Below are 72,089 nucleotides of genomic sequence, written 5' to 3'. Positions count from 1 at the left end.
TTTTTTATATGTGAATATAAAGATAACTAGTATTTTCAATTGCCCATGTAATGTTATTATGCCTGAAGTTTTCATAAACATAATATTTATTTAGTGTTTTCAGAATCATTCCACAATATATTTTTAGAGGGTATTTTTTGCTAAAATTACATATGGTAAAATTTGGTAAGCATGATCCTTATCGTTTATATTTATATGATTAAAATATGATATTATGACCAGAAAATGAGATATAGCCTATGATGCTCAAATTTAATTTATTTCAGTACCAACAAATAGCTCTATGAAAATTAAACTTCCTAACTTGGGGTTTAAATATCTATTTGTTATTAAGATAAATGCAAGATTGATGTTATAAAGAAACTTGCAATTTTAAGAGGGTTAAAACAGATGGCTTATCTTTTTTTGCTTTTTTTAATTAATTAATTTATTTTTGGCTGTGTTGGGTATTCGTTTCTCTGCGAGGGCTTTCTCTAGTTGCGGCGAGTGGGGGCCACTCTTCATCACGGTGCGCGGGCCTCTCACTGTTGTGTCCTCTCTTGTTGTGGAGCACAAGCTCCAGACGCGCAGGCTCAGTAGCTGTGGCTCACGGGCCTACTAGCTCCGCGGCATGTGGGATCTTCCCAGACCAGGGCTCAAACCCGTGTCCCCTGCATCGGCAGGCAGATTCTCAACCACTGCGCCAATGGCTTATCTTTTTAAAGAAGAATGAAAAGCAAGAAAGGCAAAGAATATACTTAGTTCATGATTTACCACTGAGGGTCTTAATGATAGCATCTGTTAGTGCTGTTAAAAAGTAGCTGAGCAGAGGATAGGAAGTTACATTTGTCCAGTAATTGAGCAATGCAGCCAGCAAGTTGACTGGGACAAAGAGAGAGAAGGAAAACGAGGAAGAGATAGACAGAGATGCCTGGAAGCAAGCTTTAATGAAGCAAAGAGTAAGAGATATCTGGCATTTTGACAGAATGGATCAACTCCTCTGTAGTAAACTTTTTTTTTTTTCAATTTTTTCCCTTTAATCTTTAAGGTTAAATGCTGGTTTTCCATATAGATCTTATACTTAGAGTACTGTCATGCATGGATTGTTAAAAAAACAATGTGTGTGTGTGATAAACATTTATCGAAGAGCTTCGTTTAAAATTTATTCTGCCAGAGGACTTTTATTCAACATTTTACAAAATTTTATAACATGCCAGCTATATGCCAGGAACTAGGTTTTTTGAGGAAACAAACAAACAAACAAACAAACAAACCAAAAACTCTGCTTCATGGTTGGGAAAATAATAGTTCCATTCGGTCATAATATACCTAGAAATTTACAAAGCAAATTTCAGCTACATTGCCTATTTAGTTCTCAGGACACCCTTGTGAGTTAAGTATTATTTTGCTCTTTTCTAGGTCAAGAAAATGAAGCCTAATGAGTTGAAAAAGTCATAAGTAAATGATGGAGATGACCTTTGAATTCAGAGTTCCCAAATTTAATGTTATTCTTATTCATATTTATTTTTGAAAAATATAGGGATTTTAAAGTATAAATTTCCTCATTCAGATATTCCTTACAAATTTTATTAAGAGCTCTTTATAATGAGGGCATGGTTAGAATTGTGAAGAGTTACCAAATTATATGAACTGTAATTCTAACATGAATTTTCTTATGTGGTGGTAGGCTAGATATTGAGCACATATTCAAATATGAAAAGTCATTAAAAAAAAAAAACAAAAAAAAAAACAACTTGGCAGGTAGGTTTAAAATGATGACCGTGATAATAAATCACAAAAGAAGAATTCATTTAACTTTCGCTAACTCAGAAGTCACAGAGCATCAGCCTGAAGTTTCCTTAGTTTTTCTGTGATTTAACTAAATGAAGTAAATCAGTTTGCCAGACAAGATGTAAATATTTAAGAGAGCTATATTTTCAATCATCTCAAACATTGTGATTGCACCTGTATTTATAAAATCATTATGTGCTAATTACAAATTTGTTCTCAACAGCTTCTAAACCATAAACCACTAAGGAGCTCTCCCAGTTACTATCCTTTGAGAAAATAACAAAAGAACATTCCTATTGTTAGGTAGTTAGACATTAGTAGCAAGGAGGTGACAATGGCGAGAGAGACAAGAAGAAGAAATCAAGTCACACCCAGCCATCTGGGGACTCTCCCTGAACCCCATCCAGAATGGATGAAACTATGGTCATGTGGTGGGCAGCTTATCCTGATAAAGAGGGGCACAGTAACACGAGGGGACTTCCCTGGGCTGTGCATGCCCAGACCAGACAGGCGTATAACCTATAGTAAAACCAAACTCATTATACCATAATTATAATAAAATCTACATGTGGTCTTGCCCCCCTGAGTGGGTGCTTCTTAGCGAGTCAAGGGTGAGAGCATGCGCGGCAGTAAACTTGTTACATAGCTTGGGACCGTCAATCAAATAATGATCCCCTGTCACTCACCCCCGCCTCCCTGCAAAATGCTCCTTAAAAGCGCCCTTAAGCCTGTATAGGAATGCTGCTTTCAATTCGCAGCAATAGCCGGCTCTCGAGCTCTCTCTCTCTCTCTGAGAGTGTACCTTTGCTTTGAAAAACTTTGCTTTGGGCTTGCTTCACTTCACTCTCTCTCTCTCTCTTTCTCTGTCTCCGTCTCTGAGAGTGTAGTTATGCTTAAATAAACTTTGCTCTGTGCTTAAGCTTAACGTGGTAGTTTGTAATTCTTTGCTTACTTTCGTGGAACCGAGATTACTTGTGTGGGCCTTCCGTTGACCTCCTCTGTCGAAGTTCTTTTGTTACAATGCACGTCCACCCGGTGACGCTATAACCAGATTTTTAATTAAATCAACTTGTGTTTTCCTGGACCAAATGTGTTTTCTTTAATAAACGAATGATGTGTTGTTTCTATATTCCCCAAATAAATGAAAATATTAATCCTTTCCTTAATTCAGTATATAGTCTTGCAGAACGAGAAAATAAAATACCTACTTTATTTTTTTTTTTTGATGCAAATAAAAATAATGCTTTTTCCTTTCTATTAGGTCAGTAGAAATCCAGCATTAAAAAATGTTTAAAATTCACATTTTCCTTTTTTTCTATCCATTGCCATAACATTTAAACTGAGTTTACTTAAACAGTTCAAATCTCAGTCACTACTATGTAAATGTTAGGTGGAGTTCTTATTTTTATATGTGTACTAAAATCTAAGTTCATGATAATTATTTTCCAGTTCATAAGATTTTCATAAGACATGTTATTATGCTTGCATCAATATAATAAAATTAGTTAAAATTCAAATATAAACTAAAGTGGGACAGTTAAAAGGATTTTTAAAAATAAAAGTTAAGAAAATTCACATATTTTTATAAGAATTGACTCTTTCATGGCAATTACTGAGACATGTTCATGTGGTACAGCCTATTTGTTTATCACCACTTTCCTTCTCTTCTCTAACCCCCTGCATGCCTGGTTCCCCTAATGCTGTCCGTGTTTTGTTTTTTTTTTTCCCCAATTCACTTGTTTTCTAATACAGTAGGTAATTTATCTCTATGCTATGTTCACTGTTTATTATTTGTCTCCTTTGCTCTACTAGAATATAAACTCCTCGGTCAGATTTTTCTTTGGTTTTAAAGGTCAAAGCAGTACTAGCCCCTTGCAGAAGTCCCTCTATTCATAGTTTGGAAAGAAGGGACAAATGAATCTAGTATTATTTTAAGGGAAAATACCTGCTGTGCTATCTTTCTATGGGTTTATAAGTAAGTAAGAAAGAAATTGCTTTACTCCTTAGGAAGCTTCATGCTGAGAATAGTTCAAAAGGGAAGTTTGAGGCTTCCAAGGTAGAAGATACATCCACATTTATGTAGTCATTAAACAAGCATAAATTCACATACGGTGTGCCAGATGAAATTATAGGCACTGAACATACAGATTTCAAAAGCACAATTCCTCCTTTGAGGAAATAAAAATGTAACCGGCTATTTAGTTAAGAACATGACATTTGGAATAAAATCTGACTGGGAATCTGCACACTCTCTTTTTCTTTTTTAACTGGGTGTGAAACCAAGTTAATAAAACTGGAAATGTTTGATTCTCCATTTGTTATATAGGGGTAATAATAAAATTTATCTCATTGAGCTTTTGTTCAAAATTGAATGAAGTAAACTATACAGTATGCTGGGCATAGCATAGGTGCTTAATAAATATCAGTCAGAAGTAATGTGGTTGTCATTTTATTGCCAAATGCAAGTTCGTGTGCCCAGCACACAGTGAGGCCAAACAGACCAAACTGTCAGAGTCTGGAGCAAAGAAACACTTACTGCAGGGTCAAGCAAAGAGAATGGGCAGCTCGTGCTCAAAAGACCCAATGGTTTTCAGGGAAGAGATTTTATAGACAAAATGTGGAGTGAGGGTTGCATGGTGTGTGACTTTCTTTTGATTGGTTGGTGGTTAGGTAACAGGGTGGTTTTCTAGGAATCTTGTGCTCAGCCTGAAGTTACCATCCTCCACCTGGGAAGGGGCCTTAGTTCCTTCAGAAAGACTCAAATATATATTGTTTTGTATATCCCTTGAGGAAGAACCAGGACCCTGTTTTATCACTGCGTATTGTTTCTTGACTGTTCCTCCTTTGTTCCTTCCCTAATTGGTAAGTTTTGAATCTGTCCTTTGGAACTAAGGGAAATTCTATGAGGCTGAAGTCTTTTCCTACAAACAAGAAACGGGGGACATGGAAAGGTTTTTGTACCCTGGAGGGCCCCACAGGGTCCTGCTCAGTTTCAATTGTAGTAAAATTTGGTTATTAGAGATTCCATTACAAAAAAAAACAGTTTTATTTGTTTTAAATTCTGTTTTCTCATACATTTTTAGACTTACATGGTTCATCTCTCAGTAGTTTTCATAGGAAATGGGTTTTTGGTCTCTTGTAAAATGCCAAATATCCTCTCTTCTATTTGATACATTTATTTTTCCCTTGAGGACCACTGTTCCAAGAGAGCATGAACTGCACAAAACTTGTATCTGCCTGGCATTTCTTCTTTTGGAGAATTGCTTTTCTCTCTTATATGGACCTGGTGGAGATGTCAGTCATGCTGCTCAGTTCCTTAACACATTCAAAGAGTGAGTGTTTTACTCAAGACTGTCTAATGGTGTTGTTACTGAACTCAGGTTCAGCTGCTCTTGCTTGAAAGCCAATACTCGAGCAGCAGGTGTTGGCTGGAAAAGGAAAGTTTGCTTTACTCAGTAGGCCAGCAACATGGGGAGAATGTGAACTCATGTCCAAAAACCGACTCTGAAGACTCTACTCAATTATTAAAGTTTTTAAAGGGAGAATCATTTGGGGAAGGAGCGAGAGTCTTTGTTATCTTCCACTGTTATCTTCCACTTTGTTATCTTCCACTGTGATCATATTGTTTGTTCCTTTCAGTTGAACAGTGCCTGAAGCCAGCCTCAGGCATCTTCGATATATGAGGTAATCTTGAGGTAGATTTCTGCTGCAGAGATTTCTATCACAACACTGAAATTTCCCAAGCAATCACCTTTCTCCAGGGTCTTGCCCTACAGTTAATAACTCTGTGTTCATTCTTCCTCTCTTCTGCTTTAATATCAAAAGAGTAAACAGGTCCCCTGAAAATACCCTCATCTTGGGATGTTTTATTCCCAGAGGGTTAAATTATGTAGATGTTGGGGAGAAAGAAATTTTCCTCTACACTTCTAGGTTCTTCTGGCTTGTCTAATAATTAAATTGACATGAGACAGATTAATAGGAGAAAATCAGATAAAATTTAATAACATGTATATATGAGAGAGACTCGAAAAAACTGAGTAACTCATCAAAATGGCCAAAGTCTTCACCTTAAACACCATCCTCAGCTAAAGACAGAATAGGATGTTGAGAGTGAAGATAGTCATTTATGGGAGGTTACCAGGAAAGGCACAGTAAACAAGGATGATTGTATTGCAGGTTTAAGTCATTGTCTTCTCCACTGATGAGAGTTTCTAGATATTTGGTCATCCTCCTGCTTTAGGTACAGAGATTGAGACACTCCATGTTTATGGAAATTTCTGTTACAAATGTAAATGTTTCTTACAGAAAGGCAAGTCCTACTTGGTTTTCAGAGCCTTTCCCTGTCTGCTGTTTCTCAGAAAGTAACCAGCTTAAAACAATATATGCCAAAGAGCCATATTTTAAGGTGGCAAATTCTTCTGCCCTACAGATACATCCACTCAACAATCTCTCCTAATAGTGCTCAAATGGGCAAGGCCTAGGTACTCAATACATTTAGAATATGCTTACCTCAACCACTGAGGTACTTTTAAACACAATGTTTTTATGAATTATTCTAATATTCTAAGTACAGAAGTGTGGGAGTTATTTATAGATTATTGTGTATAAATTGGAAAAGCTCTTTTCCAAATCTACCATTTTTCTACAAATGAATTTTAAGAGAATTTTGGGTAGACCTTCCTTCTATTTTTCCCTTTGGATAATTTTCTATTTAATATTCATTATTCATCTAGGAGCTTCAATACTTAGCTTCAAATTTAGATGATATTCATACAAATCCTATTTCAATTTTATAAATTATACACATATATGCATATATAAAGAGAGCTGTATATTCCTCTAAATTTTTCAGGAAAAGTGTTGAAGTCTTTCTTGAATATTCAGCTTTGTTGTTCTGAGAAGCAATCATGTAATTGTGCTGAAATTTCTGCAGTTAGAGCCTTGAGGTTGACTGTGCAATGTGGGACCACTTAGCCTTGTGCAAAATCATCTCAGATTGTTGCTTTTTGCATTTTGTGTTCCCCTCTTTTTCTTGTCAGTAATCATTTCCTAATTGTGTATAGTTTGTTTTCTCTCAGAATTTCTTTCTTCCCCTTGTTATTTTCCTTAGTATCATGTTTATGTGACTAGAAACTGAATTACTAAACTAACTAGAATTATCTTTAAGTTAAAAGTAAATAAGCTTTAAGTGAAAAATTAAGGAATAATGGTATGATAAAACTGTTTATGTTTTAGTAAATCAGTATCAAGACAATTATTTTGATCTTTCAGAATTTTTTTTAAGCTGAGTTCATGTGGGTGACGTGTTGCCACATTTCATGTCTCATATAACTAGGTACATTCAAATATATCTAAAGATATAACTGCTTACCATTCCAGGAACTATTCCTCTCAGTGCTAGAATAAATTATTAGTTTATCTCTAGTTTAACATGCTTAATAAAAAGTAAATAGCTTTTGCAGGGTTGTTTACATTTCCTTATCCTTTCATTACTGAGATTATCAAGGATCCATTATGAGTGTTCTCATATTTTGATTTACTTTTGGATGCACAGCAAAATCTTCAGGAGTATTAGAACTGGTCTTCAGTCAACAAGCACAGGTAGATAAGAGCCACAGGCTCAAAGCCACATAGCACTTTTATTTACTGGAAATCATCCTTTCAAGGTGTTTTTCCCTCCTTACTTTCATCATCCTTTCAAAATGTGTAGGAATCATAAGTGCTGATCATAGTTATTAGAGATAAGTTACGTGCTTAATGAGGGGAAGGGGAAATGAAGACAGGTTGTAGGAGAGCCACGGATCTCGTTGCATTTGGGTCTTGCCATTATATGACAGTCTGAATTCTGACACTCACGTGCAATATTAAAAATAGAAAACAAGCACCAGCAAAAATCAAAAGTTAATGCTGCTTCTTGCATGTTGCCAGTTTGAGACATATACTGCTGAACCATTGGCCTCTGAGGTTTCTGAATGACTGTAGTGTGTGGCATTGCTTGAAGGAAAATACTTCTAGGATAGATCTTTACTCTCCACTGAATTACTTAGAACTGGAGATATTAAAATTCAACACAGGATTTTCATCATTCACTGATACATAGGGAATTATCTAGCTGTGACTGGCTCTGAGAAATACAAAGTGAACACCAGAGCACTACTTGATCTAAAAAAGAATTTCATGAGAAATTCAGAAAATGAAGTTCTACAAATAGAGACTACATTTTTAATATCTACATATTAATAATGATATTTTAAGCTGATTTTAGAGATGTACTTATATCTATAGTGTCTGTATTACTTAAAAATAAATGAAATATTTCAAATCAAGCTACAGTAGAAAGCAAAATGACTAATCAGAACATAGGTTTAATACAGGAAGTAACATTTGAACAATTGTTTGCAAAGATTTATTTACATTGTTGACTTGCTGAAAATTATCTTTTAATAATCCAATTTTAATTTTCTACATTTTTAGTAATGTCTTCAAAGTCTGAAAATGTATTTCTTAAAATATTCAAAAAGTTGAGCCATAAACATTCTAAAACAAAAAATGATTTTGCTTAATGGTTATACTTATTCACATAATTTTATATGCTTAAATAACACATTGCATATTTAATCTTTTTTATCACTAACAATCATTATATGTAAAAGTACCTTTTGAACTAATTATATGAGAAACAGTACTTTTTGAAAATAATTAAACTCTGAAAAGTCTTTGCTTACAGACAGCTTTCAAACTCAAGTTTTGTCACTTGATTAAATTGTTGTATGTGGACCACTTCTCCTCCTCCTTTATCGTTGTTTTCTTAACTTCTTGGGATGGAAATACCATCTCCCACCTAAAGTAAGTTTTCCTTTTAGTGCACTGGATTTCTCTCATTAAAAAAATAAAATAAAATAACAATGATAACTGAAAAGTCACTGTTACTGCTTCCTTTCTCCTTAGATGACATTTCAAAATTTTAATATTACCTTTTTCCTGATAATATCACTGCTATCAGTCTTGATATATCATTGGTATTTCCAATAACTGATAGCAATATATACTGTATTCATTTATATCAAATATCATTGAATTTGAGAAGTAAGAGCAATGTACCATCTCACCACTACATTTAGTCTACTGCTTTCCCATGTCCAAGTAAAAAAGGAAGTCCTTTACATTCTCAAGAGATAAAATCTGATATCTTTACAAACAGCCACACTTGAGTGTATTGCTATACAACATTCTCTAAAACATTCTTATAAGACACTTTTTCTTGTTCCCCTGTTGAGCACAGGGTAGGCATAATTATACATGCTACACTCTTCCAAATTTAAGATGCCATTCTTTAATTTTTCTATTATATATTCTTCATGTTAATGACCAAGATTGTTAATGATCTTTCTTTGGGAGAATACATTTAAACTAAAGAAACTCAGTTTTTCTTACATTAAAAACATCAAGGTGAATGCAGAACTGAATACCATTCAATAACACTTCATTGCATTATGTAAGCTATATAATTAGTTACTTATACTTAACTATCAAGCTTCTTAAAATATTTACATTCATCTCTCAGTAACATCCCAAATAACAATAAGCTATGATCATTTGGGGTCATGAAAATTGAGTGTGAAACTGAGTATTCAATCCCAAACTGCCCAGATATCATTATATCTATATCTTATGATAGTATTCACACTACCATAGCCATGGAAGGAAAATTAAACCAGTATTAGCTTGCAAAGATTTAAATTAGATCTTATTCCCCCTTGACTATTTCTAAATTATATTTTCTTCCAGAGGTGGAACAGACCAAAACAGCTGAAGGCAAAAGAGGCCCACCATTAATTGCCCACGCACTGACCGTCTGTTGATTTCAGCCTACTGTGAACCGTGGACCAGTGAGTTTGGTACTTGTGTTTTATCCTAGCTCTTCTCTCCTTTGAGGATTATATTTTTGCTATCTTCTCAGTGGATGCAGAAGATTAAAAGAGCTCCTGTGAGATTTGGCTACAGTGCAATAGTTGAACTACATGAGCTGAAAAATGTGTAAAACTGCATCAATTGTAAATTTAGAACATCATTTATTGGTTTTGGAGTCTTATTTTTATATAACTCAGAATAAGCAAAAAAATACTTTATTTTGTCTCTTTCTTGGTTCTTACAAAGTGTACTAATAGACACATTTATGAAAATTTAGTATAGGATATTTCACATCTTAGTAATATTTTACAATTTAAAATTCTTAAACATTTGTCAATAATTGGTTTTAAGTAATAGTAATACATTTTTAAATAATAAATGAATAAAAAATAAATTAAGTCAATTTTTATTCTACAAATTGAAATAAATGAGAACTGATGCTTTTTCATTTTTGCCAATTTCTTCATCAAAATGCAAAGATTAAGTTTTATCACTGTTAAACAATTCTCACTGCCTAAACATGCAAAAACTACATTCTCCAGAATTTGAGAAATGTGAGAATGTGAGAAATTTTCCAAATGAGGTAAATTCAGAGAATATATTAATAAATTTGACAGAATAAAATCTAGTCCAGATATTATAGAGACTTCCCCTCCAAAGCAATTCCATTTGTAAGTAAACCTGTTTAAGCAAGGGAAGACTTTCTAGATAGGATTAAACAACAAACTCAATTAGTTTTAATCAGTAATGCAAATGAAGCAGATTTTAATTTAATTAAAGTTAGCAGAAGTAAAATGCCTTGTAAGATAATGGGAGATAACGGAATTTGAATTCCCCTTCCTGGCAATAATATGACTAGGACTATCTGTCTGATAGGAGACTGGTACAAAGGCTTTAATAGTTACTTGGGTGGTTCTAATAATTAAAAGCAAATGGTTACCTTGAATACGCTAAAGAAAGAGGTAGCTAGCTCCTAGTTAGTGCTTAAAAGTCACCAATTAATGTTATTGCTCTTGTCACATTTTTACTAATGAAAGAAATAGCTTTTGTAACTAAAATACATTACACATAATATACTACTGAACAAAGTCCAACTTGTAGATGTGGTTAGGTGAAACCACATCAGTTTTGGATGTTTTGTCATTTTACTTAAAAAAAAGTTATAAAGCTTTATCTCTCCCATATTTATTTATGAAAATAAAAAGACATAAAAATAACATAACAGTAATGTTTGATTATTAACAAAATGAATAATAGTAACTATACCTTACATTTATTTAGCACATCATGGTTTCCAAACCTCAAGCAGGTAGAATTGATCTGTCTATCTTCATTTTAAGTATAAGAAGATGAGAGTCTTAGAGAATTTTATTCAAATTTTCAAAGAAAATAAAATCCAACCTTTATTTTTTTTACTTGTATTTTGTTAATTGATTTATCTTCTCTCCTGTATTGCTGCTCTGACCAACTGGCAAGACATTTCAAGGAGAAAGTTGTTAGTCAGTGATTTCATCATTTTCATGTCTGGGTGAGATGGGGTATGTAAAAATCACTTTGCTTAACCTGGGGATAAATCAAAATAGATATTTGAAGGTATTTTTGTGAAGCTAAGAGTATTTTTATTTACAAAATTTGAAAATATGGAAAACTATCTTTTGTGGGTAGATAAGATCCAAGAGTGCAGTCGTATGAAAGGGACTCTTCAGACAAGAGAATTTACAGTACATAGAGAATGGAATAAACCAATCTTTATAATTCACTGTAATATAACACATAAAAGTAAACTTGCCCCAATATAAATACAACTTCTGCTATAGCCCATAAAATTCTCTTTTCCATCTTAGTAGGTAGCCATGTGAATAACTATAGCCTGGGCTGAATCAGTCAGGGCCATTCTCTGGGACAATTTTATTCTATCTGCCTGCTGAGGTATAACAAATTTGTTCCAAGACAGAAGTAGGAAAATAAACCTCTGTGATGTTGCCCCAGACAGATCAGATGGAAACAGAATTGCAAAAAAAAAAAAAAAAAAAAAAAAAACGGTTATGTTGAAACAAGTAAAACTCCAAACTGTGTAAGAAAACACAATTAAATATAAAAACAAAATGAAACATGTTCCTTTATGTAACTGTACCTTTTATTATCTTGGTTCTTGACTTTCCAGTTCTCAGTTTCAGCATCTTGTGAAACTGGCTGTTCTTTTTGCTTTGGTTTAGGTTTTTATGAAACATCCATGTATCTTCCCAATAGAATCTTGTCTACCATTCCACCAGTGTTAGTCTGGTTTGAATAGGTTTCTATTTCTTGTTTCAGACTGATTACATGTCTATGTAATACAAAGGGCAGCTATGTAAATAGAGTCTAGAATTGCACATAAATTAATCTTTTAAAAAATTCCAACTCCCCATACACTTTGCAAACATATCTGTATACTTACTGTATGTTATATTATATATATTATATATTACAGCATTTCTTTTAAAATGTGGTACTTATTTGTTAATGTTTCCCATAACATTGGGGCATAGATTTGTTGTTTCCTTCCTTCCTTCTTCAAATATTTATTGAACTCTTACTGATTGCTAGTCACTGTTAATAGGTATTATAGAAATAGTAGTGATTATAAATGTCAAAATATCTGCTTTCATTGAACTTTCATACTTAGATAGCAGAGGAAAAATATTTATTTTTAAAGGCAACATGTCTAATATGTCAGTGTAGACCAGTGCTATGGAGGAAAATAAATAAATGGAAAGAATTTTTTAAATGATGGAGATGGTTTCTGGGTCTGCATGTAAGAAGTTTGAAAGTTGCCACTATGGCTTTACAAATAAAAAGCTGAAAAGACTGAAAAATTAACAACCCTTCTTGGATCTGTAAGAGAGGGGCAGCAAACTGCTGCCCTCCAAGCTGGAGAAACAGACAGGCACATACAGAGTCATGGTGTACTGGAGCAGAAACTCATGAGCTGAAACCACCAAGAGAACCAGAATTGGAGTAGGAAAACCTGAACTGTAATTGACAAATAGCTAGAGGCCTCATGTGGACAACTCTGAGTTGTATAAAATGCTCTGGTGTACATACACAATTCAAAAAACTTTGAATATCTTTACCATTCTCTTTTGTTGTAAACATAGCCATTTTAGTAATATTTATGTTCTTATTAGTCTTATTATTTTTTAATTATAGTAACATAATATAGAATGCTACTTCTTCCTGAGCAATGAGTGCAGCAGATTTTATTTTCCAAAATGCCCACTGCAATATATCTGGTCCCTCAAGCTCTTCCCTAACTTTGTCACTCACCTTTCAAAAAATAGATACAATTACCTTCCCTTGTACTGAACAGGCAGCTCTTTTTCCACTGCAGCGGAAGTGACACAATGTGACTACTAAGGCTAGATATAAAAGGCAATGTGGACGGACCTAGAGGGTATTATGCTCAGTGAAATAAGTCAGATAAAGACAAGTACTTTATGATATCACTTACATGTAGAATCTAAAAAAATAATACAAATGAATGTATATGCAAAACAGAAACAGTTGTTGATATAGAAAACAAACTAGTGGTTACCAAAAAGGAGAGAAAAGGGAGGAGGGGCAAATTAGGGTGTGAATTTAAGAGATAGAAACTACTATGTATAAAATAGATAAACAATAAGGATATATTGTATAGCACAAGGAGTTATAGCCATTTTCTTGTAATAACTTTTAAAGGAGTATAATCTGTAAAAATACTGAATCACTATGCTCTAATCACTAATATAATATTGTAAACCAACTATACTTAAATTTTTAACAATAATTAAACTTATTATTTAATAAAGGCAATGTGAATTTTAGCTAGTTCTTTTTCTCTCAAGATGCTTACCCTTAATCTAAAAAAAAACGGTACTGATGAACCTAGTGGCAGGGCAGGAATAAAGACACAGACGTAGAGAATGGACTTGAGGTCATGGGGATGGGGGAAGGGGAAGATGGGAGGAAATGAAAGAGCAACACTGACATATATACACTACCAAATGTAAAATGGTTGGCTAGAGGGAAGCTGATTCATAACACAGGGAGATGAGCTCGATGCTTTGTGATGACCTAGAGGGGTGGGATAGGGAGGGTGGGAGGGAGACACACGAGGGAGGAAATATGGGGATATATGTATACATATAGCTGATTCACTTTGTTGTACAGCAGAAAAAAACACAACATTGTAAAGCAATTATACTCCAATAAAGATATAAAAAAAAAAAAAAAAAATGCTTACCCTTGAAATCTAGTTACTATGTTTTAAGGAAACCCAGACCAAATGGAGAGAATGCATGAAGGTGTTCTAGTCAACAATACCAGCTGACAACCAGCATCAAACATTAAACACACCAGGGAAAAATACCTTCAAGTGATTGTAAATTCATCTTCAAATCTTCCAGCTGAGGCCTCAGATATCACAGAACAGAAACACAGCAATCTCTCAGAATTCCAGACCCAAAGAATCCAAGAGCATGAATGGATTGTTTTATACCAGTAAGTTTTATAGTTCTAGCAAAGGGAATCATGATTTTGTGCTAATTTCTAGACACTAATGACTTTTCACCTGCTCATACATTTATTTCTTTCTTTTTATTTTATTTTATTTTATTTTTGCTGTTAGAAAGTTGACATAAAAATGTGTAGCATCCTTCGGGTTAATGGTACAATTCAGATTTTCCATGTGTTAATCTTTCCTCTCAGTTAGTCTGCCTACTTAATATTCCCTTTGTTTAAGTCTCTCAAATATGAAATATTTTCTTGTAGGCAGAATTGTAAATTCAGAATTTCCTGAGATTTTACACCCTAATCCTCAGAACCTGTAAATATAATGACATATCACTCCATGATATGCTGCATGATACAGTTAACCTTAAAATAGGGAGATTATGCTGCTTGGTCTAAACTAATCACATGAGCCTTAAAAAGCAGAACATTTTTTTACAGTTTGTGGCAAGAGAGGAGGTAGATTCAAAGCAGAAGTAGGACTTGACACAGCTTTGCTGGTTTGAAGATGGAAAGAGCCACAGAAGAAGGAATGCAGGTGACACCTAGGAGCAGACACCAGCCCCTGGCTGACAGCCAGCAAGAAAATAAGGAACTACTTCCTACACCAGCAAGGAACTGGATTCTCTCAACTTGAATAACTTGGAAGTGGATTTTTACCCAGAGCACCAATATAAGTTCCAAAACCTTGATATTGGCCTTCTGAACTACTAAGCAAACAATCCAGTTAAGCCATGCTGGACTTCAGACCCACAAAACTATGGATAATAAAAAGGTACTTTTTTCTTTTTAAAACCACTAATTTTTGTGGTAATTTGTTATACAGCAAAATAAAACTAATCTATGTGTCATAGATTCATTTTCAACTGTTAAATTTTCTGTAAATCTACTTGAGAAGTACATGTAAAAACAAAAATTAACAACTTTATATATATTTTTATTTTCTTATCTATCTAGATTTTATTTTATTTATTTTTTTATTTTATTTTATTTTTAACATCTTTATTGGAGTATAATTGCCTGACAATGGTGTGTTAGTGTCTGCTTTATAACAAAGTGAATCAGTTATACATATACACATGTTCCCAAATCTCTTCCCTCTTGTGTCTCCCTCCCTCCCAGCCTCCCTATCCCACCGCTCTAGCTGGTCATAAAGCACCGAGCTGATCTACCTGTGCTATGCGGCTGCTTCCCACTACCTATCTATTTTACATTTGGTAGTGTATATATGTCCATGCCACTCTCTCACGATGTCACATCTTACCCCTCCCCATCCCCATATCCTCAAGTCCATTCTTTAGTAGGTCTGTGTCTTTATTCCCGTCCTGCCACTAGGTTCTTCATGAACTTTTTTTTTTTTCCTTAAATTCCATATATATGTGTTAGCATACTGTATTTGTTTTTCTCTTTCTGACTTACTTCACTCTGTATGACAGACTCTAACTCCATCTACCTCACTACAAATACCTCCATTTCATTTCTTTCTATGGCTGAGTAATATTCCATTGTATATATGTGCCACATCTTCTTTATCCATTCATCTGATGATGGACACTTAGGTTGCTTCCATGTCCTGGCTATTGTAAATAGAGCTACAACGAACATTTTGGTACATGACTCTTTTTGAATGATGGTTTTCTCAGGGTGTATGCCCAGTAGTGGGATTGCTGGGTCGTATGGTAGTTCTATTTTTAGTTTTTTAAGGAACCTCCATACTGTTCTCCATAGTGGCTGTATCAATTTACATTTCCACCAACAGTGCTAGAGGGTTCCCTTTTCACCACACCCTCACCAGCATTTAATGTTTCTAGATTTTTTGATGTTGGCCATTCTGACCGGTGTGAGAAGATATCTCATTGTAGTTTTGATTTGCATTTGTCTAGTGATTAATGATGTTGAGCATTCTTTCATGTGTCTGTTGGCAATCTGTATATCTTCTTTGGAGAAATGTCTACTTAGGTCTTCTGCCCATTTTTGGATTGGGTTGTTTGTTTTTTTTGTTATTGAGCTGCATGAGCTGCTTGTAAATCTTGGAGATTAATCCTTTGCCAGTTGTTTCATTTGCGAATATTTTCTCCCATTCTGAGGGATGTCTTTTGGTCTTATTTATGGTTTCCTTTGCTGTGCAAAAGCTTTTAAGTTTCATTAGGTCTCATTTGTTTATTTGTGTTTTTATTTCCATTTCTCTAGGAGTTGGGTCAAAAAGAATCTTGCTGTGATGTATGTCATAGAGTGTTCTGCCTATGTTTTCCTCTAAGAGTTTGATAGTGTCTGGCCTTACATTTAGGTCTTTAATCCATTTTGAGTTTATTTTTGTGTATGGTGTTAGGGAGTATTCTAATTTCATGCTTTTACACGTACCTGTCCAATTTTCCCAGCACCACTTATTGAAGAGGCTGTCTTTTCTCCACTGTATATGCTTGCCTCCTTTATCAAAGATAAGGTGACCATATGTGCATGGGTTTAGCTCTGGGCTTTCTATCCTGTTCCATTGATCTGTGTTTCTGTTATTGTGCCAGTAGCAAACTGTCTTGATTACTGAGGCTTTGTAATATAGTCTGAAGTCAGGGAGCCTGATTCCTCCAGCTCCATTTTTCGTTCTCAAGATTGTTTTGGTTATTCAGGGTCTTATGTGTTTCCATAAAAATTGTGAAATTTTTTGTTCTAGTTCTGTGAAAAATGCCACTGGTAGTTTGATAGGGATTACATTGAATCTGTAGATTGCTTTGGGGAGTAGAGTCATTTTCACAATGTTGATTCCTTCAATCCAAGAACATGGTATATCTCTCTATCTATTTGTATCATCTTTAATTTCTTTCATCAGTGTCTTATAATTTTCTGCATACAGGATTTTTGTCTCCTTAAGTAGGTTTATTCTTAGATATTTTATTCTTTTTGTTGCAATGGTAAACGGGAGTGTTTTCTTAATTTCACTTTCAGATTTTTCATCATTAGTGTATAGGAATGCAAGAGACTTCTGTGCATTAATTTTGTATCCTGCTACTATACCAAATTCATTGATTAGCTCTAGTAGTTTTCTGGTAGCATCTTTAGGACTCTCTATGTATAGTGTCATGTCATCTGCAAACAGTGACAGCTTTACTTCTTCTTTTCCGATCTGGATTCCTTTTATTTCTTTTTCATCTCTCATTGCTGTGGCTAACACTTCCAAAATTATGTTGAATAATAGTGGTGAGAGTGGGCAACCTTGTCTTGTTCCTGATCTTAGGGGAAATTGTTTCAGTTTTTCATCATTGAGGACAATGTTGGCTGTGAGTTTGTCATATATGGCCTTTATTATGTTGAGGAAAGTTCCCTCTATGCCTACTTTCTGCAGGGCTTTTATCATAAATGGGTGGTGAATTTTGTCAAAAGCTTTCTCTGCATCTATTGAGATGATCATATGGTTTTTCTCCTTCAGTTTGTTAATATGATGTGTCCCATTGATTGATTTGCGTATATTGAAGAATCCTTGCATTCCTGGAATAAACCCCACTTGATCATGTTGTATGATCCTTTTAATGTGCTGTTGCATTCTGTTTGCTAGTATTTTGTTGAGGATTTTTGCATCTGTGTTCATCAGTGGTATTGGCCTGTAGTTTTCTTTCTTTGTGACATCTTTGTCTGGTTTTGGTATCAGGGTGATGGTGGCCTCGTAGAATGAGTTTGGGAGTGTTCCTCCCTCTGCAATATTTTGGAAGAGTTTGAGAAGGATAGGTGTTAGCTCTTCTCTAAATGTTTGATAGAATTCGCCTGAGAAGCCATCTGGTGCTGGACTTTTGTTTGTTGGAAGATTGTTAATCACAGTTTCAATTTCAGTGCTTGTGATTGGTCTGTTCATATTTTCTATTTCTTCCTGGTTCAGCCTCGGCAGGTTGTGCATTTCTAAGAATTTGTCCATTTCTTCCAGGTTGTCCATTTTATTGGCATAGAGTTGCTTGTAGTAGTCTCTCATGATCTTTTGTATTTATGCAATGTCAGTGGTTACTTCTCTTTTTTCATTTCTAATTCTATTGATTTGAGTCTTCTCTCTTTTTCTCTTGATGAGTCTGGCTAATGGTTTATCAATTTTTTTTATCTTCTCAAAGAACTAGCTTTTAGTTTTATTGATCTTTGGTATTGTCTCCTTCATTTCTTTTTCATTTATTTCTGATTTGATCTTTATGATTTCTTTCCTTCTGTTATCTTTGGGGTTTTTTTGTTCTTCTTTCTCTAACTGCTTTAGGTGCAAGGTTAGGTTGTTTATTCGAGATGTTTCCTGTTTCTTGAGGTAGGCTTGTATTGCTATAAACTTCCCTCTTAGAACTGCTTTTGCTGCATCCCATAGGTTTTGGGTCGTCATGTCTCCATTGTCATTGGTTTCTAGATATTTTTTGATTTCCCCTTTGATTTCTTCAGTGACCACTTCGTTATTAAGTAGTGTATTGTGTAGCCTTCATGTGTTTATATTTTTTACAGATCTTTTCCTGTAATTGATATCTAGTCTCATAGCATTCTGGTCAAAAAAGATACTTGATACGATTTCAATTTTCTTAAATTTGCCAAGGCTTGATTTGTGACCCAAGATATGATCTATCCTGGAGAATGTTCCATGAGCACTTGAGAAAAATGTGTATTCTGTTGTTTTTGAGTGGAATGTCCTATAAATATCAATTAAGTCCATCTTGTTTAATGTATCATTTAAAGCTTCTGTTTCCTTCTTTATTTTCATTTTGGATGATCTGTCCATTGGTGAAAGTGGGGTGTTAAAGCCCACTACTATGATTGTGTTGCTGTCGATTTCCCCTTTTATGGCTGTTAGTATTTGCCTTATGTATTGAGTTGCTCCTATGTTGGGTGCATAAATATTTACAATTGTTATACTTTCTTCCTGGATTGATCCCTTGATCATTATACAGTGTCCTTCTTTGTCTCTTGTAACAGTCTTTATTTTAAAGTCTATTTTGTCTGATTTAAGAATTGCTACTCCAGCTTTCTTTTGATTTCCATTTGCATGGAATATCTTTTTCCATCCCCTCACTTTCACTCTCTATGTGTCCCTAGGTCTGAAGTGGGTCTCTTGTAGACAGCATATATACGGGTCTTGTTTTTGTATCCATTCAGCCAGTCTGTGTCTTTTGGTGGGAGCATTTAATCCATTTACGTTTAAGGTAATTATCTATATGTATGTTCCTCTTCCCGTTTTCTTAAAAGTTTTGGGTTTGTTATTGTAGGTGTTTTCCTTCTCTTGTGTTCCTTGCCTAAAGAAGTTCCTTTAGCATTTGTTGTAAAGCTGGTTTTGTGGTGCTGAACTCTCTCAGCTTTTGCTTGTCTGTAAAGATTTTAATTTCTCCATCAAATCTGAATGAAATCCTTGCTGGTTAGAGTAATCTTGGTTGTAGGTTTTTCTCCTTCATCACTTTAAGTATATCCTGCCACTCCCTTCTGGCTTGCAGAGTTTCTGCTGAAAGATCAGCTGTTAACCTTATGGGGATTCCCTTGTGTGTTATTTGTTGTTTTTCCCTTGCTGCTTTTAATATGTTTTCTTTATATTTAATTTTGGATAGTTTGATTAATATGTGTCTTGGCATGTTTCTCCTTGGATTTATCCTGTATGGGACTCTCTGTGCTTCCAGGATTCGATTAACTATTTCCTTTCCCATATTAGGGAAGTTTTCAACTAGAATCTCTTCAAATATTTTCTCAGTCCCTTTCTTTTTCTCTTCTTCTTCTGGGACCCCTATAATTCGAATGTTGGTGTGTTTAATGTTGTCCCAGAGGTCTCTGAGACTGTCCTCAGTTCTTTTCCTTCTTTTATCTTTATTCTGCCCTGCAGTATTTATTTCCACACTTTTATCTTCCAGGTCACTTATCCGTTCTTCTGCCTCAGTTATTCTGCTATTGATCCCGTCTAGAGTATTTTTAATTTCATTTTTTGTGTTTTTCATCGTTGCTTGGTTCCTTTTTAGTTCTTTTACGTCCTTGTTAAATGTTTCTTGCATTTTGTCTATTCTATTTCCAAGATTTTGGATCATCTTTACTATCATTATTCTGAATTCATTTTCAGGTAGACTGCCTATTTCCTTTTCATTTGTTAGGTCTAGTGTGTTTTGACCCCGCGCCTTCATCTGCTGTGTGTTTTTCTGTCTTCTCATTTTGCTTATCTTACTGTGTTTGGGGTGTCCTTTTCACAGGCTGTAGGTTCGTAGTTCCCGTTGTTTTTGGTATCTGTCCCCAGTGGCTAAGGTTGGTTTAGTGGGTTGTGTAGGCTTCCTGGTGGAGGGGACTAGTGCCTGTGTTCTGGTGGATGAGGCTGGATCTTGTCTTTCTGGTGGGCATGTCCACATCTTGTGGTGTGTTTTGGGGAGTCTGCAGCCTTATTATGATTTTAGGCAGCCTCTCTGCTAATGGACGGGGCTGTGTTCCTGTCTTGCTAGTTGTTTGGCATAGGGTGTCCAGCACTGTAGCTTGGCGGTCGTTGAGTGAAGCTGGGTCTTGATGTTGAGATGGAGATCTCTGAGAGATTTTTGCTGTTTGGTATTATGTGGAGCTGGGAGGTCTCTTGTGGACCAGTGTCCTGAAGTTGGCTCTCCCACCTCAGAGGCACAGCCCTGATGCCTGGCTGGAGCACCAGGAGCCTTTCATCCACACAGCTCAGAATAAAATGGAAAAAAAAATAGAAGGAAAGAAAGGAAGAGGATAAAGTAAAATAAAATAAAGCTATTATAATAAAAAATAAGAAAAAAATTATTAAGAAAAAATTTATTAAGAAAAAATTTTTTAAAATAAAAAATAAGGAAAAAATTATTAAGAAAAAATTTATTAAGAATAAAAATTTTTTAAGTAAAAAAATCAAAACAAAACAAACAACAATGAAAAAATGGATGGACCGAACCCTAGGACAAATGGTGAAAGCAAAGCTATACAGACAAAATCTCACCCCGAAGCATACACATATACACTCACAAAAAAAGGAAAAGTGGAAAAATTAATATATCCTGCTCCCAAAATCCACCTCCTTAATTTGAGATGATTCGTTGTCTATTCAGGTATTCAACAGATTCAGGTACATCAAGTTTTTTGTGAAGCTTTAATCTGCTGCTTCTGAGGCTGCTGGGAGAAATTTCCCTTTCTCTTCTTTGTTTGTACAGCTCCCGGGGTTCAGCTTTGGATTTGGACCCGCCTCTGCGTGTAGGTCACCTGAGGGCGTCTGTTCTTCGCTCACACAGGACAGGGTTAACGGAGCAGCTGTTTCTGGGGCTCTGGCTCACTCAGGCGCGGGGGAGGGAAGGGTACGGATGCGGGGCGAGCCTGTGGCGGCAGAGGCCGGCATGACGTTGCAGCAGCCTGAGGCGAGCCAAGTGTTCTCCCAGGGAATTTGTCCCTGGATCACGGGAGCCAGGCAGTGGCGGGCTGCACAGTCTCCCAGGAGGGGCGGTGTGGATAGTGACCTGTGCTCGCACACAGGCTTCTTGGTTGCGGCAGCAGCAGCCTTAGCGTCTAATTCCCGTCTCTGGGGTCTGTGCTGATAGCCGCGGCTCACGCCCATCTCTGGAGCTCGTTTAGTTGGCACTCTGAATCCCCTCTCCTTGCGCACTGCGAAACAAAGAGGCAAGAAAAAGTCTCTTGCCTCTTTGGAAGCTGCAGACTTTTTCCTGGACTCCCTCCCGGCTAGCTGTGGTGCGCTAAACCCTTCAGGCTGTGTTCACGCTGCCAACCCCAGTCCTCTCCCTGCGATCCCACCGAAGCCTGAGCCTCAGCTCCCAGCCCCCGCTCGCCCCGGCGGGTGAGCAGACCAGCCTCTCGGGCTGGTGAGTGCTGGTCGGCACCAAGGCTCTGTGCCTGACTCTCTCTGCTTTGCCCTCCGCACCCCGTGGCTCCAAAGCTTTCCCCCTCTGCCACCCGCAGTCTCTGCCCGCAAAGGGGCTTCCTAGTGCGTGGAAATCTTTCCTCCTTCACAGCTCCCTCCCACTGGTGCAGGTGCCGTCCCTATTCTTTTGTCTCTGTTATTTCTTTTTTCTTTTGCCCTACCCAAGTACGTGGGGAGTTTCTTGCCTTTTGGAAGGTCTGACGTCTTCTGCCAGCGTTCAGTGGGTGTTCTGTAGGAGCAGTTCCACGTGTAGATGTATTTCTAATGTATCTGTGGGAAGGAACGTGATCTCCGCGTCTTACTCTTCCACCATCTTGCCCATCCCTCTCAACAACTTTATATTAATACTTTTACTGGTTTAGTCTATTCCCTGAAACAGAGAACGAAATGTATAGCCATGGGCAAAATACAAGCCACCACCCATATTTGTATGGTCCATGAGGTAGTTTTTGCATTTTTATGTAGTTGAAGAATATCAAAAGAAGTATAAAATATTGTAGTATATGAACATTATGTGAATTTAACAGTTCAGTCTATAATTAATATTGGAACACTGCCACATTCACAGGTTTGCATGTTGTCTACTGATGATTTCATATCCAATAGAAGGATTTCATATGCGGTGACAGTGATTTGTGTAACAACATCATTTATGCTCCCCTGCCTCTGCAAATTTTCATTACTTTTTAAATTCAGAACTTGTTTTAAATTCTACCCACCCTTTTACTCAATTTAAATTCTATCATCACCATATATCTTCCCTGAGGATCTTACCCATTTGAGATTGCAAGATCAAGGTAAGTATGTAACCATCATTTGACACATTTGATTTTTAACATTATCATTATTTTCATATCTTATTTTCCCAACTTGTAACCAAATTACAATTTTCTGGAAACCAAAGATTATGCCCCACAATAGTTTGGACAATAACAGTGTCTAGCAATATGTAGTATACTTGTTATTGGGAATAATAAAGCATTCCATTTAGTTGTTAAATTGTCTTTTAATCTGCCCCAAATCCTTTTAATTTGAATCCTTTGATAAGGGAAGTAATAATGCAATATCTGAGCTTATTTTTTTTTTTTTTTGTTTATTGGGGAGGTGAAAGATAAAACATATTTTTCCCCTAAATGGAAGGCCTTCCTATTTTCTATAAGTAACCCTGATTTTCCTCAACAACTTTGCAAAAACAGATTCTTCTCAAACAGGAACTTGGCTAAACAAAGTTTGTCAAGTAACATTTTAGATATTACTCTTCCTATACTTCAGGTGTAGTTTGCTTCTGTTATAGAGGAGTAAAATCTTTTGAAAGTGAAGTATTAAGATCAAAGAGAATTAACATTAGAATCAATAATATGTATTATGTATTAAGTTAAAAAAATGATTTCTGCTTATTGAAGGCAGAAGTGGTAAAAGGAAACAGTAATATTTGGAACTGGAATATTCTGATCACCTAAAGGAACACCATACCCTGATTCTTTGGGAAAGCAAAATGTTTTCCCTCCTTTATTCTCCTTAGTTTTCTACCTGGATTCAAGCTTATGACTCATTCTAGAATGATAATGTAAAAAATGATAAACAATATTTTCTCTCCTTTCTCAAAGTTATGGAAAAGGCTCCAAGGATGAGAAAATGAGTGCCACAAGCCTGTACTTTTTGCTAAGAGAGGCTGAACTGCCTCTGCAGGACTTGTTCAGAGATGGCCCATCTGGACTTTTACCCACCTACTCCATTGCCCCTCCCCCTGTCCTACACCAGCACCCTTTTCTTTCCAACCTACACATAAGGGAAGCAAGAGGTTCATTGAGATTTTTTTAAAGGAAACTTATACAAAGAGAGAACTCACTGTGAAGATGAGTATATTTCCTCTCCCATTTACACTAGATGAGATCGCTAGCAGAAAAACACATTAAAGGAAGTGATAGGCATGATCTGTGGAGACTGGTTCTTTAACTCCAGAAAACTGTCCCATCAGTGCTGGGAAAAAAGATGTCTCAGAGCCAGTTGGAGGCAATTGGGAAAGTAAAGCTGTTTTCTGATTATACCTTACACAGTCTAATCCATTCAGCAACATAGATATTGAAGACCGATACGACAACAGGAAGCAGCACATTTAGTAATAAATTTGTGGATTCCAGATGCTTTATTTTATCTGTTGAATGACAATTTTCGTGTCTCAAGAGTGGTTGATCTTGTGGGTTTTATATTTGTACATCACTCCACAAATAAGATATGGTCACATATTTACAGGACATTATAGATCATTAATCCATTTTATAGTAACTCTCCTAAATTTTGAGACTGGTCTTCAATGGTTCTATACTTCAGCTCAAATAGAGTGGAACTTGGAATACTTGGATAAACTATCTTTAGAGAGACTTTGAAAATAATCAGTAGTTTGTCAAATGTATTAATCCTTGACCAGGAAGTTGGTCTTCCTTGTAGAAATAATAATGTGAATAACTTTGAACAATTTAGAGAGTTAGTATGAAGATTTAAACATATCTGTTTCTGGGCCCATTTACTATTTTGTATTATTTTTAAAATTATTAATTAAAAATTTTTAAACATTTAGTTTATATAAAATGTTTCAATATTCTTTTAGTAGTAAATCACATTTAAAAACTTCTGAAGAGCACACTGTATTTTCAAGATGACCTGCGTTATACTTAGATAAGCTAAGCCAACCTTTAAAATAAATTCCAATTATATTAAAGAGAAGAGATATGTCAAGGTACTTTGGATAGAATTTTTAGAGGATTGCAAATAGTTTCTTGAAAATAAAGCAAAACTTTACTTTTCCCGTAGTATGAATTAAAATGCATGTAAACAGTTCTTTCTATATCTAATATTTGTTAAATCATTTTTCATTTCATTAACATTACATTTTTGTCTCTAAAAAAAAAAAAACAACAAAAAACAACTTGTTCTTCTGATAAGAGTAAGTTAAAGGAATTTTATCAGTATAAAATACAATTGCTTTGTTCCACATCCTTGCCAACACTTGTTACATTTACTTTTTCTTAATAGCCACCTTAACATGTGTGAGGTTATGGCTCATTGTGGTTTTGATTTTGGATTGCCATAATAAAATTTTGAGCACATTTTCATAGTTTTGTTGACCACTTGTATGTCTTCTTTGGGAAAATGTCTATTAAGGTCCTTAGTCTATTTTTAAATTGGGTTATTATTATTATTATCTTTAAGGCTTCCTTATATATTTCAGAAATTAACCTCTTATCAAATATATGATTTCCAAATATTTTCTCATATTCCCCAGGCTGCTTTTTCATTTTGTTGATGGTTTCTTTTTCCGTGCAGAGTCTTTTTAATCAAATGTAGTCCCACTTGTTTACATTGCTTTTGTTACTTGAGTTTTTGGTATCAATTCTGAAAAACAAATTGCCAAGACTGATCAAAATTGATGTCAAGGAGCTATGTTCTAGGAATTTTACAGTGTCAAGTCTTACATTCAAGTTTTTAACTGATTTTGAGTTGATTTTTCTGTTTTGTATGAGATAGGGTTACAGTTTCATTATTTTCCATGTGGCTGTCCAGTTTTCTCAGCACCATTTTTTGAAGACATGATGGATCCTGTGTCATAAATTAATTTATCAGTTTATTTCTGGGCTTTCTATTCTGTTCCATTGGTCTATGTGACTGTTCTTATGCCAATACCATACTGTTTTGATTACTAGAGCTTTGTAATATAGATTGAAATCAGGAAGTGGGATGCTTCCAACTTTGTTCTTTTTTCTCAAGATTGCTTTGGCTATTCTGGATTTTTGTGGTTCCATACAAATTTTAGGATTTATTTTTCTAATTCTGTGAAAAATGCCATTGTTTTTTTGATAGGGATTGCACTGATTCTGCAGATTGCTTTGGCTAGTATGGTCATTTTAATGGTATTAATTCTTCCAATCCATGAGAATTAGATATATTTCCATTTATATGTGTCATCTTCAACATCTTTCATCAACGTTTTGTAGATTTCAGTATATAGATCTTCTACCTCTTTGGTTAAATTTATTCCCACATGTCTTCTTGTTTTGAAGGATATGCTTAGTCTCTTATTCAAATCTTAGAGATATAAGGAATCGTTCTTTGAATGTTGTTTTCATATTAAAAAGCATTTGAACACCTCCCTTTATTTTTCTTTATATATATATATTTTTTTACATAAAATCATTTTGCTTTCTATCCTTGAAATTATTTCTTTTAAAATAATCAAAATTGATTAAATTACATTTTTGAGATTACCAATATTTGCCTTTTATGTTGGAAGCTTTGAAAAACATAACATCAATGACAACAACAAGTTATTTTTAAGATATTATTTTTTCCAAGATGCAGTTCAAAAGTTCATTAGCATTTGTTAACAAAATTGACTTTTTCATATTAATCATTTAATCAAATATGAATTAACAAATATAATTTAAAGGGATTTTGTATTACTTTTAAATATTTTATATTTTAATGATTCAATAGAAAAAATCTCTAATCATTTAGCTCTCCTATAAATTGGCTCTCTTTTCAGATAAAATAAAAGAGACTGTTGATATAAGATCACCTTGTATCTAATGTTTTTAACTTTCTAGTTAAGCCCTTACTTTTTCTGTGATCAAACCACCCTCATGGTTGTCATTTTCAAGGAAACTTAACTGATTAAAAATATATTAAAATATTTCATCAAAATAAAATGAACAATGACAATTAATAAATCCTTCAGAGCACACTTTTGTATGCTTTTTTTTTTTTTTTAACCATGATTATTACTATCAGTAATTCTTATTCTTCTGAAGCATGGTCAGAAAGTATATAGGGTTTTCAGCACTCAGGGAAATGTTGCTAGCTATGTTTCACTTAGCTTTATTAATGATATAATGATATAACTTAATTTAGGATACCAAGGAAAAATAATGATATGTTTAGTAGAAACATGTAGTGAATTTAGTTTAGCTATGCAATGCATATGATTCACTTTTTTCATGTACCTTATAATTTTCTGTCTCTTTAACTACTTTCCTTCCAAAAGAATTGAATAGCTAGATGATGGCAAAATTCATGTTACTTTTATTTGTATAAGGAAAATGGAGTGTGATTGACTATACTGACCAGAAGGACAGAATCATCTAAAAAAATTATCTGAGTAGCTCCGGTTTTATTACCTCAGTTAAAGATGCTAAAGGAGAGAGAGGAGGCACTGGTGGAAACAGATGAACCGTACAGGCTGGTGACGGTGAATGCAGGGTCAGTGTAGTACAAGCATCCCAACCACATAATCACCATGACCACAGTCAAGGACATTGATCTGCGAGGGCTGTCTACTCCCACGGCTCCCACCTAAACAAAGGCTGGGCACAGGTCCGAGAAGTAGAACTCGTCCATGGACAAGCTGACAGGGGCCTTACTCAGGAAGTCCAGAGACCCCTGCTATCCCAGCAAATATCCTCTTTTATGTCCTCGGCATCACTGCACACACATAGTCGCAAAAGGTAAAGAGTATACATCTCCGACTGGCTCAGGACTCTACCAAGAAGCCGCCAAATGCCACTCATACCAGCAAGACACAGTGCCACAGGCTGATAGGCAAAGCCTAACACAGAGAAGAATGAGCCTGGAGAACCAGGCGATGCCCCAGTCTAGGCTACAAAGACCTGTCCTGTCTCAGCTTGGTTGTCCCGCTATCCCAGCCTGCATGGAGGTGATGACTCCACAGCCCAAGGTTGGGATTCCAGCACCTTTCCAACCTGACTCTTGGCCCCCAAAAGATCAGGCAGCTGAGAGCTGGCCTCCCCTGGAGAAGCCTTCAGAGCCAAGTTTAGGTGGTCTTCCTAAACTTATAACCCACTGGGCCTTCACCAGACTGTGAAGCTAAAATAAATACATACATACATACTTACACACATACATACATAAACACAAAAATAAATTTACTCTTCCTGAGTAAAGCTGGTTTCTCATGTCTTTTCATAAATAGGCATCTGTCTTATTTATGAAAAAACCAAAAAATAATGCTATGCTTTTCTTTTTCTGAAATCTGATAGTGTCAGAATCTTTAAAACATGTTCATAATCATATAGGTTTTACAAGTAAATTTCAAAAGAATTAATGGATTTAGGATTCAAATGAAAATTAAATAATTCAATTAAATGTAATATTACAGCCTCTTCAAATCAATGCTTTCTATTAAGCCCCTAAGAAATAGATTTTGTCAGTATCTTCTTTGAAGATTTTGGTTATTTATAAATTTCTGTCTTGCCCTCAACTACATCTAAACTTTTTCATAAATTAATTGCTAAGAATTAGAGTTTATAGTTTGACTTTGAAGTCTAAATACTCATATAACAGAGAAAGAAAGAAATCTCAAAGTTAAGTGACAAAGTAACAATAGGTCTCAAAACTGAGACAAGTTCTTCTACTACTCTTAATCTGTCTCTTTCTTTCTCTCTCTCCTTAGTTTGATAATTTCTGGTCAGGAATACTCAGTGTCTTTGTGCAGAGGAGCTGAATAAATAAAACATGTGCCAACAGGGTATGCAATCATTAGTTTAAGATGATTTTGCCACCATTTGATATAGAAAACATTTTCTGGCTAATGCTAATTTAAGACATATATTCAGCTAGAGTCAGTGATTTTATTAATAATGCTCTACCTAAAAGAGGAGGCAGATAGATAAATGAAACAACATTTAGGCAAAAGAAAAAAATGTAGATATATGTAAGTGGCTTACAGACATAAGATTGAAAGGAGTTTTATATAACAATGAATTAGAACTGCTGAAAAATCGATGGCTACAATGCATAGGAGGTATCATTAAACTTTTAGAGTTTGAGTATCTATAAATTTTTTCCACAATAACATTGAGGTAATTTATATTTATCACAAGAAAAGAATGTAACTTTTTATAAGATATAGTAGAAATGTAAATCTGACAATGGAACCCCTTCATAAATTTTCCTTTATGTTTATTCTTTATTCCTGTGATTTAAGGAACTTTCATTGCCTCAGTTTTATCATAAAAGATTTTAATATCTACACTACATAAAACACCTTAGTAAATAGAATTCTCTTAATAAAGAAATGTTTTCTGGGATGAATGTTAATTAGAGGTACACAACATTTGTCTTCAGTCTATATTTATTAGTAAACTCTGAAACAAGTAATATTTTTATGGCTAATAAAACCAAAAGGCTGACAAATAAAGGAAATCAGGATCACTACTTTTATATTAAGAAAACAAGTTTAATATTTTTTCTGCTTCCATGTTTGATATTATAGAAGAAAAATTGTATGGACAATATTTTTCCCCAAATGATTTTGGTTTTGTATCTTTTATCCTGATATTTATAATTATGTACAGTTGGCCCTTAAACAACACAGATTTGAACTGAATGGGTCCAATTACACATGTATATTTTTCGGTACAGTCAGCTCTTTGTATCTGTGGGTTCCACATTCACAGATTCAACCAGCTGCAGATTGTGGGTTGTGTACTATGCCATTTTATATAAGGGACTTGAGCATCCATGGATTTTGTTATCTGTGGTGGGTCCTGGAAGATATCCCCCACATATATGTAAGGATGACTGTATACTCATATAAATTAAAAGCAAAAAAAAAAAAAAAAGAAAGAAAAAAGATAGAAAGAAAGAAAAGAAAGTTTAGTTATATAGAAGGGAAAAACTCAAAATGGATTAAAGACTTACATGTAAGACTTATAACTATAAAACTCCTAGAAGAAAACATAGAGGGAATCTTTGTGACATTGGTTTTGGCAATGACACCAAAAGTACAAGTGAAAAAAAAAAAAAAAAAAAAAAAATCAAAACTCTCTTAATATTTTAATGTAAACTGGAAATTTTCTTCCTTTATTTTCATTTATATTATACATGTATATGTGCAATTTTCAATATTGTATACTAGACTTATTTGCATTTACTAAAACCCAAATATAATATGAACTGATTCTCATTTGTGGACTTTCAGAGAAAACAGTTTCATGTTTCTACATAGTTTAGGGTTTCTGAACAAAAAAGTTACCAGCAACAGGAGGAACTTGAGAAAGCAGAACACAAAATTGTTTGTGGATTTAGATTTTCCACTATTCTGAAGGCAATGGGGGCATTATTATTTATGGTCAGTATGTTCATCAGAAGGGATGGGGTGTATTCTCTGGTATGGAGTAGCATCACAGTGACTACAGTTTTCATCAGTGGTTAATTGGTTGGGAGTATAAATGGAAGGTGGAGTACTGGGATGCACAAGGTATATGATGTTTATTTGGTAAAGATGCAGTGAAAATTACAAGGATTGTGATGTGGGCTGGTTAGATTAGCGTCACAGAAATCCTTGTAATAAGGAAATTATGGGTTACTCAGGACATCTAGATGACAACTTGAGGCATGCTGTGATAGGCAGAGGTCCTTTTTGGCATCTTTGTTGGAGAGACCATTTCTTGCAGTCACATTGAAAATTACGCTGACTTTTCATCTTGTTTAAGGTTTCCTTTGCTGTGCAAAAGCTTTTAAGCTTAATTAAATACCATTTGTTAATTTCTGTTTTTATTCTCATTACTCTAGGAGGTGGGTCAAAAAAGATCTTGCTGTGATTTATATAAAAGAGTGTTCTGCCTATGTTTTCCTCTAAGAGTTTTATAGTATCCAGTCTTACATGTAGGTCTTTAATTCATTCTGAATTTATTTTTGTGTATGATGTTAGGCAGTGTTCTAAGTTCATTCTTTTACATATAGCTGTCCTGTTTTCCCAGCACCACTTATTGAAGAGGCTGTCTTTTCTCCATTGTATATTCTTGCCTCCTTTGTCATAGATTAGGTGTCGATATGTGCATGGGTTTATCTCTGGGCTTTCTATCCTGTTCCATTGATCTATATTTCTGTTTTTGTGCCAGTACCATACTGTCTTGGTTACCGTAACTTTGTACTATATTCTGTAGTATATTTCTGTTTCTGTGCCTGTACCATACTGTCTTGATTACTGTAGCTTGTAGTATAGGCTGATTCCTCTAGCTCCATTTTTCTTTCTCAAGATTGCTTTGGCTATTTAGGGTCTTTTGTGTTTCCATACAAATTGTAAAATTTTCTGTTCCAATTCTGTGAAAAATGCCATTGGTAATTTGATAGGGATTGCATTGAATCTGTAGATTGTTGTGAGTAGTATAGTCATTTTCACAATGTTGATTCCTCCAATCTAAAAACATGGTATATCTCTCTATCTGTTTGTGTCATCTTTGATTTCATTCATCAGTATCTTATAGTTTTCTGTGTACAGGTCTTTTGCTTCATTAGGTAGGTTTATTCCTAGGTACTTTTTTTCTTTTTGTTGCAATGGTGAATGGGATTGTTGCCTTAATTTCTCTTTCTGATCTTTTTTTGTTAGTGTATAAATTCATTGATTAGCTCTAGTAATTTTCTGGTGGCATCTTTAGGATTTTCCATGTATAGTGTCATGTCATCTGCAAACAGTGAGAGCTTTACTTCTTGTTTTCCTATTTGGATTCCTTTTATTTCTTTATCCTCTCTGATTGCTGTGGCTAGGACTTCCAAAACTATGTTGAATAATAGTGGTGAGACTGGACACCCTTGTCTTGATCCTGATCTTAGAGGAAATGCTTTCTCATTTCACCATTGAGAATGATGTTTGCTGTGGGTTTTTTATATGTGGACTTTATTATGTTGAGGTAGGTTCCCTCTATGCCCACTTTCTGGAGAGTTTTTATCGTAAATTGGTGTTGAATTTTGTGGGAAGATTTTTCTGCATCTATTGAGATTATCGTATGGTTTTTATCCTTCAGTTTGTTAATATGGTATATCACATTGATTTGCATATCTTGAAGAACACTTGCATCCCTGGGATAAATCCCACTTGATCATGGCGTATGATCCTTTTAATGTGTTATTGGATTGGTTTGCTAGTATTTTGTTGAGGATTTTTGCATCTATGTTCATCAGTGATATTGGCCTGTAATTTTCTTTATTTTGTCATATCTTTGTCTGCTTTTGGTATCACGGTGATGGTGGCCTTGTAGAATGAGTTTGTGTGTGTTCTTCCCTCTGCAGTTTTTAGGAAGAGTTTGAGAAGAATAGGTGTTAGCTCTTCTCTAGTTGTTTGATAGAATTCTCCTGTGAAGCCATCTGGTCCTGGACTTTTGTGCGTTGGAAGATTTTTAATCACAGCTTCAATGTCATCACTTGTGATTGGTCTGTTTGTATTTTCTATTTCTTCCTGGTTTAGTCTTGGAAGGTTGTACTTTTCTAAGAACTATCATACAAAGTGAAGTAAGTCAGAAAGAGAAAAACAAATATGGTATATTTATGCATATATGTGGAATCTAGAAAAATGGTACAGATAATCTTATTTGCAAAGCAGAAATAGAGACAGAGATGTAGAGAACAAATGTTTGGATACCAAGGGGGAAAAGAGGAGGGTGGGAGAAATTGGGAGATTGGGATTGACATATATACACTATTGATACTGAGTATAAAATAGATAACTAATGAGAACCTATTCTGTAGCAAAGGGAACTCTACTAGATGCTCTTTGGTGACCTAAATTGGAAGGAAATCCAAAAAAGAGGGGATATATGTATACGTACAGCTGATTCACTTTGCTGTACAGTAGAAAGTAACACAACGTTGTAAAGCAACCACACTCCAATAAAAATGAATTTAAAAAAAAGAGGGGAGGAGAGAAGATGGCGGAAGAGTAAGACGCGGAGATCACCTTCCTTCCCACAGATACAGTAGAAATACATCTACACGTGGAACTGCTCCTACAGAACACCCACTGAACGCTGGCAGAAGACGTCAGACCTCCCAAAAGGCAAGAAACTCCCCACGTACTTGGGTAGGGCAAAAGAAAAAAGAAATAACAGAGACAAAAGAATAGGGACGGCACCTGCACCAGTGGGAGGGAGCTGTGAAGGAGGAAAGATTTCCACGCACTAGGAAGCCCCTTCGCGGGCAGAGACTGCGGGTGGCAGAGGGGGGAAGCTTTGGAGCCACGGAGGAGAGCGCAGCCACAGGGGTGCGGAGGGCAAAGCGGAGAGGTTCCCGCATGGAGGAGCGGTGCCGACCAGCACTCTCCAGCCCGAGAGGCTTGTCTGCTCCCCCGCCGGGGCGGGCGGGGCTGGGAGCTGAGGCTCGGGCTTCGGAGGTCGGATCGCAGGGAGAGGACTGGGGTTGGCTGCGTGAACACAGCCTGAAGGGGTTAGTGCACCACAGCTAGCCAGGAGGGAGTCCGGGAAAAAGTCTGCAGCTGCCGAAGAGGCAAGAGACTTTTTCTTCCCTCTTTGTTTCCTGGTGCGGGAGGAGAGGGGATTCAGAGCGCCACCTAAACGAACTTAACAGACGGGCGCTAGCCGCGGCTATCAACGCGGACCCCACAGCAACAGGGGCACAGAGGAAAAAGCGGAGAGATTCCCACACAGAGGATCGGCGCTGAGCAGCACTCACTAGCCCGAGAGGCTTGTCTGCTCAGCCGCCGGGGCGGGCGGGGCTGGGAGCTGAGGCTTGGGCTTCGGTCGGATCGCAGGGAGAGAACTGGGGTTGGCGGCGTGAACACAGCCTGAAGGGGTTAGCGCACCACAGCTGGCTGGGAGGGAGATCGGGAAAAAGTCTGCAGCTGCCGAAGAGGCAAGAGACTTCTTCTTGCCTCTTTGTTTCGTGGTGCGCAAGGAGAGGGGATTCAGAGCGCCTCCTAAACGAGCTCCAGAGACTGGCGCGAGCCGCAGCGATCAGCGCGGACCCCAGAGACGGGCGTGAGACGCTGGGGCTGCTGCTACCGCCTCCAAAAATCCTGTGTGTGAGCACAGGTCACTCTCCACACCAGCCCCTCCTGGGAGCCTGTGCAGCCCACCACTGCCAGGGTCCCGTGATCCAGGGACAACTTCCCCGGGAGAACGCACTGCGCGCCTCAGGCTGGTGCAACGTCACGCCGGCCTCTGATGCCGCAGGCTCGACCCGCCTCCTCTGTACCCCTCCCTCCCCGCGGCCTGGGTGAGCCAGAGCCCCTGAAGCAGCTGCTCCTTTAACCCTGTCCTGACTGGGCGGGGAACAGACACCCTCAGGCGACCTACACGCAGAGGCGGATCCAAATCCAAAGCTGAACACCGGGAGCTGTGTGAAAAGAGAAGAGAAGGGGAAATCTCTCCCAGCAGCCTCAGAAGCATCGGATTAAAACTCCACAAACAACTTGATGTGATGCATCTGTTGAATACCTGAATAGACAACGAATCATCCCAAATTCAGGAGGTGGACTTTGGGAGCAGGATATATTAATTTTTCCCCTGTTCCTTTTTTTGTGAGTGTATATGTATATGGTTCTGGGTGAGATTTTGTCTGTATAGCTTTGCTTTATAATAGCTTTATTTTACTTCACTATATTATAGCCTCTTTCTTTCTTTCTTTCTTCCTTTCTTTCTATTTTTTCTCCCTTTTACTCTGAGCTGTGTGGACAAAAGGCTCTTGGTGCTCCAGCCAGGCATCAGGGCCGTACCTCTGAGATGGGAGAGCCAACTTCAGGACACTGGTCCACAAGAGACCCCCCAGCTCCACGTAATACCAAACGGCAAAAATCTCTCAGACATCTCCATCTCAACATCAAGACCCAGCATCACTCAATGACCAGCAAGCTACAGTGCTGAACACCCTATGCCAAACAACTAGCAAGACAGGAACACAGCCCCATCCATTAGCAGAGAGGCTGCCTAAAATCATAATAAGGCCACAGACACCACAAAATACACCACCAGACGTGGACGTGCCCACCAGAAAGACAAGATCCAGCCTCATCCACCAGAACACAGGCACTAGTCCCCTCCACCAGGAAGCCTACACAACCCACTGAACCAACGTTAGCCACTGGGGACAGATACCAAAAACAATGGGAACTACGAACCTGCAGCCTGTGAAAAGGAAACCCCAAACACAGTAAGATAAGCAAAATGAGAAGACAGAAAAACACACAGCAGATGAAGGAGCAGGGTCAAAACACACCAGACTTAACAAATGAAGAGGAAATAGGTAGTCTACCTGAAAAAGAATTCAGAATAATGATAATAAGGATGATCCAAAATCTGGGACATAGAATAGACAAAATGCAAGAAATATTTAACAAGGACGTAGAACAACTAAAGAGGAAACAAGCAACGATGAAAAACACAATAAATGAAATTAAAAATACTCTAGACGGAATCAATAGCAGAATAACTGAGGCAGAAGAAAGGATAAGTGACCTGGAAGATAAAATAGTGGAAATAACTACTGCAGAGCAGGATAAAGAAAAAAGAATGAAAAGAACTGAGGACAGTCTCAGAGACCTCTGGGACAACATTACACGCACCAACATTCGAATTATAGGGGTCCCAGAAGAAGAAGAGAAAAAGAAAGGGACTGAGAAAATATTTGAAGAGATTATAGTTGAAAACTTCCCTAATATGGGAAAGGAAATAGTTAATCGAATCCTGGAAGCACAGAGAGTCCCATACAGGATAAATCCAAGGAGAAACATGCCAAGACACATATTAATTAAACTGTCAAAAATTAAATATAAGGAAAACATATTAAAAGCAGCAAGGGAAAAACAACAAATAACACACAAGGGAATCCCCATAAGGTTAACAGCTGATCTTTCAGCAGAAACTCTGCAAGCCAGAAGGGAGTGGCAGGATATACTTAAAGTGATGAAGGAGAAAAACCTACAACAAAGATTACTCTACCCAGCAAGGATCTCATTCAGATGTGATGGAGAAATTAAAACCTTTACAGAGAAGCAAAAGCTGAGAGTTCAGCACCACCAAACCAGCTTTACAACAAATGCTAAAGGAACTTCTCTAGGCAAGAAACACAAGAGAAGGAAAACACCAACAATAACAAACCCAAAACATTTAAGAAAATGGGAATAGGAACATACATATCGATAATTACCTTGAATGTAAATGGATTAAATGCTCCCACCAAAAGACACAGGCTGGCTGAATGGATACAAAAACAAGACCCATATATATGCTGTCTACAAAGACCCACTTCAGACCTAGAGACACATATAGACTGAAAGTGAGGGGATGGAAAAAGATATTTCATGCAAATGGAAATCAAAAGAAAGCTGGAGTAGCAATTCTCATATCAGACAAAATAGACTTTAAAATAAAGAATATTACAAGAGACAAAGAAGGACACTATATAATGATCAAGGGATCAATCCAAGAGGAAGGTATAACAATTGTAAATATTTATGCACCCAACATAGGAGCACCTCAATACATAAGGCAAATACTAACAGCCATAAAAGGGGAAATCGACAGCAACACAGTCATAGTAGGGGACTTTAACACCCCACTTTCACCAATGGACAGATCATCCAAAATGAAAATAAATAAGGAAACACTAGCTTTAAATGATACATTAAACAAGATGGACTTAATTGATATTTATAGGACATTCCTCCCCAAAACAACAGAATACACATTTTTCTCAAGTGCTCATGGAACATTCTCCAGGATAGATCATATCTTGGGTCACAAATCAAGCCTTGGTAAATTTAAGAAAATTGAAATCGTATCAAGTATCTTTTCCGACCACAACGCTCTGAGACTAGATATCAATTACAGGAAAAGATCTGTAAAATATACAAACACATGGAGGCTACACAATACACTACTTAATAACGAAGTGATCACTGAAGAAAGCAAAGGGGAAATCAAAAAATACCTAGATACAAATGACAATGGAGATACGACGACCCAAAACCTATGGGACGCAGCAAAAGCAGTGCTAAGAGGGAAGTTTATAGCAATACAAGCCTACCTCAAGAAACAGGAAACATCTCGAATAAACAACCTAACCTTGCACCTAAAGCAATTAGAGAAAGAAGAACAAAAAAACCCCAAAGCCAGCAGAAGGAAAGAAATTATAAAGATCAGGTCAGAAATAAATGAAAAAGAAATGAAGGAAACAATAGCAAAAATCAATAAAACTAAAAGCTGGTTCTTTGAGAAGATAAACAAAATTGATAAACCATTAGCCAGACTCATCAAGAGAAAAACGGAGAAGACTCAGATCAGTAGAATTAGAAATGAAAAAGGAGAAGTAACCACTGATACTGCAGAAATACAAAAGATCATGAAAGATTACTACAAGCAACTCTATGCCAATAAAATGGACAACCTGGAAGAAATGGACAGATTCTTAGAAATGCACAAACTGCCGAGACTGAACCAGGAAGAAATAGAAAATATGAACACACCAATCACAAGCACTGAAATTGAAACTGTGATTAAAAACCTTCCAACAAACAAAAGCCCAGGACCAGATGGCTTCACAGGCGAATTCTATCAAACATTTAGAGAAGAGCTAACACCTATCCTTCTCAAACTCTTCCAAAATATTGCAGAGGGAGGAACACTCCCCAACACATTCTATGAGGCCACCATCACCCTGATACCAAAACCAGACAAAGATATGACAAAATAAAGAAAATTACAGGCCAATATCACTGATGAACATAGATGCAAAAACCCTCAACAAAATACTAGCAAACAGAATCCAACAGCACATTAAAAGGATCATACACCATGATCAAGTGGGGTTTATCCCAGGAATGCAAGGATTCTTCAACATACGCAAATCAATCAATGTGGTACACCATATTAACAAATTGAAGGAGAAAAACCATATGATCATCTCAATAGATGAAGAGAAAGCTTTCGACAAAATTCAACACCCATTTATGATAAAAGCCCTGCAGAAAGTAGGCATAGAGGGAACTTTCCTCAACATAATAAAGGCCATATATGACAAACCCACAGCCAACATTGTCCTCAATGGTGAAAAACTGAAACCATTTCCACTAAGATCAGGAACAAGACAAGGTTGCCCACTCTCACCACTATTATTCAACATAGTTTTGGAAGTGTTAGCCACAGCAATCAGAGAAGACAAAGAAATAAAAGGAATCCAAATCGGAAAAGAAGAAGTAAAGCTGTCACTATTTGCAGATGACATGATACTATACATAGAGAATCCTAAAGATGCTACCAGAAAACTCCTAGAGCTAATCAATGAATTTGGTAAAGTAGCAGGATACAAAATTAATGCACAGAAATCTCTTGCATTTCTATACACTAATGACGAAAAATCTGAAAGTGAAATTAAGAAAACACTCCCGTTTACCATTGCAACAAAAAGAATAAAATATCTAGGAATAAACCTACCTAAGGAGACAAAAAACCTGTATGCAGAAAATTATAAGACACTGATGAAAGAAATTAAAGATGATACAAATAGATGGAGAGATATACCATGTTCTTGGATTGGAAGAATCAACATTGTGAAAATGACTCTACTACCCAAAGCAATCTACAGATTCAATGCAATCACTATCAAACTATCACTGGCATTTTACACAGAACTAGAACAATAAATTTCACAATTTGTATGGAAACACAAAAGACCCCGAATAGCCAAAACAATCTTGAGAATGAAAAATGGAGCTGGGGGAATCAGGCTCCCTGACTTCAGACTATATTACAAAGCTTCAGTAATCAAGACAGTTTGGTACTGGCACAAAAACAGAAATATAGATCAATGGAACAGGATAGAAAGCCCAGAGCTAAACCCATGCACATATGGTCACCTTATCTTTGATAAAGGAGGCAAGCATATACAGTGGAGAAAAGACAGCCTCTTCAATAAGTGGTACTGGGAAAATTGGACAGGTACATGTAAAAGTATGAAATTAGAACACTCCCTGACACCATGCACAAAAATAAACTCAAAATGGATTAAAGACCTAAGTGTAAGGGCAGACACTATCAAACTCTTAGAGGAAAACATAGGCAGAACACTCTATGACATACATCACAGCAAGATTCTTTTTCACCCAGCTCCCAGAGAAATGGAAATAAGAACACAAATAAACAAATGGGACTTAATGAAACTTAAAAGCTTTTGCACAGCAAAGGAAACCATAAACAAGACCAAAAGACAACCATCAGAATGGGAGAAAATATTTGCAAATGAAGCAACTGACAAAGGATTAATCTCCAAGATTTACAAGCAGCTCATGCAGCTCAATAACAAAAAAACGAACAACCCAATCCAAAAATGGGCAGAAGAGCTAAATAGACATTTCTCCAAAGAAGATATACAGATGGCCTACAGACACATGAAAGAATGCTCAACATCATTAATCACTAGACAAATGCAAATCAAAACTACAATGAGATATCTTCTCACACCGGTCAGAATGGCCATCATCAAAAAATCTAGAAACAATAAATGCTGGAGAGGGTGTGGAGGAAAGGGAACACTCTTGCACTGTTGGTGGGAATGTAAATTGATACAGCCACTATGGAGAACAGTATGGAGGTTCCTTAAAAAACTACAAATAGAACTACCATACGACCCAGCAATCCCACTACTGGGCATATACCCTGTGAAAACCATAGGTCAAAAAGAGTCATGTACCAAAATGTTCATTGCAGCTCTATTTACAATAGCCAGGACATGGAAGCAACCTAAATGTCCATCGACAGATGAATGGATAAAGAAGATGTGGCACATATATACAGTGGAATATTACTCAGCCATAAAAAGAAATGAAATGGAGGTATTTGTAATGAGGTGGATGGAGTTAGAGTCTGTCATACAGAGTGAAGTAAGTCAGAAAGAGAAAAACAAATACAGTATGCTAACACATATATACGGAATCTAAGGGCAAAAAAAAAAAAAAAAGGCCATGAAGAACCTAGTGGCAAGACGGGAATAAAGACACAGACCTACTAGAGAATGGACTTGAGGATATGGGGAGGGGGTGGGGTGAGATGTGACAGGGTAAGAGAGTGTCATGGACATATATACACTACGAAATGTAAAATAGATAGCTAGTGGGAAGCAGCCGCATAGCACAAGGAGATCACCTCGGTGCTTTGTGACCACCTAGAGGGGTGGGATGGGGAGGGTGGGAGGGAGGGAAATGCAAGAGGGAAGAGAAATGGGAACATATTGTATATGTATAACTGATTCACTTTGTTATAAAGCAGAAGCTAACACACCATTGTAAGGCAATTATACTTCAATAAAGATGTTTAAAAAAAAAAAAAAAGAAAATTATGCTGAAAATTGGGACTATTATGTGAGTTTGAAGGTGGGAGAATGACAAAAGAGAGGACATGTTCAGCCTTAACAGGTCCTCTTTGTTAAAGCCAGGTCCTGAAAGACAGAGTAGAACCCTAAATTATGGAGTGAAAAATTATGATTGATGACCTCAAGAAATATGAGGTCCCAAATTTCTTTCATCCCTCAACATCACTCTTTCTGATCTCTTTGTTACCTGTTATATTGTTATTTATAATAAGAAATATATGTTTGATCTTCATCCTTGTCTCTGGCACAGAGCTCTTAAAACCCTTGGAATTTCTTGAGATGAGAGTGATAAATGTGTCTTTTGTTTTGTAAATGAGGTAACTTTGGAAAGCACCTAAGAGTGGGGAGTGTTGCCAGTGGAGCCAACCATGTGATTAGTAGGTTGGGACTTTTATTTTTTTAATTTATTTTTTATTTTTATTTATTTTTATTTTTTAACGTCTTTATTGGAGTATAATTGCTTTACAGTGGTGTGTTAGTTTCTGTTGTAAAACAAAGTGAATCAGCTCTATGTATACATATATCCCCATATCCCTTTCCTCTTGTGTCTCCCTCCCTCCCTCCCTCCCTATCCCACCCCTCTAGGTGGACACAAAGCACCGAGGAGCTGATCTCCCTGTGCTATGCAGCTGCTTCCCACTAGCTATCTATTTTACATTTGGTAGTGTATATATGTCCATGCACTCTCTCACTTCATCCCAGCTTACCCTTCCCCCTCCCCATGTCCTCAAGTCCGTTCTCTACATCTGTGTCTTTATTCCTGTCCTGACCCTAGGTTCTACAGACCTCTTTTTTTTTTTTTTTTAGATTCCATATATATGTGTTAGCATATGGTATTTGTTTTCCTCTTTCTGACTTACTTCATTCTGTATGACAGTCTCTAGGTCCATCCACGTCACTACAAATAACTCAATTTTGTTTCTTTTTATGGCTGAATAATATTCCATTGTATATATGTGCCACATCAGAAGGTTGGGACTTTTAACTTCACCACATGACCTTCAAGGAGAGGTGAGGAGCTAAGATGATGTTTTATGATTTAATCAGTCATACTTATGTAATGAAGCCTATATAAACACAAAAGGACAGGGTTTGGAGATCTTCCATATTGGTGAGCACATGGAGTTTTGGGGAGAGTGGCATGCTCAGAGATGTCATGGAAGCTCCCTACTCTTCCCTATTCATCTCTTCCATCTAAGTTATATCCTTGTATTAATATAATAAACTGGTCATCAAGTAAGTAAAATGTTTCTGTGTTCTGTGAACTACTCTAGCAAAGTAATTGAACCCAAGGAGAGGGGACAGTCAATGGAACTCCAAATCTATAGTCAGTTGGTCAGAAGCACCGGTGACAACATGTACTTAAAATTGGCAACTGAAGTGGGAGACTGTCTTGTAGGACTGAGCATTTACTTATAGGATCCAGGTAGATAGTGTTAGAATTGAATTAAATTGTGAGACTGCCAGCTGGTATCCCAAATAATTGCTTGGCGGTGTGGGGGAAAAAAAAAAAAAAAAAAAAAGTTAGAATTGGATGCAGAATCCTACACCTAAATTCCATATTTCTATCCAAATCATGTTTCATTATTTATGAATCAGTATAGATCCATACCATTGGCCATCCACAGAGAGTGGCAACCAAGAGTACTTCCTAAAGTTATGCACACTAAAATAGTTCCCCTTTTTTATTCTCTTTCATGGTCATCCATAAGTGAAGCTGTAATTCTTTTAGCACTTTACTTTTAGTTAAGGCTAACATTTTGCACAGGGCATTTGGAAACTGTTCCCAAGTTTTATTATTTTAACATCAACTAGTTATAAGAAATTATACATATGACCATATTTGTGGATTAAGAAGGATGAGTAGATACATTGGAAGTCTGAGCTTCTTGCTTACAGAATATGCTCATGTTTTTTACAATTGTTTGTGTTTGATCTCATATATAATACTACGATTTGATAATAAATTACTGATAGGCCACTCAATCTCATGGCTTATTGAAACAGATAATACTATATTCATCATGCACAACTCAGGTTACATATGTTTTGTTGTCCTACACCAAGCATTTTGTTTTTGTTTGTTTTTTCCATAACCCAGTACAAGGAAGCCTCAACTTTTCTAAAGGAGATGGGTTAGAAAAACAACATGAACTGAGTTTTTGGCTTTGCCTCAAAATATAAAGATGTCTGCTGAATATTATTTGGTTATTTGTTTTTTATTTATGACCACCTAATGAACAGTGTTGAAACTGATACATCATAAGGCCCAGGCATTCAACAGGCACATGAAAAGCTGCTCACAGATTATTAGAGAAATGCAAATCAAAACTACAATGAGGTATCACCTCACACCAGTTAGAATGAGCATCATCAGAAAATCTACAAACAAATGCTGGAGAGGCTTTGGAGAAAAGGGAACCCTCTTGCACTGCTAGTGGGAATGTAAATTGATATAGCCACTATGGAGAACAGTATGGAGGTTCCTTAAAAAACTAAAAATAGAATTACCATATGACCAAGCAATCCCACTACTGGGCATATACCCAGAGAAAACAATAATTCAAATAGACACATGCACCCCAATGTTCATTGCAGCACTATTTACTATAGCCAGATCTTGGAAGCAACCTAAATGCCCGCCAACAGATGAATGGATAAAGAAAATGTGGTACATATATACAATGGAATACTACTCAGCCATAAAAAAGAATGAAATTGGGTCATTTGTAGAGACATGGATGGACATAAAGCCTGTCATACAGAGGGAAGTAAGTCAGAAAGAGATAAACAAATATAGCATATTAATGCATATATGTGGAATCTAGAAAAATGGTACAGATTAACTGGTTTGCAAGGCAGAAATAGAGACACAGATGTAGAGAACAAACGTATGGACACCAAGGGGGGGAAGCGGGGCAGGGGGTGGTGGTGGTGGGATGTGTTAGGAGATTGGGATTGACATATACTAATGTGTATAAAATAGATAACTAATAAGAACCTGTGTGTAAAAAATAAAATAAAATTCAAAAACAAAACAAAACAAAAAAATAAGACCCAGGCATTGAAGATAGTAATTAAAAGAGACAAATAAATGGAAAGACATTCATGTTGATGGATTGGAAGTTTTAATATTATTAAACTGTCCATACTACAGATTCAGTGCAATTCCTATTTAAATCCCAATGACATTTTTTTTTTTTACAGAAATAGCATAAACAATTCTAAAATTCATTTGGAACCACAAAGAACACCAATTAATGAAAAGGATGCTAAGAATACACAATGGGGGAAAGATAGTCTCTTCATCAAATGGTGAAGATATCAAACTGGATATCCACATGTGAAAGAATGAAGCTGGTCCCATTTCTTACACCATATACAAAAAACCAACTCAAAATGGATTAAAGACTTAAATGTTAAGACCTGAAACTCTAAACCTCTTTGAAGAAAACACAGTAGAAAAGCTTTATAACATTGGTCTTGGTAATGATTCTTTTTTTTGACATCAAAGCACAGTGAACAAAAGCAAAAATAGATAACTGAGATTGTATCAAAAAAAAACAAAAACAATAAAACAGAGCAAAACAAACAAACAAAAAACCTTCTGCACAGCAAAGAAAACAAACTGTAGAGTCAAAAGGTAATTTATGGAATGGGAGAAAATACTTGCAAACCATCAATTTGATATGGGGTTAATACCCAAATATATTAAAAAACTCATGACTCAATAGCAAATTAAAAAACAAAACAAAGCAAAACAAATGACTCAGTTAAAATAAGTGATAGAATTGGCCAACAGGTATATGAAAATGTAGTCAACATCACTAATCATCAGGGAAATGCATATCTAAAACACAATGACATATCACCTCATGCTTGAAGGATGGCTATTATCAAAAACAAAACAAAACCAAAGACAACAAGTGTTAATAAGGGTGTGGAAATATGGGAACCCTTATATATCCTTGAAGGAGTGTGCAACGGTGCAGTTGTTATGGAAAACACTTTGGAGATTACCCAAAAAATTAAAAATAGAACTACCATACAATACAGTTATTCCACTTCTCGGTATGTATCCAAAATAATTGAAATCAGGATCTTGAGGAGATATTTGCACACCCATGTTCACTGCAGCATTATTCACAGTAACCAAGATGTGGAAATAACCTAAAAGTCCATCAACAGATGAATGAGTAAAATGTGGTATATACCTGCAACAGAATTTTATTCTGCTTTTAAAATGAAGGAAAGCCTGCAATATGAAACAAAAAAGATGAACTTGCAGGGCATTGTGCTAAGTGAAATAAGCCAGTCACAGGAAATCATATCAAGATATATCAAGCATACGAAACATTCAAACTCTTAAAAGCAGAGACATGAATTGTGGTTGCCAGGGGCTGGGGAAAGGGGAGATGCAGAGTTGCTATTCAATGGTTATAAAGTTTAAATTATGCAGAATGGATGAGCCTGCCCATATTTAACAATATTTTATGGTACAATGAAAACATTTTTAGGAAAGCAGATCTCATGTAAAATGCTTTTTCTACAATGAGAGAGAGCGAGAGAGGGGCTAAACTTAAACAACAACAACAACAACAAAAACAAAAACAAGGTTGCAGGATACTTGTGGACACAGCTGGACCTGAGGCTAAACTTTCTCTTGTTCTGGACCTTACCTACAACTAGCATCCCTAATTTTTTTTAAGTTGTTGAATTAGAATTGTTCACTGACATATTGAACATGTTACTATTAAAATCAGAAGAGGCCAGCAACCATTGTGCTTCTTTGTATGGATTGTGATTTAAGGTACAGTAACTTGCTTTTCATCTTAGGCAAGTTGCAAACAATTGGACCTTTAGAAATTTACTAATATGGTAAGTCCTTTAATTTTCAAAGGACTTATATACCTCTGTCAATTGTATACATCACCATATCCTGTCATCAATATAACAGATCATCTCTAGATTATGTTGTAATACAGAGAAAGAAAATTAATATATTTCTAGGTTAAGACACTGTCTTTGTTCCATAACGGCAAACTGTTACTGATCATTTTCACTAATAGATCTGGAGAAAAGAGCACTTTCCAGATTAATAGCTACATGCCAGTACCCGAGAATATGATTATTTGCTCCAACAGGGTACCACATATGGAATGGCAACTGCAATTTGAGACATCATCTGATTATGTCTGCAATAATTCTCTAATAACTAGCTAGTTTTTACACTACTCCTAGATGTGAGATTTTAAAAAAAAATTGATAGAAACCATCACCTTGCATCTTTTAAATATTTAATGGTCACCCTAATCTTTGCAATTACTCAATGGATGTGGTTTTGCTTTAGGTTCTCTATTTTGGTTGAGTAAGGCAGATCAAAGAGTTTCCATTTGATACTTGCAAATATAATAGCTTTTAGTATACAGATCAGGATACCAGTATGGGGATATTTTCAGTTGCCAGAAAATAATTATCTAGTTCAATGTTGTCAGGAACTGGATAAATTATGCCTGATGGTTCAGCACATTCATTGGGAATATTGTGAGATTAACTTCGGCTGAAAGTTAATTTCCTATCTGACCTCCCTAAATCTCCCTTCTGACCACAGGACAATAGTAGTATTTAGGCTCTCTAGGTATTGGCATCAATTTATAGCCTCTGTCATATAATACCTGAAACATTCTAGGTATTTTTGTTTTCCCAGTGCTCATTCATCTGTGAAGCTGCTCATAGAGGCCTTTGGAAAATACTTGGAGAAATGTTTACAGTATTAACGCTTAGCAGTGGCACGGGGTATTTTCTCACGGAAGACACTTCAATCATGGGATCTTGGTGTATAGAGTTAGCTTAGGTTTCAGAACTAACTGAGAGGCTAAGAATCTTTGTTGTGTTCTCTAATGTCAGAATTCTGTTCACCAGAACCCTTTACTGCTATATAGATTAAGAAATAGATAATCAAAACTTTTAATTCCTAGTGTCCTCATGACTAATTAGTCACTACAACAGATCCTGGCTCAAAATACTCTGGTTTCCACTCCATTCCTGATCCCTGTTATGGTCATTGCATGCATTTTGCCTCTAATAGTGAATGTTGCAAAATAAACTCTATCCATCTTGTATTCGATAATTTACATGGAAAATATGCTATCCACTTCATTGTCGTTATCCCTAGCATCCCAAAACATTTATCATTGAGATTTCCAAGGATGCTTGTGCTCCCCTTGCCAATATGTTTTTCATTGCCTTCTTGAATGTGTTTCCTGGCCCTTAAGGGATATAGTTTGCAGAGATGGGGTGTAGTTTGTATTTAATAAACCTGTGCAATCAATCTTATCATAAAACTTTGAATTTCATCAGAAAAGTCCTAGCATGTATGCTTCATTAATAAGCCACGATTGTTTCTAGTCTTCAGTTAGTTGACAAAGAAAACAATCAGATCCATTTTAAGATATACAAGCTAGCTTATATTAATTCATAAATCGAGGATAAGTGTCTTTCATCAATAAATATGGAGTCAATTAGTAGAGGGATAAAGATTATTTCTGGGGGTAGATAGGTTAAAAGCCTGTTTTCTATTTTTATTTATTTTTGTGTCTTTGCATCATAAATGGGACTCAGTGGGTAAAACAGTAGGTCACTTCTCCCCAGGTCTTCCAGATTTAACCTACCCATATTTATAAGTCCATCTCTTTCATTTCTATAATAGATATAAATTTCTTTGCCCATTCAAAGACAACACTTAAACAAAATTCCCTTCTCTCTTCAGCTTTTTTCTTTTTTTTTTTTTAATTCTCCCACTTTTTATAAAAACCTCCTGTGATTCCACAATTCCCTCCAAATTCTCTCTGCCCTTTATCTAAAGCTCCTCAAAAAGATCACTTCTTCCTCTGTCTCCAATTCCCATCTTACTTGCTTTTCCTCAAGATTATCCCAGTCAAGATCTCACTCCTCCTCTCTCCATGCACTGAGAGCAGGGGTCTTCTTATTGTTTCTGGAACATGATATGCTGGCTACTACTCACGGATTTTGAAAATGGTTCCTTCTTACCATAAGTAAGTTTGTTTGGTTATATTTATTATTTATACCTTATGTCTTTCATGTGTTTGTTATAATTCTCATTGAAAGCTTTTCTGGCCATCCTATTTAGGTATTAATATACCATTCTTTCTTCAAAAATGCTACATAATTTCCTTAATTTTTATATTGTATGTAAATGCTTGTTAGATAGAAAGTTCCATTAAAATAAAGGCCTTTTTAAACTCTATTTTGTTTGCTGATATATCCCCAAAACGTATCTGGCATATGAGAAATTCTTAGCAAATATTTGTGAATCAAATTTAAAAGTGTATATTTCTAATAATGACATTTCGTTAACATTATATCATGAGAAAGTTCAAAACATATTTGAAAATCTATTTTGTTTTATGGTATACTGTTTATATATATATATATATATATATATATATATATATATATATATATATCACTAGTTATAGATTACTTAGCAATTGTTTACAATTAACTTTCCAGTTTTATTCTATTATAAAATGATATACATGATTTGTTTAGCCTATAATCAAAAAATCCATAAGATAGTTTCCTGAAAGTGAAATTACTCTATTCAAATGTCCGGACATGTTTAAGGTACTCAGTTTTAATATCTTACTTTCCAGAAGATCTGGACAGATTTACACTCAGAAGCAATCTCATGAGAGTATCTGTATGTTTGACCTCTTTAAGATTCTATAGATAGTTCTGTGCTTTGGCACATAAGATTTTTTTTAAATCTAAATGATCAGTGAAATTATTTTAAGTTTTAATAAGTATGAAAAACATTGAATTACTAACAGGATATTCAGGGAAAAACTATTCCCTGAAAATTGGAAAATAATATAATATATTGATACAGATTTTGTATCTTAAGATTGATCCTAATATGATCTAACAAGAACTGTAAAAGTGTAAAAAAATGTTGTGGTGCTTTGATATACTATTTATCCTTATAATTGTCAGGAGCTCTCAGTTTTTAAAAATATATATGTTTCAATTTCATACATACACCAAAGTCTTTGAGTACAATACAGATTAAAGGTTATTTTAAAAAGATATTATTTTCCACATATTTTACTATTTACAAAGGCTTTTCAAAATCAATTCATCATATGATAAAAAATATAATAGGTTTACATACTCTTTCTTGAAGTTGCCAAAATAAAACTCTAAGGTGATTAGTAAAACTTGTACGAAAATATACTGTTATTTCCTTGTATTGCATATATATTCTGATTGCAATTCAAGTATTCTTTGAATTTCACCAATAAGAGCTCTAATAGCATTTCATATCTAGGGACCAATACTTCATAGGTATAATATAATACCCTGTATTAAAAAGGAAAACTATGATTCTGTCTACTCAAAGAAATAGACATGGCTGGCTTTCCACTTTCAGTCATTTAAGTTTATGAATATTGTTTATTTTATGACAATCTTCTGTTCCCCATGAAAATATCTTGTGCTCCGAATTTATTTTTCTTATTGTAAACTCATAATATCAGCAGTCTTTTCAACATTAAGGTGTCAGCTCCACTCTTGTGGTTCAAAAAGCTAGTCTGTTATATTTCCATATTATATTACATTTTTATTATTGTATCTAAGAAACCATCATGACTTGTATGAGTTATTATGGAATAGAGATCACATACTCAAAGAACTATAAGGGCCATTCCATGATAGAAATTAACAAAGGAAATGGTATAAGAAATAAAAATAGGAAATTGTGGTGCATTGTGTAAATAGGCAGCTCTGCTACTCTGCTCAAGTGCACTATTAACTCTCTGGGAATGTGACTCCATGTTTGCCAAATATTCCAACTTCTGGAGAGAAACAAAAATGCATGTTTTTTTTTGTGTGAAATAGCTTGATTTTTAGTGTTGTCAATTAATTTACATTTTAAAAAGACTGAATGCCAAATAGATTACAAGGAGAGTATCAGTCTGGTTTTATTCACTGGCAAACTGATTCACAACTTGCAAACTGTTATATAACAAACGGGGATGCTTGTTCCACTTTACATCATTACTAAATTTTGGTACAGACATTACAACCATCTGCCAAGTGATAAGATCATTATCTAATAATTTTAAACAGAATGATAGGAATTGTAATGTTATCTCAATAAGATAGGGTACTCCTGTTAAGGATCTCACTATATAATGGTAGAGATTTAATTATGGTATAGTGCTATAACTACAAAGTCACAAGGCTTGACTCTGGAGTCCTTCAAACTTTTAAGTAATCTTTAAGTATTCTTGAATGGTAACCTCTATTTTAAGGGGTTTGAAATTTTAAAAATGCTTAATATTTCCAAAAGAAAAATTCAAACCAAATAATATTTTTGGAACTTATAATTAAATAATTTTCTTTACTTTTAAAAAAAAATTATTAGCATGATAGTGTAAGACTTTTTTAAAATATTCACAAAGCTCCACACAACTTTTTCTTTTTTTTTTTTTTTTTTAACTTTTTCTTTATTTTATGCTCAATTCATGGTATCGTGTGTGTCTCTGTGTGTGTTTAATTAAATTCCTTCTATGAAAGTGATGGAAATATTACTGAAAGACTACTACTGGCATTAGTAGTCACAAAACTAAACATTTTGATGGTCAAATAATTATTTGAAAAATGTAGTTTTTAAAATGTAAAAACATTCTTTATGTATTTCAGACTTTCTCTCTTTGACCCTCGATTAGTTGCTTTGATGTAGCCAGCGCTTAAGCGCCATTCTAAAAAGTATACGTTTAGACTAAGATTATAATGGAGTAATCATATTTTGTATATTACCTTATAATTCCAAAAGTCCTTTTAGGTCACACAAATAAAATACTTTGAATTTTTTTCTATTGATTCAATAGCTTGATTCTAAATTTATTGTTCACTGCAAATCTTGTCTTTATTCTCAGGCTTATAGTGAGACGTGATTTTATTGCTTGGGATTTTGCTCTATAGAGTAGTTATGAATTCTACATTTTATTGCAATTTTATGAAATTTTCTAAAATATAGCTATATAAATACCAGGCATGACTAGTGGCATTTAAAATTCTACACTCGTGTTGTAGACATGTGGAGCAGTGAAATATAGGGTAATGATAATTGTAGAAGAACCTTAAAACAGTTTTAAATACTTGAGACATCAGCATATATTGATTTGACAAAGCATTTGAAATATACTTTAATTTCATAAGCAGAATGTTATCCCTCTTTTAAAAATTGAAAATTATTTGTACACATAGCATTCAACATGACTGTTGGCTTTGAGCTCAGAAGCCCAGCTGAAATTAGCTTGGCCAAAAATGGGAATTCATTGATCTCATGGTCACGTATGGCACTAAAGTTGTAGTTTGTTTTTTTTTTTTTAATAAATGGAGAGGTATCTTTATTTATTTATTTTTGGCTGTGTTGGGTCTTCGTTTCTGTGTGAGGGCTTTCTCTATTTGTGGCAAGCGGGGGCCACTCTTCATCACGGTGCGCGGGCCTCTCACTATCGTGGCCTCTCTTGTTGCGGAGCGCAGGCTCAGTAGTTGTGGCTCACGGGCCTAGTTGCTCCACGGCATGTGGGATCCTCCCAGACCAGGGCTCGAACCCGTGTCCCCTGCATTAGCAGGCAGATTCTCAACCACTGTGCCACCAGGGAAGCCCCTAAAGTTGTAGTTTTAACCCAATCCATACACAAGAATAACACCAGAAACAGCTCTCCCTTTTCTCTTTTACTGTCTATTTCTGACTGTTGGTTTCAATATCAGCCAGATTTTGTCCTTTGACTACTGACAGCTCTTGAGGTGTAAATCTAACAGTTCAGCAGAGATGGATAAAATATATATATTTTTTTCTCTTAGCTCTAGTTTAATAAAAAAAAAATTTAAGAAGTTACTCTGGTAACTGATATGAGTCATCATCTGATAGATGAAATTTATGAGTTAGCAGGCCATTGACCTTCTCATCTTATATTGGGTAGTGCTTCAGGGCATGAGATTTAGTACCTCCAGGAAGTCCCATTTGCTGTCAAGCATATTACCCATCTTGAGTGGGACCACCATATTTTCCCTCTCAGGAATACATGACCTACTATGCTAACCACACTACCCACTTACACACAAGAATCTATAGTTTCAGAAATCATTATAAAAAGTGTCAGAAAAAAAAAAGAAAACAATATCTCCAGGTTCCTATTCAATGAAAAAGCATTGACTGTATTTTGAATCTATAGGAAACATAGAAATTATCACAATCTGTCCATTAGTTCACACTTAAGTGTGAACCATGAGCAATCTTCTTTCTAGTCTTTCCTCCTCACAAGTAACATCTAATCCATATCTAATTTCCATGAATTTTGCTTTCTAAATTTCTTCCTAATGTAGTCTATATATTTTTCAATTAAACCCAGATCTGAGGAGTAAGGAGGAAATTTAACTCATCTATATTCATTGCAACAACCATCCTATTTTTTAGATAAATATAGTAGACATCCAATGAGTCTTCCTGTATCCCTTCCAAATTAGTCTTCATGTTGCTACTAAATAATTTTTTAAAAATAGAATTTGCCCAAGATAGCACATCAATCTACCTTCTTTAAATTACACCATATACTAATCATGACCACATTAATACTCTAAACATGTTTGTTTTCTGAGCCCCAGATGCATATACTCTACTTTTAATATTTTTCTATCTTTAGCTATCACTTTAACATTTCTAAGTTAACATGAATTTATAATAAAACATAATTTTATCAGAAGACTTTCCTTTACCATAATTTTAATATGCATAATTTTCATAATATCTCAAATAAGTTTTCAATAATAAATTGGCAAATACAGATTACTTCTGTCAGGGTGTGTGTGTATGTAAAGTATTCATGTAACCATCAGTGTTATACAAATAAATGTAGTAGAATGAAAAATTACTGTGCTATTTTTGTGATAAAAATGATTACAGATACTTCTATCACCTAAAGATAGTACATAGTTTTGTATCAGTGGGAAAATAAATATATTTTTGCTCACTTTCCTCTATAAGAACCTGGAAAGGGAGAAAGAAAAATTTATATTTCTAAACTTTGCCATGTCTTTTACATATGAAGTGATGAGACACTGATTAAATGATTCTGCTCAGCAAATCCCATTAAAAACACTTTCTATATGAAAAAATAAACCCAGAGCTGAGGAGTAAGAGGGAGATTTAATTCATCTATATGATGAAATAAACAGAGGAGCTGGAGCCACTGAGTGTTGGAGAACTTAGAAGCAAATTAATCTCTTATTTGATGGTGGAGCCATGCCAACAGGTGAAACCCTAGGAAAATGGGTAATGAGAACTTCTCATTTGCAAGATGACTAAAGAACTACATAATAGTTTCAGTTTTAAAGGTTTTGATGTTGGAAACCATGTATACATCCAGTATATTCTCCTAAAACCTTTAGCAAAATATAATATATGCATGTAAATGTTCTTTGTGAGTGTTGTGTAAGAAAACTCAATTAAAACGGGCTACCTTCCTTGGCTAGTTTTGAGTAGTTAGCTCAATTAATCCAATTAAGTATTGTCACAAAATTGTCAATTAAAAACAGCAGTAGAATCTCAGTGGCATACAGAAATGAATATTTGCTTCTCATATATAAGCAGTGATTAGCTGATCCAGACTTAATTGGCTGTTTTCCAGGTATTTTTCATCCTTCTGCTGGATCAGTGAGCAGGTTTGGACATATTCTTCAGGATGGCAAAAATGCAAGAGAGGAAGAAAAAGCATGCAATAATTCTGGAGGTGTAGGGATTAAACTGGCATATCATCATTTCCATCTCTTCATTATTTTACTGGTCAAAGCAAATGAAAAGACTAATCCCAGATTCAAATGGTGGGACAAATATCTCCTTCATTTTAAGAAAAACTACAAAGTCATATGTCAAAATTCATAGAGAAAGGGACATTGGAAAGATTACATATAAACTGTTCTATATTCATCTCATCCCTATACTGGAATAAAAGATAAACTTTGCTCCAAATCTTCTCCCTTGTCTCCCCTAGAATGTGCAGTGTTCGTGGAAGAAGCACCAGGCTTCAGAGCAAAGTATAAAAAGAGAGTCTAGACATTTTTCTCATCAAAGATAAGAGTAATCAGAAATACCATTCTGAATTACTTTTGAGGGATAGCTTTGAAGATCTTATGAGTCCACTTGCAGCAGTCTGTATCTTGAACCAATTAGTATCTAAGTAATTAAGGCAGTCATGTGTGAATCTTCACTGATTATCTAAATAATTGAGACAGTCACGTATGAATCTTCACTATGCCTACTTTTAAAGAAATAGTAAAAATGATGTTTGACTCATTTTTGTAACATTACCGCATATTCACAGGTAAATATTGGAAATCATTTTGGAATTGAGATTGCATTTTCAACCCTTAAATTTCGGACAGAAAGTATTATCAGTATTCTATAAACTTTTAAGATTGTATATGTCCCAGGATTTCCTCCTTTATGTTGCAGACAATAGAATAGTTTATGAGTTATTATGCAAACCAACATCAAAAAGATATGCCTGCATATATCAGAGGTCACAATCTTGTCTTGGGTAAGACTGATTCGGAAAATGTGAGGTCTCATATGTTAGAACATTTAAGCATAGTAGAGCTTATACCCAAGAGAATTGCTGGGGACAGCTTCAGGAAGTGCCAGAGACTGATTCAGAATTGAAGACTTAAAATAGTAGATGGATTACCACAAAGAGATGCAAAAATGTATATATGAAAGGAGTCAGGCGCAGATAAGTAAAGTGTACTGTTATGAAGCCTCTAAAGCCGTTTTCTAAAAGTCATCAATAGTTTACAATTTCATGTGCATCAGAATAACAGCACTTAAATATGTGTACAATTATATGTTGAGGAAAGGGGATTAAAACTTCAGAGTTTGAATTAAGCACCAAAAAGAAGCATATATCACTTGATTGATATTAATGTTATAATGATATCAGGCCAAAAATCGTAGAGATCGGTAATATTAAATGAAGAAGGGAAAAGCAGAATAGATCTAACTAAGTTACCACAGAAACTCTTTGGGATGGGAGTGGTGGTGGTGGGATGAATTGGGAGATTGGGATTGACATATATACACGAATATGTATAAAATAGATAAGTAATAAAACCTGCTGTATAAAAAATAAATAAATAAAATTCAATTAAAAAAAAAAAGGAACTCTTTAGATTGTCCATTTGGGAAAAATATAATATAATGAAAGAGTTTTCTTTCTCTAAGTCTAGTTAATTGAGGAAAAAATGGTAGTCAACAATTGCTACTCTCTTCAAGGAACAGTACAAGAATGCATTATGCTGGACACTGAAGCTCAGACTAGGAGAGCTCATGAAGGATGACAGCCAGATAAGTCAGTGGCCTCAAATTTCAAGGCATAGGCAGTTTACTGACCTCCAGATAGATATCTTTCCAAACCATGCACTGTGTTATTTTGTTTCCAAATATTTCAGGATTTTTCAGAGACATTTCTATAATTGATTTTTAATTTATTACCATTGTGGTCTGAGAACAGACTTAATGTAACTAGAATATTTTTAAATTTATTATATTTATTTTGTTAACCAGAATATGTAGGTCTACAAATAAAAAGTTGGGGGATGAATTAAAGGACTGATCATTTTGAATTGTGTTATTTTTACATCTCTCTGCAAATTATCTGATCAAAATAATGGAAGCTTATATAAAAGTTAAAAGGTTTCATTTTATGCCATAATCTCTATTAATTAAGTTAATAATTTAATTTATTTTCTCTCAAAATGGTCTACAGAAATAACATGTTTTCTTCATTCCTCTAATGGTAACATTTTTTTTTTAATTTTTTATTTATTATTTATTTATTATGTTTATTTTTGGCTGTGTCGGGTCTTCGTTTCTGTGTGAGGGCTTTCTCCAGTTGCGGCGAGTGGGGGCCACTCTTCATCGCGGTGCGCGGGCCTCTCACTATCGCGGCCTCTCTTGTTGCGGAGCAGAGGCTCCATACGCTCAGGCTCAATAGTTGTGGCTCACGGGCCCAGTTGCTCCGCGGCATGTGGGATCTTCCCAGACCAGGGCTCGAACCCGTGTCCCCTGCATTGGCAGGCAGATTCTCAACCACTGCGCCACCAGGGAAGCCCCCTTAATGGTAACATTTTAAGGAATTTTCTGAATCCCAATTCTTAAGCAGGAGAAAAATTTCTGTCGAGGAAGATACTTCAGGAGGCGTTCGCAAGTTGGTGAAGTAGAAAGGCCCTGAGCTCAGCTTCTCTTGCAGCCACATGAAAATTACAACTATTTACAGAACAACTATTGATGAAAAGGAAAAGAACTTATCAGAAAAGATCTTCTACAACTGAGGATATAAACAAAGAAACACAGTGAGATAGGTAGGAGGGGCAGAGTTGCAGTAGAGTCAAGACTCATACCCCCGATGGGTGATCCACAAACAGGAGGATAATTACAATTGCAAAGTTTCTACCCAAGGAACAAGAGGTCTGAGCCCCACATCAGGTTCCCCAGCCCTAAGGTCCTGTGTTGGGAAGATGAGCCCCCAGAACATTTGGCTTTGAAGGCCAGCAGGACTTACTTTTGGGAGACCCACAGGTCTGTGGGAAACAGAGACTTCACCCTTAAAGGGCACACACAGAATCTCACACACTCCAGGACCAAGGGCAGAAGCAGTAATTTGAAAGGATCTTGGGTCAAATCTAACTGCTGATCTTGGAGAATCCCCTGGAGAGGCAGGAGGCAACTACAGCTCACCCTGGGGAGGTAGACACAGATGGCAACCATTTTGGAGAACCTCTTCTACCACACAGACATTGGTGCTGGCATGTTCCATTTTGGAATGCTCCATCCAGCTTGCTAGCCTCAGGACCCAGCTCTACCCCAGCCCACCATCCTGTAGGTACCAGCACTGGGATGCCTCAGAGCAAGCAACTAGATGGGTGGGGACATAGCCCTCCCCCACCAACAGATAGGCTGTCTTAAAACCCTCTGAGCCCACAGCCACCACTGGACATGGTCCTACCCAACAGAGGGACCAGGACTCAGCCCCACACACCAGTGTGCAGGCACTAGACCCAGGACCCCCAGAGCCCTGCAACCAGAGACCTCAGAACGAGGTCTGCCCACTAGTGGGCAGGCACCAGCCCAAGAATCCCTGGTCCCTGTCCTTGCCCACCATCAAGTCTGCTTTAGACTTGGGGCCAGCCTCACCCACCAGAGGGTAGACACTTGCCCCAGGGCAACTGCAGCCCTGCAGTCTGCCATGGCAGGAACCTCCCTAAACACCAGCAGACCAGTATAAGCCTCAGGACATCCCAGGCCCCTCAGTGAACATTTTTAGGAATTGACCTCAGACACCACTGGTCAGACACCAGGTATGGGGCCCTAAGCCTTGAAGCCAGACCCCAGCACTGGGGTCTGTCAGTTAGTGGGCTAGTACTAGCCCTAGGACCTGTCTTCACCCACCACTGATTGGGCATCAGGCCCTAGATCTTCTGGACCATAATTCCACCCAATAGTGAGCCAGCACTAGCTCTGTGACCCCTCAGGGCTCCATATCCAACACCACCAACAAGTGACCTCCACACAAGGCAGGGCCTGGCAACCAAATGGACTGGGGTCCAAGCAGACCTACCAGACCCACCACAGTGGTCAACCTGTCATAACAGAAGAGTCCATGCAACCCACATACTGGGCACCCCTAGAGCATATAGCTCTGGTGACCAGAGAAGGGTGTGCTGTTGGGACACATAGGAACTCTCCCACAAAAGGCCACTTCTCCAAGGCTGGGAAACATAACCAAACTACCAAATACATAGAAGTGATAACAGCAAGTTAGGCAAAATGAGGTAACAGAGGAACATGTTCCAAATGAGATAAAACCCCAGAAGAGCTAAGTGAAGTGGAAATAGGCAATCTCTTGAGAAAGAGTTCAGGGTAATGATCCAAAGATTATTGAAGAACTTGGAAGAAAAATGGATGTGCAGAGCTAGAAGTTAAAATATTTAGCAAGGAGCTAAAAAATATAAAGAACAATCAAACAAAAATGAAGAATACAATAATTGAAATGAAAAAGGTAAAGAGAAATGGATCAGCAAGCTGGAAGGCAAAGTAGTGGAAATCACTGAAGCTGAACAGAGAAAAAGGATAAAAAGAAATCAGGAGAGTTTAAGAGAACTCAGGGACAACATCAAGTATACTAGCATTCACATTATCGGGGGCCCAGAAGGAGAAGAGGGAGAGAAAGGGGGAGTGAACATATTTGAAGACAAAATAGCCAAAATTTCTCTAACCTGGGAAAGAATACAGACATCTCAGTCCAGAAAGCACAGAGTCCCACCCAGGATCAATCCAAAGAGGACCACACAAACACACATTGTTATTAAAATGGTAAAAATTAAAGACGAAGAGAGAATATTAAAAATAATATAGGAAAACCAACAAGTTACATACAAGGGAACAGCCATAAGGCTATCTGCTGACTTTTCAGCAGAAACTCTGCAGGCCAGAAGGGAGTGACACTATATATTTAAAGTGATTAAAGGGAAAACTGTACATCAAGAATATTCTACGTGGTAAGGCTTTCATTCAGAGTTGATGGAGAGATCAAAAGTTTTACAGACAAGCAAGAGCTAAAAGAGTTCAGCACCACCAAATCAGCTTTGCAAGAAACCTTAAATGGACTTCTCTAAGAGAAAAAGAAAATGCCAGAACTAGAAACATAAAAATTATGAAAGGAAAAAGCTCATCAGTAAAAGCAAATATACAGTAAAGGTAGTAAATAAACCATATACAAAGCTAGCAGGAAGGTTAAAAGACACAAGTGGTAAAGTCATCTGTATTGACAATAAGCAGTTAAGGGATACACAAAACAAATAGATGTAAAATATGATGTCAAAAACAGTAATCATGAAGGTAGGAGAGTAAAAATGCAGGCTTGTTAAAATGCGTTTGAAATTACGAGATCAGCAATTTAAAATGAGCACATATATATATTGCTATATAAGAACCTCATGGTAGCCACAAACCAAAAATCTATAATAGATACATACAAAAAAAGAAAGGAATCCAAAGATAACACTAAAGATAGTCATACACTCACAAGAAAAAATAACACAAGAAGAAGAAAGGAGCAAAAAAGAACTACAAAACAACTACAAAACAATTAACAAAATGCTAATTATAAAATATAACTGCACTGAAAAGAGTAAGAGGGAACCACAACTCCATCCACAAAACATTATCAACGAGGAACACAATATTTTTTCTGGTACTTGTTGGGGGGAAAGAAAACCTGAAACTATAAACACACTTGGTACCTGTATCTTTCTCTGTACATAATGCACAAGGAAAAAAATCTTAAAAAAACAACGAGAGAGAAGAAAATATGTCAGGAGACAATATATCTCTATCTTTAAAATGCAGAAGGGAATAACTGCTAAAATATTATTCAAGGTTAAGGGAAAAGTAAATATATTTTCACGTAAGTGTGAAAAATCCCCTTCCTATCTCCCTTCTGGGGAGTCTCATACTTTCTTGGCATATACAGGACACAGTAAGATCAGTTGATTTTACTATTACAATACCTCCAATCACATTTTAAGTTTTATGCATTTCTAAAAGAGGAAACGTCATCATTTTGTGAAATGCCAATAAATATAAAAATGGAAATTATATTATCTCTATGCATATCTTAGAAAAGAAAAAAATGTAAAAGAAAAAGAAAATCATTATCCACATGGGGAACCTTGAAAAAGTTTAACCAAGTACCTGTACATGGAAGTAGTTGCAAGAAAATATCCCCAAAAGTGCATAAATTAGTGAAATAATATTAAAGTAACAATTCAATAAATTTATTTAACCTAAAGCAAGAATGTATAAAATAAAATTGGAAAGATTGTTCACCAAAAAAAAAAAAAAAAAGGGAGACCATCCAAGTAAAATCAGGACTGAGAAAGAGGATGCAATTACAGAGAAAATAGCAATTTAAAAATATATATGAAGACTATTGAAAGCTACATGCCATGATAAATGTGAAAGAAAATGCAATGGATAATGTCTATAGAAAACTACATATATTAGAAAAATTATTTCAAGAAGATATAGTGTACTTAAAGTGATATCGGAAGTGTTAGGTTAAAAATGACGGGAAGAATCTTTTGGAGGTGATGGATAGGTTTATGGCATAGATTTGTGGTGATACCTTCATAGGTGTATACTTAACTCCAAACTCATCAAGTTGTGTACATTAATTATGTACAATTTTTGGTATGTAAAGAGAAAAATGTGTCTTCCCACTCCAAAACAAAAACATATTGTGCAAGTAACACACACACATACACACACACAAAGAGCTCAGATTGTTTTAAAAGAGGATTCTAAAAATAAATCCAGAAAGAGATAATTTCCGTTATTTTAGAAAGGAGAAAGACTTTCTAAATCACCTTATGAAACTAGAATTACTTTTTAATAAATTAAATGAGGATAGCACAGGTAAGAAAAACCATAGATGACTATCAAAGTAAAATTTTAAGCAACGAAGTCTACAATGGTATACAATAAACAAATTATGTTTATCCCAGAAGCATAAGGTTTATCAATAAAAATATTTATCAAAGTAATTTATAACATTCACAGATTAAAATAGGAATAGCTTAAAATTATTTCAATTAATGCTAAAAGTGAATTTTATAAAATTTGTCTATTCATAATGTAATATCTTTGCAGCCCAGTAATAGAGGAGGTCTGCTTTAACCTGATAAAGTTTATCCACCAAAAACTTACTGAAAATAATATTTAAGAAATATAGAATTATTATATTTAAAATAAGGGAAATGACAAATGCTTTTCATTTTAATTTAATTGGGAAAAGTCTAATGAGGCAAATTAGAAAGAAAATTATAAATTATATCAGGATATAAAAGGGAAGAAACAAACTATTGTTTTAACATGATATAATTTACCAAGAAAGAATATACTTACAGAGAATTGATTATAATAAGAAAGTTAGGCTAGCTTTCATATATGTTGTGTGTGTGTGTGTGTGTGTGTGTGTGTGATATGTGTATCAATAGCATTCTTTTACATTAGCAACAACTGTTTGGAAAATATAATTTAAGGAAACCATTTCAGAAGGGAACAAACTGTTAAGTATGGGGAATAAATCTACTAAAAACTTGTGAGAATTTTATTCATAAATGTATAAAACTTTATCGATAGTAATGTATATAGAACAAGTTGTTCTATTAATATAAATATTACATATAAATATAAACATTACATATAACATAAATATTACATCCCATATATGTGGATGGGATAGATTTTAAGAATAAATAATGAAAAAAGACAAAGGATATATGCATGAAGAAACAAACATTTTATGGGTAAATGCGTATATAATATAGCACAAATATACACTTTGTAGATATGATCATTGATGTTAGAATAATTTCCTCTGGATAAAAAATGAGGAGGAAGTAACTTGATCTGGATTTCATTATAAATGTAATGATATTTCATTATATGGACAAATAATTTGTTCTCAAAATTTAATGATATCCAATTATTTTGTGATGTCTATTTTTGCTAATATGAAATTATCTGCAAGTCTAAATTTTTTGTTGAAAATTTGATCAGCTTAATATATATATGTATAGTTAAATTTATGACTTTCTTAGTTTTTTGTTTTTGTTTTTTTTAACATGTGTATTATTATGTGTTTGTGAGTTACATTTTATTTATCCTGCTTAGGTACATTTATTTCAGAATCTAAGGATTCTTGTTTTCATCAATTCTGAGAAATTTGTAGTCATTACCTTTTGCACATTGCCTCCTTCATCTATTTTGTTTTATGGAAATCATATTAGATGTGATTGTACATATGTTCCTGCTCTCATTTTCACTTCTTTCTTTGTTAATTGTTCCTGGAAATGTATTTATTTATTCACATCTGTGCATTGAAACAGATGTTTATTGTACTTTTTTAGTCACTTGTCTTGGGAGAGGTTTTATGGCTTCTAGACTGCCACTTTTGCAGAGACTCTATTCAAAATTTTATTATGTTTCAATATATTTTTGGATTGGAAAATAATATATATTTTTCATAACAGACAAGTATTTTACTATCTTTATTTTTTTTTTATTTCTTGTTTTTTTTCCTAGTAAAAGTAATATAAATGTAATCAAAACATTCTAAATGTATACAAATTCTAAACTTTGGAAGTGAGCAATGGTTCTAGCTTATCCATATATGAAATCTTCAATCTTATAGTTAGGAAACTAGAATAAAATTAAAATGTATTAATAGGGGACATCCCTGGTGGCACAATGGTTAAGAATCCGCCTGTCAATTCAGGGGACACGGGTTCGTTCCCTGGTCCTGGAAGATCGCACATGCCGCAGAGCAACTAAGCCTGTGTGTCACAGCTACTGAGCCTGTGCTCTAGAGCCCGAGAGCCACAACTACTGAGCCCACGTGCCACAACTACTGAAGCTCGTGAGCCTAGAGCCCGTGCTCTGTAACAAGAGAAGCCACCACAATGAGAAGCCCATGCACCATAACGAAGAGTAGCCCCCATTTGCCACAACTAGAGAAAGCCCGCACACAGCAAAAAGACCCAACGCAGCCAAAAATAAATAAATAAATAAATAAATAAATTTATTTTAAAAATGTATTAATAAGTTTATCATTCTTATAATCAATCAAATCATCTACTATTTACAGTATATGTTGGTTAGTGATATAAAGGATACAAGTGTTATAATACGTAATCTCTGTCCTTTTCTCATGAAGTTATGGTTAGGTGAGTTGAGTTGACTGAATATCTACCAACCTATCTACCTAAACACACACACAACACATATACACGCAAAGAGAAATTTGTGTATGGTACCCCCATAAAACTAAAGATAAAATATGTTAAGTAATAAATTTTTAACATGTTCTTCTATGCTATTTACAGTAGATATATTAATTTATATTTAGGGGATTAAAAAATACTGCTTAAGTTGGTTTACATTTCTCATTGCAAGAAATATTTTTGATTCATTTAACATTTAGAAAATGGTATCTTTGCATGAGTTTCTAAGATTGTAATAGCAAGGAAATAAATGATTAAACAATAACTAGATTTTTTTGTAAAGCCAATAAGACCATTTTCACCAAAGATATGGAGATACAAATGATTTTATCATATGCAATTACATTATAGAAATTTAATATAAAGCTAATCAATTTTTTAAAATCTTAGATGGCATCAAGTTTTGGTATATTTTAAATTAATACAACCTAAATCCTCATCCTGATGGAAGACCTTTAAAAAAGGACAAAATTTTCTAATAAAGAGTATTAAGCATGTCAGGAAGAGATTTTAATGTTGTAACAAATCAGTTAAGGAGTAGAGATTTACTAGTCTCAAGAGACCCACGGCCTTTTAAGGTGACTTTTAAATGTCTTTTTTGAGTGGAAGATGTAGAAGACTAAGAAATAAAGAAATGACTGTTCATGATTCACACTAATAAAACTGTAGAGTCAGAATGCATGCATATATTATAGATGCACAGAAAGCAGCTCAGCTAATTCCTCCAAGGTGAAATTTGTATATTTCTTTCCTGAAGAAGTACAGATAGGGGAGTGATAAATTGCAATGCTCTTAGGAATAAGAATAGATTCATGGTTCCACATTCTATTGCCAGGTCTTTTAACAGGTATAAGGATTTGTGCAGGCCCCTGAGCATTTGTCGTGAGTGGATATCCCCTTTATAATGCTTTTATATAAAGCTCAGAAAAAGATGGTGTTATAGGTGAGTGTCATGTATAGGTGTCTCTAACTGGCAGCTCAAACACAAGCAGAATCTTGAGTTTTTCAGGATAGGTATGAATGAATGGGATTCCCTGTACAACTCTCTCACCACACCCTCATATCCCACATACACAACCTAACTGACAAGAAGCCATTTCAGTAGCCCAACGGAGAAATTACACAAATGTTTCTGTTTCACATAATTTTTAGCCTTTTCGTTGAATCACTTACTTAAAGAATGAGCAAATATCTTCAAATATTGGGGTAACACAATTTTCATTTTTTTTTTTTGTTTTTTTAGTTGAACCTTATGTTTAACACGTTTACATTGAGAACCAAAAAAAAAAAAAAGAAAAAGAAAATTAGTGTCATGAGTTTGCTTCAAAGGAGTAAAAATGATAATTATGTCTAAGAAAATAAAATAGATCCATAATTCTCAAAATCTTGGTTATAGGAATATTTAACTTCTTTTAATACTTGGAAACCTAAAGATATATTGTTCATTTAGTTTATAGGTAATAATATCTACCACATTAGTGATTAAAACATTATATTTAAAATTATTTATCTGTGAACTTATTACAAACAATACTAAGCCCATTATATTCACAAAACTGGCAGATTAAAATATATTTTCTCCCCAGAATAGTGATGAGTGGAATTGTTTTACATTCTTCCCTTTTTAAAGAAATATCTAGCTTGATAAAAGATATCTGAATTCTTCTTTCTGCCTTTGGAGTCAATCTGCTAAGGTTTGTTGTTTTGGTTGAAGTATGGGGGAAATGTGGTCTTTTACAGAAAGGACAGCAGTATTCCAATAGACTGTTTAGCAAATTGTGAATATTCTTTGTTAATACACCCAACTGGACAAGCAGGGTGGTATTTTTCCTTGCTAATACTCAGAAAATAGACAAACAGCTTTTGTTTTTATATTTTTTTCAGGATTAGTTGCAAAATACAATATATCACTCTGTTTCACTAAGATCGTGTTTAGTATAAAGCAAGTTTTCATGCGTTTGAAAAGAGGCAGCAGAAGACAGTGATCTTTGGGTGAATGGAAACAAACAAGGCAACTCACTGCCTGCACTAGCTTGCTGTCTGAGAAGAATTCCCTCATAAAGCAGAGTACCAAAGAAGAGAAAGCTACACAGGGAAAGAATACCAGACATCTGCTGAGGGTTCCCTAGAGTCTTTACAGAATACAGACCAGATAATTCCTATGAGGATAATTCTTGAGCTGGGAAAGGCTCACCGGAGATTAGCAGGCAGAACAATCTCAGGAGTTCACACAAGGCCCAGTATTGTTTGTGTGCCATCAGTCAAAGTGGAAAAATATCATACTACCTGGGGCATTGGTTAAAGTATTCAGTATGATATTGCCTTAAGAATGAAAGAAAATTGGCCTTAGATGAAAAGCTGTTCTGGTCCAATCTAACAAAAAGTAAAAGTAAATCTTGATAAGACTAAGGTTTCTAAGTTACTTAACTGCATCCCACACAATCTCAAGAACATGTAAAGGAATATAAAAATAACCAGCCCCCAACAAGTTATAAATTATAATGGCTGGCATTCTATTAAAGCTCAGAAGGTATGCAAAAAAACAGAAAAAATGCCTTTTAATGAGGAGAAAATCAGTCAGTAGAAACAGACACCAAAACACCACATACAAAAACACACTTTTAAACAACCCATGAGTCAAAAAAGATGTCAAAAGAAATTAGAAATATTCTGAAAGTGTAAATGAAAACAAAACATATTAAAATCTTGGGCAACAGAGCTAGCAAACTACACAGAGGGAAATTTATAACACTAAATACCAATATTGGAAAGAAGAAAGTTCCCAAATCAATTGCCTAGGTTTCTACCATAAGAAACTAGAAAAAGAAGAGAAAATTAAAACCAAAGTAAAAAGAAGAAAGAAAACAATAAATACAAAATAGAAAAATCTGAAACAGAAAATTAAAAAAAAATAAAGAAAATCAAATCAAATCTGTATTTCTAAGATCAAAAAAATTGATAAAACTCTATCTAGTTTGATCTAGAAAAAAAAAAACCCACAAATTACCAATATCAGGAATTAAGGGAAATCACTGGATTCTACAGTTATTAAATATATAATCAGGGAATGTTATTAATAAATTTATGCTAGTAATCTTGACCCCACAGATTAAATGGACAAATTGCTTTAAACACACAAATTACCAATGCTAAATTAAGAAAAAAATCATCAGAATAGCCTGAATTTCTAGTTAAAAACCTTTTTCAAAAGTTAACTCAGCTGCTTTTCTGGTGAATTCTTTGAAAACATTTAAGAAAAAATAATACTAATTCTATGTAAAATCTTCCAGAAAATTGAATATGAGGATATACATAATTAATTCTATAATGCCAATAAACCTGGATATAAAGAACAGCTAAATTCATTACCTGAAAAGAAAGCTAATGTTCAATACCCCTTATAAAGTTATATGCAAAAATTATTAATATCAATTGGATTATTCTATACCTTGAATGGAACTTTTACCTATTATGGTTTTGTCAAATATACTTTGCTTATTTGGAAAATATTGGTTTACAGAGTGATACAAATTTTTCAATTTTTGACACATTTTATCATATAATATTTAAAAATCCAAGATTAATATCATCACCAATCCCAGCAGAAAAATTCATGTAATGGGATGCTGGAAAGCTCACATTTGAAGCATTGATTTTCTTAAAAAATGTTTAAGACAGTTCAAATTTTCACATATACATCATTTGGAAAAGAGTCACTTAGTTTAGTTTTTAATTAAGCTCACAAATATTTTTCCTCAACAAAGTTTTTCCACTTAAATAAAGGAGTATAAGTGATATGTACACTTTTCATTTTACTACATAGAATACTAAAAAGATGAATAAGAAAGGGTCAATAATTTTAATTGTAATTATTATTTAATTAATAATTTTTACTTTCACCTCAAAGACATTTTACGCAAAACTCACATTTTTCTTATAATGAATGCATAGTGGTACAGAATACAATAAATATGACTAAATACAGTTTGTTTCCACAGTTTGTACTAAGTCACCTGCAATTTTGTGCATAGTTTGCAAAACACTGAAAAAGGCATCTTATTATTAGAATAAAAATATTTAACACCACAAACCCTCCAGAAAGGTCTCATAGATCCCCAAGTTTCCACAAACCACCCTTTGAGAATCATTGAAGCAGATTTTGAAGTGGGAAGAGTTCACACATAATTGGCTAACTTTTAGCATTTTCTAATTTTTTTAAGTCAAAATAACACCACTTTTGAGTGGGAAGATGATTCACAAAATTCTTTGTACTGTTTAATTATTACTTATTTAATAATAAATATTTTATATTTATTAAATTATATTATTTATTAAATAATAAATATATTATTAATATATTATTTAATTATAAATCATATGCACAATACCTTTTTGGTATGAAACATTTTCAAGAACAAAATATTTCTTCACATGTATTTTGAAATATATGTAATGTCCCCCCTTACCTGTGGAGAATATTTTGCGAGAACTACAGTGATGCCTGGCACCATGGAGAGTGTCAAACCCTATATATACTGTGTTTTTTCCTATACATACATACGTACAATAAAGTTTGATCTATAAATTAGGCATGTAAGAGATCAACAAAAATAACTAATAATAAAATAGAACAATTATAACAATATAATATTTATATTTGTACTTTTTTTTTAACATCTTTATTGGAGTATAATTGCTTTGCAATGATGTGTTAGTTTCTGCTTTGTAACAAAGTGAATCAGTTATACATATACATATTTTCCCATATCTCTTCCCTCTTGCATCTCCCTCCCTCTCACCCTCCATATCCCTCCTCTCTAGGTGGTCACAAACCACCGAGCTGATCTCCCTGTGCTATGCGGCTTCTTCCCACTAGCTATCTATTTTACATTTGGTAGTGTATATATATCTATGCCACTCTCTCACCCTGTCACATCTTATCCCTCCCCCTCCCAATATCCTCAAGTCCATTCTCTAGTAGGTCTGTGACTTTATTCCCATTTTGCCACTAGGTTCTTCATGAACTTTTTTTCCCCTTAGATTCCATATATATGTGTTAGCATACTGTATTTGTTTTTCTCTTTCTGACTTACTTCACTCTGTATGACAGACTCTAACTACATGCACCTCACTAAAAATACCTCCATTTCATTTCTTTTTATGGCTGAGTAATATTCCATTGTATATATGTGCCACATCTTCTTTATCCATTCATTTGATGATGGACACTTAGGTTGCTTCCATGTCCTGGCTATTGTAAATAGAGCTGCAATGAACACTTTGGTACATGACTCTTTTTGAATTATGGTTTTCTCAGGGTATATGCCCAGTAGTGGGATTGCTGGGTCGTATGGTAGTTCTATTTTTAGTTTTTTAAGGAACCTCCATACTGTTCTCCATAGTGGCTGTATCAATTTACATTCCCACCAACAGTGCAAGAGTGTTCCTTTTTCTCCACACCCTCTCCAGCATTTATTGTTTCTAGATTTTTTGATGATGGCCATTCTGACTGGTGTGAGATGATACCTCATTGTAGTTTTGATTTGCATTTCTCTAATGATTAATGATGTTGAGCATTATTTCATGTGTCTGTTGGCTACCTGTATATCTTCTTTGGAGAAATGTCTATTTAGGTCTTCTGCCCATTTTTGGATTGGGTTGTTTGTTTTTTTGTTATTGAGCAGCTTGAGCTGCTTGTAAATCTTGGAGATTAATCCTTTGCCAGTTGCTTCATTTGCAAATATTTTCTCCCATTCTGATGGTTGTCTTTTGGTCTTGTTTATGGTTTCCTTTGCTGTGGAAAAGCTTTTAAGTTTCATTAGGTCCCATTTATTTATTTTTGTTTTTATTTCCATTTCTCTAGGAGTTGGGTCAAAAAGGATCTTGCTGTGATTTATGTCATAGAGTGTTCTGCCTATGTTTTCCTCTAAGAGGTTGATAGTGTCTGCCCTTACACTTAGGTCTTTAATCCATTCTGAATTTATTTTTGTGTATGGTGTCAGGGAGTGTTCTAATTTCATACTTTTACATGTACCTATCCAGTTTTCCCAGCACCACTTATTGAAGAGGCTGTGTTTTCTCCACTGCATATGCTTGCCTCCTTTATCAAAGATAAGGTGACCATATGTGCGTGGGTTTATCTCTGGGCTTTCTATCCTGTTCCATTGATCTATATTTCTGTTTTTGTGCCAGTACCAAAGTGTCTTGATGACTGTAGCTTTGTAATACAGTCTGAAATCAGGGAGCCTGATTCCTCCAGCTCCATTTTTCGTTCTCAAGATTCTTTTGGCTATTCGGGGTCTTTTGTGTTTCCATACAAATTGTGAAATTCTTTGTTCTACTTTTGTGAAAAATGCCAGTGGTAGTCTGATAGGGATTGCATTGAATCTGTAGATTGCTTTGGGTAGTAGAGTCATTTTCACAATGCTGATTCTTCCAATCCACGAACATGGTATATCTCTCCATCTATTTGTATCATCTTTAATTTCTTTCATCAGTGTCTTATAATTTTCTGCATGCAGGTCTTTTGTCTCCTTAGGTAGGTTTATTCCTAGATATTTTATTATTTTTGTTGCAATGGTAAACGGGAGTGTTTCCTTAATTTCACTTTCAGATTTTTCATCATTAGTGTATAGGAATGCAAGAGATTTCTGTGCATTAAATTTGTATCCTGCCACTTTACCAAATTCATTGATTAGCTCTTGTAGTTTTCTGGTAGCATCTTTAGGATTCTCTATGTATAGTATCATGTCATCTGCAAACATTGACAGGTTTATTTCTTCTTTTCCGGTTTGGATTCCTTTTATTTCCTTTTTCTTCTCTGATTGCTGTGGCTAACACTTCCAAAACTATGTTGAATAATAGTGCTGAGAGTGGGCAACCTTGTCTTGTTCCTGATCTTAGTGGAAATGGTTTCAGTTTTTCACCATTGAGGACAATGTTGGCTGTGCGTTTGTCATATATGGCCTTTATTCTGTTGAGGATAGTACACTCTATGCCTACTTTCTGCAGGGCTTTTATCATAAATGGGTGTTGAATTTTGTCAAAAGCTTTCTCTGCATCTATTGACATGATCATATGGTTTTTCTCCTTCAATTTGTTAATATGATATATCACATTGATTGATTTGCTTATATTGAAGAATCCTTGCATTCCTGGAATAAACCCCACTTGATCATGGTGTATTATTCTTTTAATGTGCTGTTGGGTTCTGTTTGCTAGTATTTTGTTGACGATTTTTGCATCTGTTTTCATCAGTGATATTGGCCTGTAGTTTTCTTTCTTTGTGACATCTTTGTCTGGTTTTGGTATCAGGGTGATGGTGGCCTCGTAGAATGAGTTGGGGAGTGTTCCTCCCTCTGCAATATTTTGGAAGAGTTTGAGAAGGATAGGTGTTAGCTCTTCTCTAAAGGTTTGATAGAATTCACCTGTGAAGCCATCTGGTCCTGGGCTTTTGTTTGTTGGAAGGTTTTTAATCACAGTTTCAATTTCAGTGCTTGTGATTGGTCTGTTCGTATTTTCTATTTCTTCCTGGTTCAGTCTTGGCAGATTGTGCATTTTTAAGAATCTGTCCATTTCTTCCAGGTTGTCCATTTTATTGGCATAGAGTTGCTTGTAGTAATCTCTCATGATCTTTTGTATTTCTGCAGTGTCAGTGGTTACTTCTCCTTTTTCATTTCTAATAATTCTATTGATTTGAGTCTTCTCCCTTTTTCTCTTGATGAGTCTGGCTAATGGTTTATCAATTTTGTTTATCTTCTCAAAGAACCCGCTTTTAGTTTCATTGATTTTTGCTATTGTTTCCTTCATTTCTTTTTCATTTATTTCTGATCTGATCTTTATGATTTCTTTCCTTCTGCTAGCTTTGGGTTTTTTTTTTGTTCTTCTTTCTCTAATTGCTTTAGGTGCAAGGTTAGGTTGTTTATTCGAGGTGTTTCCTGTTTCTTGAGTTAGGCTTGTATTGCTATAAACTTCCCTCTTAGAACTGCTTTTGCTGCATCCCATAGGTTTCGGGTCGTCGTGTCTCCATTGTCATTTGTTTCTATGTATTTTTTATTTCCCCTTTGATTTCTTCAGTGATCACTTCGTTATTAAGTAGTGTATGGCATAGCCTCCATTTGTTTGTATTTTTTACAGATCTTTTCCTGTACTTGATATCTAGTCTCATAACGTTGTGGTCAGAAAAGATACTTAATACGATTAAAAGTTTCTTAAATTTACCAAGGCTTGGTTTGTGTCCCAGTATATGATCTATCCTGGAGAGTGTTCCATGAGCACTTGAGAAAAATGTGTATTCTGTTGTTTTGGGGAGGAATGTCCTATAAATATCAATTAAGTCCATCTTGTTTAATGTATCATTTAAAGCTTGTGTTTCCTTATTTATTTTCATTTTGGATGATCTGTCCATTGGTGAAAGTGGGGTGTTAAAGTCCCCTACTATGACTGTGTTGCTGTCGATTTCCCCTTTTATGGCTGTTAGTATTTGCCTTATGTATTGAGGTGCTCCTATGTTGGGTGCATAAATATTTACAATTGTTATACCTTCCTCTTGGATCGATCCCTTGATCATTATATAGTGTCCTTCTTTGTCTCTTGTAATAGTCTTTATTTTAAAGTCTATTTTGTCTGATATAAGAATTGCTACTCCAGCTTTCTTTTGATTTCCATTTGAGTGGAATATCTTTTTCCATCCCTTCACTTTCAGTGTGTATGTTTCTCTAGGTCTGAAGTGGGTGTCTTGTAGACAGCATATATATGGGTCTTGTTTTTGTATCCATTCAGGCAGTCTGTGTCATTTGGTGGGAGCATTTAATCCATTTACATTTAAGGTAATTACCGATATGTATGTTCTTATTACCATTACCTTAATTGTTTTGGGTTTGTTATTGTAGATCATTTCCTTCTCTTGTGTTTCTTGCCTAGATAAGTTCCTTTAGCATTTGTTGTAAAGGTGGTTTGTTGGTGCTGAACTCTCTCAGCTTTTGCTTGTCTGTAAAGTTTTTAATTTCTCCATCAAATCTGAATGAGATCCTTGCTGGGTAGAGTAATCTTGGTTGTAGGTTTTTCTCCTTCATCACTTTAAGTACATCCTGTCACTCCCTTCTGGCTTGCAGAATTTCTGCTGAAAGTTCAGCTGTTAACCTTATGGGAATTCCCTTGTGTGTTATTTGTTGTTTTTCCCTTGCTGCTTTTAATATGTTTTCTTTATATTTAATTTTCGATAGTTTGATTAATATGTGTCTTGGCATGTTTCTCTTTGGATGTAACCTGTATGGGACTCTCTTTGCTTCCAGGACTTGATTAACTATTTCCATTCGCATATTAGGGAAGTTTTCAACTATAATCTCTTCAAATATTTTCTCAGTCCCTTTCTTTATCTCTTCTTCTTCTGGGACCCCTACAATTTGAATGTTGTTGCCTTTAATGTTGTCCCAGATGTCTTTGAGACTGTCCTCAGTTCTTTTCATTCTTTTTTCTTTATCCTGCTCTGCAGTAGTTATTTCCACTATTTTATCTTCCAGGTCACTTATCCGTTCTTCTGCCTCAGTTATTCTGCTATTGATCCCGTCTAGAGTATTTTTAATTTCAGTTTTTGTGTTTTTCATCATTGCTTGGTTCCTCTTTAGTTCTTCTACGTCCTTGTTAAATGTTTCTTGCATTTTGTCTATTCTATTTCCTAGATTTTGGATCATCCTTACTATCATTATTCTGAATTCTTTTTCAGGTAGATTACCTATTTCCTCTTCATTTGTTAGGTCTGGTGTGGTTTGACCCTGCGCCTTCATCTGCTGTGTGTTTTTCTGTGTTCTCATTTTGCTTATCTTACTGTGTTTGGGGTGTCCTTTACACAGGCTGCAGGTTCGTAGTTCCCATTGTTTTTGGTATCTGTCCCCAGTGGCTAAGGTTGGTTCAGTGGGTTGTGTAGGCTTCCTGG

The sequence above is a fragment of the Eschrichtius robustus genome, chromosome 18 (genome assembly GCF_028021215.1).
Source record: "Eschrichtius robustus isolate mEscRob2 chromosome 18, mEscRob2.pri, whole genome shotgun sequence".
Taxonomy (NCBI): Eukaryota; Metazoa; Chordata; class Mammalia; order Artiodactyla; family Eschrichtiidae; genus Eschrichtius; species Eschrichtius robustus.
This window is presented reverse-complemented; position numbering follows the sequence as displayed.